Raw genomic sequence first — 72089 nt, 5'->3', positions numbered from 1 at the left:
CAAGTGGTAGATCTAAAAGTTCCGGCAGGAATCTCTTTAGAAAAAGAAGGAGGTCTGGACCCTCCAAATTCTCTTGTAAGCCATAAAGACAAAGGTTATTACGTCTATTGCGATTTTCAAGATCTTCATTGTGGAGCTTAAGACGTTGAATTTCCTGTTCCAGAGTAGGAATCTTAGTTGAGATATCATGTAAGTCACTAATACATTGCTCCATATCAAAGACTTTGGCTTCCATACTAATCCATCTGTCTTCAATTTGTTGGAGTTTCTCGTTAGTAGAAGACATAAAAGATTTCAGCCCCCTCACCTCATTAAGAATAGTGTCAAGAACAGGATTTTGAGATGATAAAATAGGACAGGGGGGGTCATTTTTAACTCTTTTGTGTTTAGTACCAGAGGATGTAGCTCTCACCGAGATTGGAATTTCACTGGCCATAGTGAAATATCGAGTAGAATGATTAATCACCTTATGGAGGTCTCAATCTGCTCATATGCTTTATAAACACACTGCAGCAGTATATAGAGACGTGAAAGAAAGGCAATATAAGTAAGGGTGGGCGTAGTGGGCATAGTGGGGCTACGTGAAGCAGCACGTAGTGTGCCCAAATCTACGCACACTACGTGCTTCGCGTAGCCCCACTACGCGCCACCCGCCTCCCGCCCGTCCTCCTTTTAAATCAAACCCCCGCATTTACAATAAATACTAAATTAAAGAAACTTACCTGAAACGCGGCGTCTCCGGGGCTCCCTCTTCCATTTCAAACTTCTTCTGACAAATGCGCATGCGCGGAAGCCCGCGCATGCGCATTTCTTGCGAGAAATGCGCATGCGTGGGTGTCCGCGCATGCGCATTAGTCAGAAGAAGTTTGAAATGGAAGAGGGAGCCCCGGAGACGCCGCGTTTCGGTAAGTTTCTTTAATTTAGTATTTATTGTAAATCCGGGGGTTTGATTTAAAAGGAGGGCGGGCGGGAGGCGGGTGGCAGCGGCAGGCAGCTACGCTTCACCCTGGGTGTGCGTAGCGCTAGCCTGCTTCGCCTACTTCGAAAACTGCGAAGCAGGCAGCGCTACGTACACTACGTGGGCAAAGCGTAGTGTCTCGCCCAGGGTTAAATATAAGTCAGGAAAGAGTAAATATAAGGAAGTCTATCCTCACATCTTCATCCTCTGAGAAAAAGAGAAAAGACATTCCTCAGCAAACATGCGCAGGCAGATTACGGCACCAGCAATTAGAAGAGACATCCTAAAACAGCATTACAGTTATGATGTAAAGTGCCATAAAAAGGAGGCAATACTGGGAAAACAAATGCCCATATTGAAAAATATCAATTTCAATAAAGTAAATAAAGCAAAACGTTGCCGCTTGTTAATTGAATAAAATGCCGGTTTGCCACAGAATGCAGCTTGTAGATGTAAACAGCAGGCTCAAAATGGCGGCCGCTCGCGTTCTTGAGGCAAAATCACCGCTTCCGCCACTGGGTCACACAGGTCACCATTCAGCGTCGGAACGGCTCCAAATGCCGCTCCGACCCTTCTGAGGAATCAAGATAGAGGTGTCTCCCCTTCAAAGCAGAAAAAGCAGGCTGAAATCATTCGAAGAGCTCCGCGTACGAGCGGAGCTCAGCCGGAAGCCGCCATCTTGCCACGGCATGTGACCACACCCACGGGGATAGGTTGTTTTGATCTATGACCAGCCCTCTCCATTTTTTTCCTATTTTCAGCCATGGAGTACAGGTATCGAGGATGTCTGCACTTGTGTCAGTGTTAAATCAGCAGAAGACAGGTGAATTGAAGCGTGTGTCTGAATGATACCTCCATTAACAGTGGGAATAATAGAAACCTGAATTATAGTTCCCTCCTGATCATCACCAGAGACACTTGTAACAGAACCATCAATATGGGGGATAATTATCTTCTTGGTGTTCTTATGAGTTGTTGGGGCATGCACATGTGCAGCCAATTCCTCTTCTACATTGACAATGTCTTCATTGAGTACCCCCACGGCAGATGAGAGGTAAATTAAGATAGAAGACTTACCCTGAGCTAGTTTTGAGGCGGTCCCACCCTTCTCCAGGGAGTGCTCAGAGAGGACTATTGCTTTCCGTTTGCCCATTATATAGCATTCTTAAAGTCATCTACAGGGAAAGGCAAATAAAGGAGGGAGGGCCTGCTCCAGTCTAAGTCAGGCTGGGCCCATCTGTGCTGCATCCCATCCTTTGGCAATCAAGGCAGAGTTTAGTGTGCCTTTCTGGCACGAAACACAATGTGGATGGCCTCCTTGCCAGAGGTGAAGCTGGGCCTTTAAGTTCTGCAGTCCCAGGCAGCTCTGTGGACAGTATGATAATGTTAAAGCTGAATGCAGGTGGGGGCCAGAGTTACACAGTACCTTCATCCTGGGTCCATGAGGGTTGGCCCAGCCCCTTCCGGCCTCTGACGGGCACAGACATGCCCACTCCTGGCTGAGTCTTGGCCCAGGCCATGCCCGAGGAGCATCCCATGTTCATCTCACAGGGCGCTGCAGTGATTGCACTTTATAGTGCGCCCCCATGAGTGCCTCGGTGCAGCCTGGAAAATGGAGTCTGCTCCGTGCAGGTCCTTATGCCAGGTAAGTGTTTGGGTCCTGCGGGCCTTGCTGCAGTGATTGTGCTTTATAGCGCAGCCCCCAACAGTACCTCGATGCAGCCTGGATAATGAAGTCCGCTGCCGTGTGGCTCCCTGCGTCTGGGGAGCACTTGAGTCCCATGGGCCGCACTGCAATAATTGTGCTTTATAGCGCTTCAGCCAACATTGCCACAATGAAGTCTGGATAATGGGGTCCCCATGTTAAGGGAGCGCATGAGTCCCATGGGGTGTGCTGCAGTGATTGAGCATCATAGCGCTGCCCCCAACAGTTCATCAATGCAGCCTGGATAAAGAAGTCAGCCACCATGCAGCTCACCTTACCAGGTGAGCACTTGAGTCCTGCAGGGTGCGCTGCAGTGATTGGGCTTTATAGCGCTGCCCCCAACTGTGCCTTGATGGAGCCTGGATAATGGAGTCCGCTTCCGAGCAGCTCCCCGTGCCAAGTGAGCACTTGAGTCCTGCGGGGCATGCTGCAGTGATTGCGCTACCTCCAGCAGTGCCTCCATGCAGCCTGGATAATGGGGTCCACTCCCACACGTTTCCCTGTGTCAGGTGAGTGCTTGAGTCACCCCCATAAACAATCAAAATGATCTAGAATGTCCGTCTAATAAACCATCAAGTGTCCCAATGCTAGGTTGTCTTGGAAGTGAACATTTATTTTCTTATCTGGACAGAGTAAGTGACCAACACCTGAGAATCAGGTGCTGAAATTTCACATAGGTTGCAATTCTCTATTTGTATTACCTGGGGCATGTTTACAAGGCGATTGTGCCACTGGAACATAACTTTTTACGATGTCCCAGTAGCGCAATGCCCTGCACCATATTTACAAAGCAGCGTTAAGCCACTTTGCATGGCTTAATAAGGCTTTGTAAACATGGTACCCTTTCACGCAGTTTTCTGCAAGACAGGGGTGTGCAATGGGTGTTGATGTGGGTGCTCCGCTGCAACACCCATTGCTTTTTGACGCTGCCCTAGATTTATAAGGCTCTGTAAATCTGAGGCAGCACCAAAAACTAATGCAATGCAAAAGCAGGCGTTATATTGGCGTAACGAGAAGAAATACTTTTATTTCTCCTCATTTTTACTTGTTTCTATGCGTGCTGCATTCTGCAGCACACATAGAAGAAGCAAAATGCCTTTAAAGATTACTTATGTGCAGGAAGGTGTCCCTTCCTGCACAAAACAATCATTAAATAACGGTGATTTGCTAATTCTATGTGTGCTGCAGAATGCAGCACACATAGTGGTGGCAAATCACCATTATTGATTGTTTATGTGCAGGAAGGGACACCTTCCTGCACATAACTAATCATTTACTGCAATGCAGGAACCCTTGCGATATGGCGCAAGGGTGACTGTATTGGCACTAGGCAGTTATTTTTAGCACTAGCGCAAGGGAAAACACAGGGGGCACCTTACTGTTGTAAATATAGCGCATGCCTGCATTTTTAAATGACACAGAGTAGAGCTGCACAATTTACAGCAGTGCCACGCTGCACCATTTTCTGGTGCATATGGCCCCCTGAATTTTTCCTGGTACATATGCCCCCCTGAATTTTATTTAAAGGTAAAACTGTTTGATGGTTTCTGCAAATGAAATAATATTGTAAAATACACACGTTTTCACTTGATAATGGATTGTTCAATTTCATTATGTTTTTGTCTGAAGTTTTTAAAGTCTTTATTTAATAAGTGTGACACACTAATACCACATACTGCCTTGAAACGTTTAACAGCTCTTGGTCATTTTTTTGTGTATTTACAACTGTAAATATTTAATTAACAATGCTTTAAAATTGTATATTTGTTTCATCGACAAATTTGTCTCAAATTACTTGATGATAGAATAGTTACTGCTTAAAAACTGTGGCGCTTGTAGGGGAGTGGCTGGAGAAGAGTTTGTGGCATTTGACTTAAATAGTGAATAGGCTCCAAGGGTTGTGCATTATCACATTTGATTCAGAAGCATCATTGGCTTGACAAGTTCCAGTTAGCCCACATTGCCCTACAGCTCAATTGCAGGACTGCAAAGGTGGAGGTGGAGTGATAAACAATCTCTCAATGGACTTTTTTTGAGTGCAAAATGGTCCTTCCATTGGGGTTGTCCAAGATAAGCAAGTGCAAGGGCCTGAAGCCTCCAGGGTGTGTTCCAGTGGGGAAAGACTGGTCGCCTAGACTTTTTAAGGTGTGAATGGACTGCAGTTGCCCTTGCCAGAGGTAAGCTAGTCGGGGAGAACTACATTGCCGTTGCCACACAGAATCATGTTCTGATCTGCTCAAACAACTACAATGTCTACCCCCAGGGACCTTATGAAGTTGCAAGAATTGCTTCAGGAGTGAGGCCCTAACTGAGCAGAGTGCTGGTGCAATTAGGGTGCACCCCACAGTGCCAAAGGGTGGAATGTAGGCAAAGTGACAAAGCACTTGAGCATCCTTTGAGGAGGGGCATTTCCTAATAGTGAGCCATCCACCCTGGAATTCAGAACCATCCATTTGCTAGTAGCACCAGAGTATCACAGAAGGGTGCTGGTGATGCCTGCAACTGAGACCCTTCTTGCAGAACATCTAGGGGCTTATTTATAAGTCCCTTGTGCTGCATCATATTTTGTGACGCTTTGGTGGCGCAGGAGCCTGTTCCATATTTACCAGGCAACACTAAGCCACTTTTATTTGGCTTAATCCTGCCTTGCAAATATCATTCCCTTTAATGCAGTTGGGGCATGCAATCGGTGTTCAGGGGACGATCCCAGCAACATCCATGGCTTTTTGACACTGCCCAAGATTTATGAGAAATTGAAGCTCTGAGGCAGAACCAAAAATGTCCGCTGCCCCAGGAGAGGTGTAAGGAGGCATGAGGGAGGCACAGCTAGGAGAAATATCTTTATTTCTTCCCGTTTTTCTTTTTCTATGTGTGTGTATGTGCTGCAGAAAATCACACATAGAAAGCACACATTGAACCATGGTGCAAAGGTGCGTGCGTGCGTTGGCGTATGGCAGCCCATTGTGTGCCGGCGCTGGGGAAAGGACAGGAATGAACCGTATCTCATAAATGCGGCACATTCTTTCCTTTTCTGTTGCCGTACGGCAGCACAGAACAAAGGCTCATAAATTAGTCCATAAGGGTTTAAGAAGACCAAAGAAAATCTCTCTTCTAATTTCTATTGGGCTAATAAGCATAAACATGTGCTACCGCACATGTCCAATTGTACAAGTTACAGCGGGTGTTCTGTAATGCTATCTAGGAAAAACGAATCAATCTTTTCTCTGTCTCAAAAGTGTTAAAAAGCCATAGGCAAGAGGAACAAAGGAAGATTTCACTGAAATCGCTATAAAAGTGAATAATAAAATAGCACATACCGAAGGATTACAGAAAACAGGGGTTAGAATAGCACATGTTGCTTTGTGATTCAGTGCAGTTAACCCGAGTAGTTTGAAAAATACATACATGTTGAGTGTATGCACTGGAACATGTGAAAAGGAGAATTTGCTTCCGTTCTAATAATACATTTATCCATTTTGTTACTGGCTGTCACCTACATCAAAATAGGAATAATAGGGTTTTGTTACAGCACCTCATGTGCCTGTGTAGTGGCACTCCAAGTCAGTTACCTGGATCCAATTATGATTTGGGCAGAGCAGTGTCTCCTGAGAAAACTGAGTGCAGGAGCACCAGACATAGTAAAATCACTCTGGGTTCTAGAGCAGTGAGGAGGTGGTAAATGTGAGTTGAATAGATCTTGGAATCCAGGAAAATCTGTAGTTTTGCATCCAGTTATTACCAGTCTGCATGATGTTCCCCATTTTGGGAACTAACACTAACATTGGCCATAAACTCATGAGTAGTTACCAGCTGGAATCATTAATTCCAGCTCGCTATCTACCATCAGAGTTAATGGTCAATTTATAACCTGACCCTTATGTTTTTTTACTGGGAGCCTGACAAAAAGTAGCTTTTTTACGGCAAACCAGTTGTAAAAGAATGTTTCTTCTAAGAGCACAGCATGGCCGAAGTTCCCAGGGAAACCATTAACATGGCTTCTAGGGGCGAAATTTCAGGGGGTGTTTGGGGTGTTACACCCCCCCCATAAATGTATTATTTTCTACATAGTTGGGTGCAGGAGCTTTCAGTAGGGTATAGTAGGATGCCTGTTCGATTTCACCTGGGATTTTTAAATACTCGGACGAAAAACACGCATTCTCACCTCTGTTTTGAAGGTCTTAAAACATGGTTATTTTACAAAATACTGTGTTTTAAGTACCCCTCACAATCAGCACTCCACTCCCTTTCGACTGGCCCTTAAGTCTCCTCATGCACTCAGGGCCGGCTTTAGCCCTGGTGGCACCTGGTGCGACAATCATTTTTGGCTCCCCTACACCCCATGACCGCCTCCTCGGATTCTCTCACTACCACCGGGCAAAACTGCCCCTCATCTCTCCAATCATAAGTTATTGCTGAACACAGCGCCCCCTCCTGTGGTCTGCACCCCCTCCAGAGGTCAGCGCTCAGTGCAGCCGCACAGGTCGCACTGCCCTAAAGACGGCCTTTCATGTGCTGCTTCCCACATCATGATTAAAAAAATATGCCAGCGTGACTGTCGGAAAATCTGAAGCTCATCCCCCCCAGCCCCCGCTGCCCCCACCCCCGTCTGACTGGCCAAGCAACACCCCTGCTTCTTGTCTGATTACTCAGCTTGTAATATATGATATTTAATGTACAATCCAGGTTTAACTGAGATACATTCATCAAGCCTCCTGCCAGCTTCATTCCATTACATTTCAGCAGTGTGCTGACAATGTTATTTATTGCACTGTGTGCTCTCAGGGACCTAATTAGCAGAATCCATTGTGCAGTCAACGCATGTTGACCATGGCCTGCAACAGGCCATGCTGATCTGTGAATTTAAAATAAAAATAGAACAGATGTTGCTTCTGTTCTTAACCTCAAGAGTTTCTCAAGAATAATGCATGTGTAATGCTTAAAGAACCCGATAGAATTCCTGTTTTGGATGAAAAAAGAGAATTCGCACCAGAATTGGGATTCCAAGTTGGTCAGGCATGCATCACTCGCCAGGAATTTTCCTCACAGAAATTTCACCAGGAAATATTTGGAAGTTGAAAAGTGGCAACACATGTGGTAAACAAGTGTGCTCACTCCAATACCACATGTTATGCCCCATTCCAATCTTCCCAACCTAAAAAGGTGGAATAATAATGCACCCTGATTTATCATTATTTTTTTTTGTGTGATATGACTGCATCACTTGCACTACACACTTTTAATGATCTCCCATATGTGCAATCCACATCCTGCTTCTTACATACTGTTAGGGGCATATTTACAAGTCCCTTGCGTCATTTTTGGGCCGCTGTTGCGTCACTTTTTGTGACGTAACAGCAGTCTAAAAATGCGGCCCATTTACAACGTAACGCATCTAGGGAGATGCGCCACGTTGTAAAGCTCTGCGTCACATTATCCCTGCGTCAGGTATAATGTATGCAGGGTGGGCTTTCCAACGCAAGCAAGCCTCGTAGAAGTGACGCAGTGAAACCTACAAGATTTCGCTGCGCCACTTCTAGGACACCACAGCGTCAAATTCTTACGCCTGCTTGAAGCAGGCGTATGGAGTGACGCAGCGCAATGTGGATAGGCCTCTCCCTGCATTTCTGGAGTTATGTCGTGCTTGTGACACGACTCCAGCAATGCGTGACTTTTGCATCAACAGATGAGTCAGAATTTCTGACTTATCTGTCGATCCTTGTAAATTCGGCTAATCCACAGTGGCGCAAGGGTTCTCAGGGTGGCGCAGGGAAAGTGACGCATCTTCACAGATGCGTCACTTTCTTGTAAATCTGCCCCACAGCCTTTAACAGACATGACATTAAGGGTCATGGTGTTTAGTTTGGTGTCATAGTAAGCGGTCCCTGTCGGCCAAGCCTGCCTTTGTTGACTACGCTGGCGCAGTGGATGCTTTGGAGCAAGAGGAGAATGCAGAACTGGTGCATGTTTGCTTGACACATCTCAGCATTCATTTTTGTTCTACTCGAACAAACTCACAAAGCAGGAATTTATTTCAGTAAAAATCTCACTATGACCCTGAGGTAAGAGGTGTTTACTCCATGTAGATCATAGCTAGATGTGTCCTCTCTTCCTGAGCCTACCATATCAAATCATGAAATCACAGACCGTCACCCACCCTAAAAATGGCAAGGTGCCCTTGCTGTGACAGATAAGTCCATTGATACATGAACTGACTCTAAATGAGGTGAGGTAACTAAGTACAGGTTTGGCAAAGCAGGACAAGAGCACCACTGATGTATGGCAGTGCACCCATCCTGCCAGACTCTAAATGAGACCTGAAATTTCTTTGGCACTGCACTTAGGTATAAGTTTATTTTAATGCAAGGGAAAATCTTACTACCTTTCTCATGTACAACACCACTTCGACCTTTGTTTTTCCAGTGAATTTCTATAGTTTTATTATTATAAAGCAGTATCGTATTATGATACGTTTGTGTTTATCCTCCCGTGAACAGCCAAATCCCACCCAACATAGCCTTCACCTATCTAGCAATAGACTGCTGCTGGTCCTGTGGAAGTCCTGCAGGACAATGAAAAGGTCTCAAAAAATTCTTTAATTTTAGCTCTAGGGGTTACCCTGAGAGTGAGTTGACCGATGGGAAACAAGCCCTCATGAACAATCAGAACGCTCCAGTTGTTTAATTTGCATCCTACAGGACACCAGTAATAATTTCGCTGGATCAACTGTCAATATATCAATAATTTTTTAAGCTTTATTTCTCCACAGCTACTGAACAGATTTACACGGAATGCCTAAAACCATGTTTTCAGTGTTAAGATGTGGTTTTCTGCCAAATTTGTTGTAATTCTGTTCAGCCACTTTGGCAGTATAATTTTGTAATTTTTGTTATGACAATGCATGGGGAAAAACGTGTTCTGAAACCCCTCTTTTTCTCAGCCCCCGCTTGACAGATCACCCTAAAACACTTGGGTGAAATCTTTGGGGAAACTTTTGGGAATATTTGGCAAAATGCACCAAATTAATTTACAAAACTAAAAATGCCCTTCCTATGGAAATTATGACCTATCATTATTAAATGGCGGCCGTTACTGTGTGAGAGATGTGTGTATATATATATTCACTGAAAAAACCATAGGTTTCAGGGGTGTTATAGTTAGCTGGACTTTTCACTTGTACAAAACCATTGAAATTCCCCCGTTATAGTTAGTTCAGCTAACTATAACTCGCGCGCCCGCAATGCACTGCTGATGACGTCACATATTACATCACTCATGACATGGTCAGTGACATCACTCATGACATCACTGATGACATCTCAAATGACATCACTGATGACATCACTGATGACATCATCCAGTGAATATGTGTTTTTCTGAAAATTAAATATGTTTTATATATGTATATCTCAAGGTCGATGGAAGAATAAATGGGTATATAAGTGTCTAAATGGATGATTTGTTTTTGAAAAATTGATTGTGTAACTGAATGATTAAGTGTAGCATAGTGAATACATGGCTTAGTGAGTAATGTTTAAATATGTAAATATCTGTATCAGTCTCTCACTTTGTGTATAAGTGGCTGCATGGGTTGGTGAGTAGCTACATGGGTGTCTATATAGGTTATTAGTTGGTTTTTTGAGTATCAGTCTGAGTGTCTGCATGGTTCGGTGGGGGGTATTACGTAGTGCATAGGTGCATGAATGAGTGACTCACTGTTTGTATGTGTTGAACACAGCATGTGTGCAGGACTGTATGGGTGGATGAGTGTGTGTATGGGTGTGTTAGTGAGTGAATGACTGTCTCAATAGTGTCTTTATGAGTAACTACATATGTTTTAAACTAGTATATGTGACTATTGGTGTATATATGTGAGTATATGTGAGAGTGAGAGATTGAAAGAGTTCCTGTATGAATAAGCATGTGTTTCTATAAGTGATTGTTTAAAAGACTAAGTATGTGTAAGTTTCCGTAGAAGTAAGTATGGTGGTGTGTGTATAACTGTATATGCAAGTAAATGTATGTTTGATTCTTTATTAGCATGAGTGACTATGTGTGTGAGTAACTCTATGGATGAGTGGCATTGTGTAACAGGATGTATAGGTGTATGAGTACATATGATGAGTGAGTACATGTATGAGTGACTGTATAGGACTGTTGGTGAATGAGTGGATGTGTATGTGGATCTTAGAATTACTGAAGAGGTTGTTGTAACTGGTATTGGTATGTCCATTGTTTTGAAAATTTTAGTCTCTATTTTTGAATGTGTGTATCAAAGGTTATATTAGGGTGAGAGGAGGTCTGCCACTCTATCACAAGGATGATGTCATCAGTGATGTCATCAGTGATGTCATTTGAGATGTCATCAGTGATGTCATGAGTGATGTCACTGACCATGTCATGAGTGATGTAATATGTGACGTCATCAGCAGTGCATTGCGGGCGCGCGAGTTATAGTTAGCTGAACTAACTATAACGGGGGAATTTCAATGGTTTTGTACAAGTGAAAAGTCCAGCTAACTATAACACCCCTGAAACCTATGGTTTTTTCAGTGAATTTCTGAGGTTTTTTAAATGCTAATTCCTAACTATAATGTGCCTGAAACCTATGGTTTTTTCTGTGAATTTCAAAGGTTTTTTAAATGCTAATTTCTAACTATGCCTACAGAGATAGGACATGTGAAGAAAGAAGAAAAAATGCACAGAAAGAAACAAAAGAAGTGCAGAAAGAAGCAACAGAAGTCCTCAAATACGAAGATAAGTGCAGGAAGAAGGATAACGTGCAGAAAGAACAAAAAGAAGAGCAGAAAGAAGCCTTGTTGCAAACTCATCCTGTACCCTCAACTTTTTCAGACGGATACTGGTGGTAACTGAGTCTGACTAACCAGTCCTAGAGCCAGTGCTATGTTAAAAGACACTTAGAATACAGTGAAAACACCTACATACACTAGGGAACATTATGCGTTGGGGTCCCCCTGTGATTAGCATGACCTCCTCTGTAAGCCCCTAGTGTATAATAGGGCATGGGGATTAAAACTACCTCTTAAAACAGGCCACAGGGCGTTTTTGCACACGTTAACTCAGGCCCCGTCCCCTCCCTTCACCACTGTGTAAACACGCCCTGTGTCCATTTTTAGTTGGGAGATTAAGTTCATTTGAATCCTGAGGGTCCCTAGGGTCCAACTAGCCCACTCGGTACCTCCAGTAAGTGCCACAGAGCTGCGTTGCAGAGAGGTGTAAAAAGTGGCACGGCCTGGACCACCTCTCTGCAATGCAGCTCAGTGGCGCTTACTGGAAGCACTTGGTGGGCTAGTTAGCCCCCAGGGGCCCTCAGTATTGAAGGGAAATTATATCCCCAATTTAAAACGTGCCATAGTGCGTGTTTGCACACGTCACCTCAGGCCCCGTCCCCTCCCTTCACCACTGTGTAAACGCGCCCCGTGGCTGTTCTAAGTTGAGAGATTAAGTCCCCCTGAATCCTAAGGGTCCCTAGGGTCAAACTAGACCACTAGGTACCTCCAGTAAGCGCCACAGAGCTGCGTTGCAGAGAGGAGTAAAAAGGGGCTTGGCCTCAGAACACCTGGCTGCAGCGCAGCTCCCTGGCGCATACTGGAGATGCCTGTTGGGGGCGCGTTTGCAGAGTGCTGCACGGAGGGGGCATGGCCTCCGGCACGATGCCAGTCTTTTATTTATTTTAGTTTTTTAAGAAGGGGGGCTGTTTGGTTCCCCTTCTTATTCTAATTTATTGGCCCTGATGACCCCATCCCCCAGGGCCAGTCTCCTAATTATATTTTTTTGACCCCAATCCCCAGGGCCGGCCACTGTTTTTTATTATTTTTAAAAAATATATATATATAGACACACCTAGGACATGCTGGACAAACCGTACGTACCTATCACCATGACGATTTGCGTGATATTCATTAAAAGGCGACTATGCATGCAATGAATCCACGTGGAATGTATTTACACCACTAGTGAAGCTCTGACATGTCTGATGCCCTACCGTGCCTAATCCTGGTAGACACCCTTGTCGTTTATTTATACAAACATGGGTAGCTATTGACGGGAACATTTAATACACATGCACACCAAGCCATTCAAAGGGGATTCGACAAAAATTCGACCAAAACTATGCAAGAAACCCCCCTCACGGTTATTAAAACACACATCCACTGCCGGATGTGTAAAATTTTTTATTTTACTCTCTGGAAAGGGGACGAACATCACTTGAGAGTCACAGCGTGCTCCTGACAGAGCCCAATGCTGTGTTACACCCACCATTGCCTGCCGAGTGCCACACACCTCTGTGTTGTATTCCACTAGCTAGTGCATATGCTATGACACTCTCTAGCCCATGTGCACTGTAACACCACCCCGTGAATATGTCATGCCACACTTGTCTTCGCACGGGTTATATTGCCCCATCTAACGTGCCTTTCTCGATGCCTATGTTATAACGCACAGTGCTATGCCATACATATTACAATCTGGGATCCATATCTTTGTCACAGTGCATATGCAACGTTACACTCCCCAGCACATATTTTATATTACAACTTTAGAGACTAGTTAGGTTACACAACACTGCCCTGTGCATATTACACTCCAAGGCGCATATCGCATAGCACGCGCTAGTGCCTGTGCTATCTCGCGCTCTCCAATGAATCTGTCATTGCGCACAATGTATTGCATATTGTATTTCACGCCCGGTTCATCTTATATCACACTTTTTGGTGCATAGTTTATACCATACACTATATCTAGTTTTCATTTTCAATCGTGCTCTCAGGACTATGTTCTATATAACACTGTGTTCACCTACCCTTTTCACGGGCATTACATTTTGCGATAGGGGGTGGAGGGTCAGGGGGTGTTTCTGCCAAGTGAGCCCGGAGTCACAGTCACAAACGTCCTCTTCTTCCTGAATAAAAGTGAGATTATGCTGCATACTTGTTCATATTTTAAGTAGTTCGCACAGACACAATGTTTTAAAAACAATAAAGTTCCTAATACCCGCCTTCTCTGAACAGTTAGCTTGCTGCCCCATCCCCTTCCTCCCTATCCTCTGTTGTGTGAATCCATGGACTAGCCTCCTCCCTCCTGCCATGCATGGTCTGATGTGCTGCCACTGCCCTCAATTTAGTATGATGTACCAGTCCACTCCTCCTGCCCTCCATTGCCCAATTCTATGCCCCATCATTGACCTCCTGCTTAAACTCTGTGCTTAGCTTGCTGCCCCTATTCTCCTTCCCCCTGCCCTCCGATGTCTTTGTGCATGCCCCTGCTCCATCCTTTTTGCCCACCATGTCCCATGGACCTGCCACTCTTATCTACTCTGAGTGTTCTGTTGAGCTGCCACTCCCCTCCCACCTGCCTAGCATTGTCAGATGACTGTAACCTGTCCCTGCCACCTCCACCCTGCCTGTCCACATGCCATGCCCCTATCCTCTTCCTCCTGTCCTACATGGTCCATTGTACTGCCACACCCTTCTGCCCTCCCTGGTCTGTTGTGCTGCAACTGCTCCTCCTGCCTGCCCCGTGTGGTCTGTTGTGAGGTCCCTTCCCCTGAACTTTCTTGTCTGTGCACAGGTCCTGACCCTCCCTTCTATCCTCCATCGTCCTTTGTGCATGCCCCTCCACCCTCCTTCTTGCCCATCATAGCCATTGTGCTGCCACTAACCCTCCCACTTGCCATGCATGGTCTTCTGTGCTGCCATGGCCCCTCCCACCTTCCCTGTGTGGTCAGTTAGCTGCCCCTGACCCCCTCCCACCTTCCCTCCATGGTCTGTGTGTATGCCATCACAGTCTCACTGTTGCTCTTCATGGTGTGTCTTGCTTCTAGTGCCCATCCTGCCTGACCTCCATGGCTATCTTGCTGCTCCTGCCCTGCCCCCTTGCCCCCAGCCCTACTCCCTCCCTCCTGGCTTGTCTGTTCCATTGTAATGCCCCTGATCCGTCCCTCCTGCCCTTTATGGTCTGTTATGCTGCAGCTTTCTCTCCTGTCTGTCCATTATGGTCAGCTAGCTACCATTGCCTCTTGCCCCTCTGTTCTCTGTTGTCCATGTGCATGGTCCTGTCCCCTCCCTCTTGCTTTCTATGGATTGTTGTGCTGCACTCCCGTCCTGCATGCCCTGTGTGGTGTATTGTGCTGCTGCAAACCCTGATGCCTGCCCTGCAGGGTCAGTTTGGTGCACCTCTCCATGTCCCTCCTGTCCTCTGTTATCCAAGTCCATGTCCCTATCCCATTTCCTTCCATGATCCAATGTACCATACTTGCGAACATTTTGAACTTGGTAAGAGGGAGATTTTGAAAAAAAACTGGGGTATTGATTTTCCCCTTTGAGTTACATTGAAAAAGAGGATATTGTAGACAGGAGACAGATCAAATAAAGCCCATTTGAGCTTAAAAACATTGGACGTTTCCTGGCTGAATCGGGTCTGTTGGCATGTATGGTTGTACTACCATTGCCTCTTCCTTCTGCCCACAATGGTCTATTACATTGCCACAGCCTTGAGGGAGGGTAGATTTTGTATCACAGGGGGCCCCTGACCCGTTCTGTCCACACCTGAAGCATGAGACCCTTGTCCTTGCCCTGCCAGCTGCATTTGTAGGCCGTATTAAATTGACCAGCGGGTCCTGTGTTGCTATATAATTATCCTGAGACATCCTTACCACTCAGCCAGCATAAAACCCCTGTGTAGGCCCTTCTGTTCAATATGTAGGCCTCTTTGTTAAATTGACCATAGCTCTGCAATTTTAGTGTATAGCAGTCTGAAGGCAGGTCTGCGAGGCCTTCTGATCCAAACTAGTAGCCCCCACCCTACCCGAGTGCTCCGTGCTCGGTATCAAAGTTCAACATCCCCCTGAAGCTGTCGACATACAGTAGGCTGCATCCTGGACTGGTACTTGCTTCCTGGGCAGGTTTCCCGCTTTTAAGGAAGTGGCAACCGCAGAGCGTCAAGTTAGGAGAACTGAGGAGATTTTATACATGAATATATTGAATTCCCGTACAATACCCATTATTTTCTGCTTGCTCTATGGAACTTACGATAAGCGATTGGCCTGAGAGACTGACCTTTTCACCCAGTCCATTGTCAGCATTAAGTGGGTAAATGACGAAATGTCTGGTAAAATCTGCAGACGAAGCTTTTGGGTAGCATACGTAGGTAGATGTAGCGTGCAAAGGAGCCCACAAAATGATATAAAAAGGGAGCACCCACAGATATCGACGGACTACATCGCCGTCTGTATGTAGGTTAACAGGCAGTGCAGGTTTTCCCCAAGAGCTGGGAGCTCTTGTCTTCCTTTGCTTAAAATGTCTTGCTCTGCTTTGCTTGAAGTATCTTATTCTATTTTACCTATATGAAATGTCATGTTATGTTTAACCATTGTTCTCTTTACTTTTGCATTTAAAAGATTTTGTATTGTAATTGCAGGAATGCTTGCTCTAAGAGTAAACGTGAGTGTTCCTAGGTAACATTTTCCTTGGTGTAACTTGTTTCTCATGATGCATTTATAGATGTGTTTTCTCTCTCTCTCTGTCAGTACATTAATTGAGATACAGAGAATATTATGACAGCTGTATGATTATCTGGATTCTGTATTTTGTACTTTATGTCTCTATTCTGCGGTTTCTTTGAAGTTGCATCTTCTCATTAAACTACCATTGTATTCTGCCTCCAATTCCATGTCTCATATGTCTGTTTTCTTCATTTTTGGAGCAAGCGTTCCTAGGCACCCCGGCTCAAATTAAGGTGCCCCTTTTGTCCCTGACTCACTCTCCTGCTCAGTTCTGTGGTGGCTCCCGGGGATCTGGGGACCGCCCCTAGCTTCCTTGACCCGTAATAGATCTTCCCTCCAACAGCCTCTCTTGCAAGTCCTGTATTGTTGGTTTGTTGCCCCTGCCCCCCTTTCCACTGCCCTCCATAGTCTGTTGTGCTTCCACGGCCCTTCCTGCCTGCTCAGTGTGGTTTAATTGTTGCCTTTGCACCCTCCTACCTGCCTTCAATTTTCAGAGTCCGTGCCCCTGGCCTCTGCCTCTCAATAGTATCCTAATGAACAACTAGATTGCTAACATTCTATATTTATTACAAAAGTGTGGAACGCCTGACATCATCTTGATGTAATCAAAACTGTAATACCTAGAGCATTTCCTTTAGAAATTACATATATGAGAGGGTCTTATTGGCATCAAAATTATGGTTAGTGCTCTAAAAGACTAAAATAAGGACATATTTTCTGAGTTTTCAAATAGCGACAAAGCACTTTTAAATTATTTGTTATCTTTATGTTTTTTTATCCAGTTGACCACTTGATTAAATGTTGCACTTAGGGGAGAGGATGTGGTGTTACTTCCAGAACTGCAGACTTTGCAACTGGGGAACCAGGTTGAAGTTTCTGCTTCAGCTCGACATTCTGTGATTCTGGTCAAATCACTTAGTCTCCCCATGTCTACAACCAAAATTAATTTGTTCTTGTGTGATGTAACCAATGCTCATGTAAAGCACTCCAATACCTGACAAGTCTGCACTATATAACACTGCAAAAACACAAAATAATAAGTGTTTTGCACACTTCTGTCATTGGGCTATATTTGGGCTACATCTGGGTGATTTTGGGCTACATTTGGGCTCTTTTGTCTCCGGTGGCCATCTTGGGAGATTTATTTGTTATGAAGTTTCCTAATTTCCTCATGTACTGCAGTCTCCTCAGTAGGAAATGCTTTCAGTTTTTTACTTTGATTCCATCATGAAGGTATTCAGATATGTCACACATTTGCCATAAATTCTGAATGTTAGCACTCTAGTTGCTCATTAGATCACTGTAGTAAAACTACTGCACCATGGAAGTCTGCTCCTGGTATTAAAAGTGCATGTTTCAGTCTGCATGTCAGAATTTTTTAATGAAATAGAAGAGGATTTGAGAAGTCACTCAAAATGTGCCCTCATTTTCTTTCTTCAGCATTAATCATAATTTCTATGGCAAAATGAACCTCCTCATTGTGTTCCTTTTTAAATTAAATGTTTTAAGTGTTACCAGTTTATTCCAATCAAGATGGCTTCAGGTGTGCCATACTTTTGTCATAATGAAGACAGTAAGCGCTCTAGTTGTTTTTAAGAACATTCTGGGACATTCTGTCATTGGGCTATACTTGGGCTACATCTGGGTGATATTTGGGCTACATTTGGGCTCTTTTGTCTCTGGTGGCCATCTTGGGAGACTTATTTGTTATGAAGTTTCCTAATTTCCTCATTTACTGCAGTCTCCTCAGTAGGAAATACTTTCAGTTTTTTACTTTGATTCCATCAAGAAGGCATTCAGATGTGTCACACATTTGCCATAAATTCAGAATGTTGGCACTCTTTTTGCTCATTAGATCACTGTAGTAAAGCTACTGCTCACCAGGGAAAACTGCTGCTGGTATTGAAAGTGCATGTTTCAGTCTGCATGTCAGAATTTTTTAATGAAATAGAAGAGGATTTGAGAAGTCACTCAAAATGTGCCCTAATTTTTCTTTCTGCAGCACTAATCATACTTTTTATGGAAAAATGAACCCCCTCATTTTGTTCCTTTTTAAATTAAATGTTTTAAGAGTTACCAGTTTAATCCAAGCAAGATGACTTCAGGTGTGCCATACGTTTATCATAAGTAGGACTGTTAGCGCTCTAGTAGTTCTTTGGAACACTCTGGGAAGCTGCAGTAGAACACAAAGGAATCAACTGACAGTCTCTGCCCTTGTTGGATGTACATGTTTTACTGAGAATGTCAGACTTCATTCTCACATGACTGAGAAAGATAATGTGAATTTACAGAAAATAAGCTCTCAGTTTAGCCTATAGATCACCTTCCAAACCTCTGTGGTAAAAGCATGAGAAAATATTTTTCTCTCAATCATGATATCCCAGCAGAAGGCTTTTTCACATGGTGAAATCACCTTAGAACATACCACAATTCCTAAAATGAGTATGGTACCATCAACAAATGATTTATAATGTAACTAAAGTCTTAAAACCTTCTATTAACTGCAATGCTTTTTAATGAGGTGCTATCATGTATATTGGTCCCAAGATGGCTGCCAACACTTCTTGGATGAAGTGCTGACAGCCAATCAGATCTCAGGATGAGATGTGTGGTTAGGCTCCGCCCACATATATATATGCTTTGAAATGCTATTTTCTCAGGAAATACTGAACAGATTTACACCAGACCTACAAAAGGCACTTCCTTGACCTTATGGCTACCTCTCTGCCAAATTTCAAGTAATTCTGTTCAGCCGTTCGGGCTGTAGCTGTGTCTAAAGGTCCTATGGAAAAATGCATGGGGAAAACGTGTTTTGGGACCCCCCTTTTTTCTCGGCCCCTGCTTGACGAATCCCCCCGAGACTTTCAGGGTAGGAGCGGAGCGTAGCGCCCCACCTATTTTGAAAACTTCGCGAGGATTCGTCGACCGGCGCCAAAGTTATTCCAAATAGAATGTTGCGGATTTCCTATGGAAACAGGGTCCTAACTATAACTACCTACTGGCGACCGCCAGTAGGTAATATATATATATATATATATCGCAAAGATTCCTCTCGCTTCTCCCTCGATTCCTCAAAGGTTCGTCGCAGGTAAGGATCACAGCACCACGGAAGATATCGGAGGTTTTGTTCACTTAAACAGTATGTTTTAACTGACATTATATATATATATATATATATATATATATATATATATATATATATATATATATATATATATATATATCAAATTACACCGTCCATCTGCAGCTTCGCGCCAAAGACGGAGACGGACCACAGTTAGGTGCCAAAATGCGTGATTTATTTAGCTTGTACGGTCTTGACGCGTTTCGGTTCGAAAATGAACCTTGATCACATGACAGGGATACAGCGTAACCTTACAATATTTAAAGTGACAGTGCAATGAGGTAAGCATAGACAAGGTAAAAAGACATATGTGCGCGTTATGGCTGCTTAAAAACATATGTCAACGACACAAGTTAAAATGCTAAAATCTTAGAATGAAGAAATATCATGATATTTGCAAATCATGTCAATAGCGAATTAGCAATTGATTCGTGCCATAAGTTACAATAGTGCGACTTTATAAAGAGACTTGGACCTTAATGATAGGCTCCCTCACTGTAGTGCTAAAACTAGAAGTGTAAAGAAATGTGCAGAAACATTGTACAATAAAAAATGCAATGCAAGTGCTAAAAACTGAGTGATAATTCAAGGTCAGATATAAAAACCAAGGATTCACCCCAAAAGGATATATATGTAACTTCATGAATTGTCGAGTCGTTGGTATATATGTATATATATATATGATGTCAGTTAAAACATAATGTTTAAATGAACAAAACCTCCAATATTTGCCAGTAAATGTTATCTTAACAACTATAATTCATGCCCAAAGTAACTATAACTCGTGCTCCACCATGCACAACTTTGTCTTCAATGATGTAATTTCAGATGTTGCTGTGATGTTATGATGTTATGGAGCATGTCATGAGTGATGTTAGATGTGAAATAATTAGTAGTGCATGATGAGGGTGTGAGATATAGATACTTAGGGCACCTTTGTATTTTTCAGTGAATTGCTGAGTTCTCTTTTAATATAAAAGATATTATTGCTGTTTTAAAGATAAATTAAGATGTCCTTTGCCATGGACACGGCTGACTCTGTGATGCAGAAGTTTGGAGTGTGTCATTTTAAGCAAGGCAGACCTACTGACTTTATCATAGTGTCAGAACACCAAAATATAAAAAGTGGGCCTATTGGCTTTATTAAGGGGTCAGCAAATCAACATATAAAGCATACCTATACGATTTGCCAAAAAGTCACCAATACCTATAATCAAATTTATATTTGATAAATGTACACATTGCAATGTTTAATAAAAATGATTGTCATAAAATATTTCCAATACATCCTGTAAAAAAACCAACATGTCTTTGAGTCCTTTGTTAAAAAAATATAGGCACTCACTGCAGCCTCCCACAGCATTTAAATACAATTTTGGTGGTGCACCTTCCACTTCTTGGGACACCAACAGCATCAAAATTCCTTTTAAGAAAAAGCTTTGGCAGGGCATTATGGGATGCTCCCCTGCTGGAGCAGTGAATGTGAAATGAACAGCTGCGTCACTCATTTTTCATTCAATGTTTTCTTTTTATTTCTGGTGGAGAGTGTGCGGGCTCCCTCCACAAGCCTTCTCAAGGGAAAAAGCATTTACAATGCTGTCTCGACAATGCGGTACCTTTACAACACAGTTGTTACAACGACCGCGTTGTTACCATGCGTTACCATTACATCGCAAGTCACTTCAACAACTTGCTGTAGGGGGTGTGCTGGTGTAGGATTTACATTCCAGCACCTTCCCTCCTGATGCACAAACTGGTGTAGGAATAGCAAATAATACTATCCCTAAGTCCATGTTGCCTCCTACAGTAAGTTGTTGTAATGACTTGCGATGTACTGGTTGGTGTTGTAACAACGCGGTCATTGTAACAACCACGTTGTAATGGCATGCAATGTATTTGCATGCATTGTAAGGAGACATAATCCTTCTCAAGGTCCCAGAGGTCCCATTCCTCATGGCTGATCAGTTTTTTCAATGGGGAGGGTGGTGTGTGGCCCCACCACAAACCACACAAGGGCCTCTGGGGACCAAATACCATGGGGCTGATGTTTATTTTTAGGGAGGGGGCATGAAACCCCCTCCTTAAGCCACTTAAGCGCCTTGGGGACCAGATTCCCTGATGCCGATTGTTTGGGAGATGGAGCCTGCGGCCTCCTCCCTGAACTTTCCAAAGACCTCAGGGACCACATCCCCTTGGGTGATTACTTTTTAAAGGGCATGGGTGCATGGGACCTGCATCCCTGAGCCTCAAAAGGGCACCAAGGACCCCATTCCCTGGGGCTGAATTATTTTTTGTTCGGGAGGAGGGGTCACATGGCACAAACCGTGTAGTGGCCAACGGGGCCCCATCCACTGTAGCCCATTGGCAGTAGGGTCCCGGGACTCCATTGCCAAGGACACTGCAGTTCCCTGCCTGCAAGAGCATTGGCATGGAGAACTTCAACTCCCTGCCCATGCTCTTGCACGCAGAGATAATTTTTTCTGGTCCAGTGAGAGCCAAGAAAACCTGCTAGAGCCAGGTGGAAGTAAATCTCTGTAACCGGCTCCCACCGCAACAAAATGGGTGCATGGAGCGGAGCCAGCAAAAGCTGCAGGGGCCCGAGGCTCCCTGTGCTTCCCTATGTAGGTATACTGGATGGGCATTGAGGCACCCACAGCAACTATATTTGCTTCAGCACCAGAGGATGGGGTCCCTGGGCCTCAAAATGACTAAGGGAGTCAGTCCATTACACCCCTATACATTAAACATTAAGAGGTCCCAGGTGATGTGGCGTTGGGATCTCCCAATGGCGTGGGGCGGGCACATGCCCCCTCCCCGTTAATTAAGATATAGGCGCAGGGAATGCGGTCCCTGGGGCCTCACAAAGGCCCACCCCGCTGGGCTTATAAATTAAAAGAGCAGGAGCCTGTGTTGTTAGTTTCATAGAAACATGGACCCACAGACCACAACGGCTTTGCAGTCTGTTAAAAAAAAGTATGTTTTTACTCCCGGTGGAGTCCATCTGAAACCTCCCGCCTGCTAGGCCTATGGCAGCAAGGTATCCCAAACCCACCCTGTATATTTTTTAACTCTTTTTCCAGGACAGGGGACTGAGTCCCCGAATCTTAGAATGGCAGCTTTCAATTCTTTGTTGATGTGGTAAACAGCTAATCAAAGCTTATCTCTAGATCTGTCAGCTCCACATATGTATATATATGTCCTCCATAGAGTGACATATATATATACATTTTGAACCTTGAATTCTCAAAAACTCTGGAACAGACTTACACCAAATCACAACAAGCATTTGCAATGCAATAGGTCTCGCATTTACGGGAGTTTGAGCTATTGGCATTGTAATTGACAATGCGTTTTATTTATGTTTTACAAACAAAAACATAAATAAGAGGCATTGTCATTTACAGTGCCAATAGCTCAAACTTGCATAATTGCGAGACCTATTGCATTGCAAATGCTTGTTGTTTTTCTAACTTTCAGCCATGCTGCACAGCAGCTAATCAGGTGTACAAAACTGATAAAGTAAATGTACATAGCCTATAGCTCTCCCACAGGTGAGACCTATTGGCACTGTCAATGCTTATTTTTCCTGCGTGGGTTTTTGCAGGTACTGGTGCTTTAAGTGGAAAGCTTGGGCCACTGCGTGTCCAGTGCTCTCTTTCACTCACTTACATTAATAAAAAATAAAATAAAAAGCAACGCTTGGTAGCAATCTTGCGTGAGGATCAATGTTCCTGGGACTCGTTTTAGTTCTTTCACTGTCTCATAAATTCACAACTGAAGCATTTGCAATATTATATATAAGGAAGCCAAAGTGGTTGTTTATTTAGCATGTGCATCTAAGAACGATTGACAAAGTTAATAGTCCTAGTTTATTGTAGGTGTAATGTTAGTAGTTGTATTATATATCTGGCTGCCTAGCAGAAATAGCAAAATACCAGTAGGATCGCACACTATGCGAAACACAGATTTTTAGTTTACGTGTTTTAATCACGCGTTTGAAGCCCCGCCCTTAATTACATTGGCCACGCCCCTTAGAGCTCCCAGTTTTTAAATCCCACTTAAAGTCCTGGGCGACAGGGAACTGTCCCTCAATATGTCTGCAGTAGTAGTTTTTTTTTTTATTTGAAAGCTCGGAATGTTATTTATTGAATTGCCTTAAACAAATGCAAATAGCGTTTTATTTAATCAAACTATGTTGCTATGAAAAAAACAACTTTGAGCTGCCAGGTAGTATGTTATCATATTCTTGTTGAAACTGAATGGGAGACTTTATATTTTTTTAAGTAGTTCCTTAATTCCATTGCCTGAGCGTGGAGACCGGAGGCTCCCGGCTGAGGGTTGGTGCGAGGTGCTGCAACTGAACGCCGCTTGGTGGGGGGAAGGCAGGGAGGAGAAGCGGGCCAAGAAGTTTATGTGGTCGGGGACAGGCGGCTGGAGGGTGCGGGGTAGGCTGCGTTCATTGTGGTTGGGGGTGCGTTGCTGTCGAGGCTCGGGGGTGAGCTGCGTGGGGTCCGGTGGGGAGTGAGTACTCACGGGTGTGGTGGATGGCGTGGGGAGGGGGAGCGCAACTGCTGGGGCGGTCCTCGTCGGGGGATTGCGGAGTGGAGAAGGAGGGATGAGGGCGTGCTGTTGGCCGGGGAGGAGTGAGCATTTGCAGGGAACAGTGGAGGTAGCTGGTTGGAAGGATGGGCGGTGCTTCGGTTCCGCGTTGTGGAGGCGGCGTGCACTGCCTGGTTGAGACCCAAGGAACTACAACGTTGTGATCTTTTTTCAGCAATTCATTGCACAGAATTACGCAACCAGTCATTGTTAACCAGCTCTTTCCTTCACAACCTCGCTAAGCTGCCTGAGCACAAAAGCAGAGTGGGGTCGGAGGGAGGGCTATGGAAGGTGGGGTGGGTGGGGTATCCCAAAACATTTGTCAGGGAAGTGAAACCAGATGATTTCAATCAAGAGGAAAACAAAACAAGCCCGGCAGAGCGTGGCGCGCGCTTGGGGGCGGGGGAGCGGACCCTTTGAAGTGCTCCCAAAAAGCGGATTGCATGGCGGCACGATGCGCGTGATTGTGCGCGTGCTAGCCATGCAATCCGCTTTTTGGGAGCACTTTTAAAAGCCCCTATAGTCTCGCTTTGCGCTCGCTTACGCGATAGCAAGGCGATAGCAAGGCGAGACCTAAAAAACATGTTTTCTGTACAAAGGCATTCTTCCAAATTTGGTATTATTCCGTTTAGACATTTTTGCAATATCACTGTTCAATTTTGCTCTTCTAAATTGCATGAGGAAAATAAGCTGGAGACCCCTCCCTTTTCTTGGATCCCACTTGATGAATCACCCTGAAAGTTTTCACGAAGAAGCAGAGGTGAATGACACTTCTTTTTGGAAAGTTCAATGCCAATTTGTCAAACAGCAGCAAAGTTATTAGCAAACTGGAAAATCCATTTCATATAAAATACATTAAAATACATGGGATTCTGCAACTCCTGTAAATTTGCAGTCCCTAATTTTTTTTATATCCGGTGACTAGTAATGCACACAGTCACCTTTGACAAAGAAAAGATGTCAGAACTCGTCTATTGTAAGTTATCACAGCAGCAGCCAAGGTGAAAGGCTGGTCAGGTCATCAAGCAAAATTTAAGCAGCTGATTAAAGTAACTAAAAGGGAAGTTTGTCTTCTTTCTTCTGATATATTTTCCGGAATAAAATGACAAACAGAGAGAACTTGTTTATTTTTTGCTCCCTTTAGCTAGTTAGAGAAAACCTACAATCTTGCATGTTTCTACAAATTCTGGTGCAGCTTTTTTCAGTTCTATTGAACTGTTTCTAATATCAGTTTGCAACAAAAAACTAATGTGTTTAATGCTTTTGATTTTGAATTAAGAGGTTTTATTTTTATTCTTCATGTTTACAAACATGCTCGCTCTTTCACACCAAAGAACAACACAACGAGGTTCTAAGTGGTTTTTAGAAAGCTGATGGTGTGGCTATGTATTTTATGGGAAAAAGTGCCCCCTGGAATACATGATCAGGATTTTGCAAGTCATCTCAAAGTTCCATGTCCTTTATAAAGGAACTTGACCTTCAGTCTCGTTCCTCTATATGGTTATGGAACTCATCAGTGACATGCAATATTTTTATAATGTACAGCAGGGTTTACGTAATTATATATAATATATAAAAAAATACATATACACACACACACATATATATATATATATATATATATATATATATATATATATATGAGAGGCTCCAAACATCGTAACAGGCACTGATGAAAGCTGAACCGCTGAAACGCGTCTGCCCAATGTTACATTCAGCGTTGTAACCTACCTTGGAATAAATCCTCTTTATACGTCCTGGCTGTGTCAGACCCTTCTTCTTTCTGCTTGGAGTGGGGATTTGGACTTCATGTTTGGCCGGTATTGCAGGCACCGGCCTTCTGACACGCCCTCTCGATCTGGCTGCACCGCGTTAGCCAGCAATTTGAATGGACTTTGTGTATGTTAATGCAAAACGCGGCGCCCCCTCGCGCAGGCTGAAGCACCACAGGGTGAAAGCAACACTGCGTGGGGAGAGAGGAGCAGCATTGACTGCAGGGAGCGTTAAGGGGTTTCCAGTGAGGTTTGTCAACTTCGCAGACAGCTGTGGTTGGGTGCAGTCCGGAGGCCACATCGTTGGGACGCCACTGGGCGAGCGGATCCTCTACTTACTTAAGGAAGATCCACAGAAGGACTGCAAGTACCAGCATGCACCTGTCTGAATCTACAACGCGATCTGCAGTATTCCTTTAAGAACTAAGGAGGAGCCCCAAGCAAAATGGTAGGAGTGGACACGAGAACATCTAAATGGCCACCAGGTGAGAGGCACTGATGAAAGCTGAACCGCTGAAACGCGTCTGCCCAATGTTACATTCAGCGTTGTAACCTACCTTGGAATAAATCCTCTTTATACGTCCTGGCTGTGTCAGACCCTTCTTCTTTCTGCTTGGAGTGGGGATTTGGACTTCATATATATTTATATATATATATATATATTCACTGAAAAAACCATAGGTTTCACACACGTTATAGTTAGGAATCAGCATTTAAAAAACCTTGCAAATTCACTTAAAAAACCATAGGTTTCACACAAGGTATAGTTAGCTGTACATTTCACTCGTAAAAAACCAATGAAATTCCACGTTATAGTTAGATCAGGTAACTATAACTCGCGCGCCCGCAATCCACTGCTCATGACGTCACATATTACATCACTCATGACATGGTCAGTGGCATCACTCATGAGATCACTGATGACATCATCCTTTTGATAGAGTGGCGGTCGCGCAAGTTATAGTTACCTGATCTAGCTATAACGTGGAATTTCATTGGTTTTTTATGAGTGAAATGTACAGCTAACTATAACTTGTGTGAAACCTATGGTTTTTTAAGTGAATTTGCAAGGTTTTTTAAATGCTAATTCCTAACTATAACGTGTGTGAAACCTATGGTTTTTTCAGTGAATTTGTACGGTTTTTTAAATGCTAAGTTATGTATTTATTTTTAATTTTTGCGCGCACGGTACCGTGCACGCCTCGCCATTTTTTTCAAAATATCAATTGTTTTTTTCTCCCTTGGGGGTCCTTAGATTTATAAATTAAATGTGATTGTTAATTCTTTTTTTTTTTTTTTTACCGTACGCGTACGGTAAGCTTACCGTACGCGCACTCCGCGATTTTTTTTTTAAATTATTAAATTTATTTTTCATACTTTTTGGGCCTTCGTGAACCCCCTGACGAACGCTAGGGGGTCTGCAACTCTCTTCGTTGCCCCCTTTTCATGTTATCAACCTTTGTTTTTCAGTGCGAGAGACAGAAAATGGCGGCCGATACTTTCTGATTTTGACCGATTCGAATGTTTACAGTCATGTAACCACCAATCAGAATTGAGCTCGCGCACGGCACCGTACGCGTACGGTAAGCTTACCGTAAGCGCACGGAGCGCGCTTACAGATATATATATTGATTTAAATGCTATTTTCTCAGGACCTACTGAACAGATTTACACCAGACCTGCAAAAGACACATCCCTGACCTGAGGACTACCTCTCTGCCAAATTTCAAGTAATTCTGTTCAGCCGTTCGGGCTGTAGCTCGGACTAAAGGTCCTATGGGAAAATGCATGGGGAAAACGCATTTTGGGACCTCCCTTTTTTCTCAGCCCCCGCTTGACGAATCCCCCCGAGACTTTCAGGGTAGGAGCGGAGCGTAGCGCCCCATTAGTTTTGAAAAATTCGCGAGGATTCGTCAACCGGCGCCAAAGTTATTCCAAATAGAATGTTGCGGATTTCCTATGGAAACACGATCCTAACTATAACTATCTACTGGCGACCGCCAGTAGATAATATATATATATATGTATATATATATATTCACTTAAAAAAACAATCCTCTGCTCATGACGTCACATATTACATCACTCATGAGATGGTCAGTGGCATCACTCATGACATCACTGATGACATCATCCTTGTGATAGAGTGGCGGTCGCGCGAGTTACAGTTATCTCAACTAACTATAACGGGGGAATTTCATTAGTTTTTTACGAGTGAAATGTCCACCTAACTATAACATGTGTGAAACCTATGGTTTTTTAAGTGAATTTGCAAGGTTTTTTGAATGCTAATTCCTAACTATAACGTGTGTGAAACCTATGGTTTTTTTAAGTGAATTTGTACGGTTTTTTAAATGCTAAGTTATGTATGTATTATTATATATTTTTTGTTTAAGGTTTTTCACTGTGCGCGCACCCCGCGTTTTTTAAAAAAAAGAATAAAATGTTTTTTTCACCCTTCGGGGTCCTTTAGGGACCCCCTGACAAAGGCTAGGGGGTCAGGAACTCTCTACCCTGCCCCCTTTTCACGTTCGCCACCTCTCTTTTTCACTGTCGCACCCAAAACAATCAAAATGGCGGATGACACTTCCTGATTTCGACCGATTCGAATGTTTACTGACATGTAACCACCAATCAGAATTACGCGCGCGCACGTTAGGGTGCGCGCACGGTGCGCGCACGGTGCGCGGCTATAGATATATATGTACTTTTAACTGCAATTTTCTCAGGAAATACTGAACATATTGACTCCATATATGCAAAAGGCATATGCCTGACCTGAGGACTACCTCTTTGCCAAATTTCAAGTAATTCTGTTCAGCCGTTCGGGCTGTACCTTCGACTAAAGGTCCTATGGGAAAATGCATGGGGAAAACGTGTTTTGGGACCCCCCTTTTTTCTCAGCCCCCGCTTGACGAATCACCCCGAGACTTTCAGGGTAGGAGCTGAGCGGAGCGCCCCATTAGTTTTGAAAATTTCGCGAGGATTCGTCAACCGGCGCCAAAGTTATTCAAAATAGAATTTTCAGATTTCCTATGGAAACACGGTCCTAACTATAACTATCTACTGGCGACCGCCAGTAGATAATATGTATATATATATATGTCTGCACAGATCGCTGTGAACAGTCCCTCACCCTCCCTACGACTCCGGTGACAGCAGCGGTCACAGCACCGCTTATTATATTTCCCACACGGAAGTCTTCTTTCAGGATTGCGAAATAACTTCCAGCGGCACACCATAGGACGAGTCCAATAAAGAATTTATTGTCTCACAAACCAAACAGTACAACACGTTTCAGCAAAGCCTTTGTCAAGTAGATGACCTGCGCCCAATTCCCCATAGAAATAGGGGTCATAGTTCATAGACAGTGAGAAAACACTTACGTTATGCAAGCACTTCAAAAAACAATTATAAGTCATGAAATCAAATGCCTTAAATTCATTACTTTGTAGTTTGAGCAAACAATTATTCCAAGTATAAACGATTCTAATTGCTCCTACAATTAAAACCAATTAATTATTGATGTTCAACAGGTTTTGCATATTGGCTATGGTATGCCTAAAAACAACGCATAAATGTTTTCTAACTGGAACGCGCAAATGACAGCATAATTCTAGAACATTATTTCCATGTATTGATTATACATGCGTTACCATATTTCCAAGGCATAGGCATAGGCATTTTCTAGCTGATATGCACAAGTGACGGCACTATATCCGTCTTCAGTTGCCCGCATATACCACTGCTCTCTTCTGGGCGGGAGCTGCTAGCTCGTGGTGGCGAAACCACAAACCATCAAAAACCAATCCCTTTGCCGTTGCAAAGTTAGTAGCGCACACAGGAGTCGATTTCACAATTAATTTATTTATTCACCAATGCTGACAAACACCTTTTGGCCAGGACAGCCTTTGTAGTAGAGCCATTTACACACTAACTCACTCACTCACTTGTACAGCCACTCATGCAACCATTCACTCACCCATACAGCTACTGATGAAACCAGTTACACACCCATACAGCCACTCACACAGCCACACACTCAGCCAAACAGCTACTGATACACCCACTTATTCACCTACACAGCCACTTACACACCCAATCACTCACCCATACAGCCTCTCAACACAGCCACACATTCATCCATACAAGCACTCACACACTCACTCACTCACACACCCACACAATCACTTACATACCCATTCACACATCCATACAAGCACTCACATCCTTTCACTCACCCAAACAGCCATTCACACAGACACTCACTCTCCAATACAGCTTCTCACACACTGACTCACTTAATCAAACACCCACTCAAACATCCACTTATTCACCCATATAGCCACTTACACAATCAGAAAACCACAAACCAATGAAATGTAGCCATTATAGTTATTGAGATAACTATATTTCTTGCTCCCACAAAGCACTGCTTATGACCTCACATATTGCATTACTCATGACATGGTCAGTGACATCACAAAAAAAACTCAGCAGAGTTCCGCAAGTGGTGGAGTGCAGCACAAACTGACATTCGTGCTGATCTTCCTGATGCTCGAGTTGAAATTCTACCCGAGCGGCAGATTGGGCTCGCCAATTTACTGTTGGCGAGCACGAGTGGGGAAAAAACTCCGCTGCACTACATGGAGTGGTGTTTTCTTCACTCCGTGAGCTCCACAGACCGCGGAGTGCAGAAACCTCTGCAAACTCTGCAAACAGAGCAGATTTCACCACCAAGGTCAAGTCACATCTTAGAGGAGACGCAGGGAGTTATTTGAATTCCTGCCCCTACACCAACTTAAAAAAACGACTCCAGTCGGAAACCAAAATTATCTTTTGGTGTCCGGTACCATGCAATATAAAGAGCAAGAATGAAAGTAAATTGGTTCTGAATTGAACAGGCTTCAGGATAACAGTGTAAAACAGAAAGCAGGGGGTTCAAATAAAATACCCCTGTATCAGATGTATATGAATAATAAAATGAGACATTGGTAATATACAGAATTGGGCCAGAGAAGTCTTAAGAGAGTATCTGTTTACCTAAGGAATACGGGATAACAAAAATGATATTTCAAGTGAAACAGAGAGAGGGTTCTGAGGATTCATTTTTGTCAATGGTTTCTAAAACTAATTAACAAACATCAGAATTAATGAACTTAGACTGTTAATACAGGAATACAGAGCAAAATGGATGAGAGTGTGCCAAATGGGAATTAAAAGCTAAAGCCCTGTTCAGTAGTGGAACTGAGTATTTTGCAAATATAACAGATGCATTTGGATATTAAGACCATTGCAATTAGAGATATCACATTAGAGTGGATTGTGGAATACTATATTGGCCCCCAAGAATATGTTATTCAAAGATACTAAACAGGTACCTTTAATCGAATTGCCAGATTTTCTAATACACATTATTAAATTAATACCATATCTTAATATGAAATAGAGATTGTTCTCCTTCTTGTTTTATGAATTGTATACATTTTGCAAATGTGCACGTTGAGCCAATAGCTTGGATACATTTTGCTGCTAATAGGAAAGTAGTGTACTAAACAAACATGACATCCTATTTGGAGTACTGTATGAACATAGCACTTTAATCAAGATCCATCTATTTTTCAAATTTGCACATTGAGCTAATAAGCTTGAACAAGAGCTACTCTTAATATGAAAGTAGTGGACGAAATAAACATTACTTTTCATTTTTGAGTATTATATGCACATAGCACTTTAGTGATATCCAGTGGTTAGGATTAAGGAAGATCTTTGAAAATAGAGGAACAACTGATAAGGTACCAACACCAAGGTAGAGGAGATGTAGAATGCTCCCAGTGATTGTCATCAAGCACTTTTTGTAGAATGTGCACAACATTTTGACAAATTGAAAGAACATGTAAATGTGAATATAATGGGAGAATTTAATGATAAAAAAAAAACATGACAATTAACTTGCATGATAAAGTACATTGCATTCTGGAGAGTATTGCTCCTTTAGCAATACAAGTTTTCTACATGTAATAAATTGAGGGTTAAGAGTATTGGTATGAAGTATTGTAGAACAATGTATTTAAGGAAGTATATAGAAGAAGATGTCTCTTTATAACTGCATTAATTTCATTCAGTACTTGACTGTAAATGTATTATAATTATTACTAGAAGGTGTTCCTCAGGTGTACATTGTTCTTTAAAATTCAAAATAATTTCCCTTCCATTGAATTCCAGAAATAAAACACTGTGAGTTGGGTAGCATAACTGATAGAAAGACAGAGGGGTAATTCACTGAGAAGTGAATTTTACAGGGCATCATTATTTGCACTAAAATGTATATTTATCTGTGTAGTTGTTTATATTGCAAGATTGCACATTGTATATATCAGAAATTTTTTTCTGGGATATTTGCCCTCTCTTCCATTTTCGTTTATCTTCCTTTCTTCTGTTTCCACTGTCTATCTCTCTCCTTATCTATCTCTTCCTTTTTCTTTCCATCCACAAGGATATATACCGGATGGAATTTAAAAATAGATGTGATATGTTGGAGGAAAAATAATTGTACTTCACAGTAATCTGTATGATATTTTCCTTTGAAAGGAAAGAGATGAACATATAGAATGGGTAACATGAATGTAGGAACGGCCCATTTGTGTATTTGTTTTTTAAATAGTGCATGTGTGAAATTGGTGGGGGTTCCTTTAAAAGCACAGTCTGAACACATGAGTCTCTATGACCCAGTTGAGGGCTGCAGCTGAAACGTGCCGGTCAGTTATTGTTCTGTGCTTTGTAAACTAAATGAATCAATAAAAGGTAGTACACACATACAAACACACACACACATATATATATATATATATATATATATATATATATATATATATATATATATATATATATATATATATATATATATATATTCAGTGAAAAAACCATAGGTTTCACACACGTTATAGTTAGGAATTAGCATTTAAAAAACCTTAGAAATTCAGTGAAAAAACCATAGGTTTCACACACGTTATAGTTAGCTGGACATTATACTCGTAAAAAACCAATGAAATTGCCCCGTTATAGTTAGTTCAGCTAACTATAACTCGCGCGCCCGCAATGCACTGCTGATGACGTCACATATTACATCACTCATTACATGGTCAGTGACATCACTCATGACATCACTGATGACATCTCAAATGACATCACTGATGACATCACTGATGACATCATCCACTACTGGCGGTCGCCAGTAGGTAGTTATAGTTAGGACCACGTTTCCATAGGAAAACCTCAACATTCTATTTTGAATAACTTTGGCGCCGGTCGACGAATCCTCGCGAATTTCTCAAAATAGGTGGGGCGCTACGCTCCGCTCCTACCCTGAAAGTCTCGGGGGGATTCGTCAAGCGGGGGCTGAGATAAAAGGGGGGTCCCAAAACGCGTTTTTCCCATGCATTTTTCCATAGGACCTTTAGAACGAGCTACAGCCCGAACGGCTGAACAGAATTACTCAAAATTTGGCAGAGAGGTAGTCCCTAGGTCAAGGAAGTGCCTTTTGTAGGTTTGGTGTAAATCTGTTCAGTAGATTCTGAGAAAATAGCCTTTAAATCAATATATATATCTGAGCCCGCTTACGGTACGCTTACCGTACGCTTACGGTAAGCGTACGGTGGCGTGCGCGAGCGCGATTCTGATTGGCTCTTAGATCTTAGTAAACATTCGAATCGGCCGAAACCAGGAAGCGGCGGCCGCCATTTTCTGAATTTCACTCTGAAAAAAAAGAGTGAAAACAAGGAAAGGGGGCAATGAGGAGAGTTACAGACCCCCTAACATTTGTAAGGGGGTCAAAGAAGGACAGAAAAGTACAAAAAAAACATTAATTGATTTTAAAAAAAAACACGGGGTACGCGTACGGTAAGCTTACGGTAAGCGTACGGTAAAAAAAATAAAAATAAATAAATGAAAAGCAGATTTAAGAGTTTAGAAATTAGGGAGCTCTAAAAAGAGCTGTTGTGTTTATGAAGTCATTTTTTTAGTGGTACCTACAAGTAAGTACCGATGCAGAGTCTAAGGTTCAAGAGGAAGACTCTGTTCCCTTCATCATTGAAGTGCACACCATCTCCTCTATAAATGTCTTGCATGTCATAACGCAAGTTGTTGTGGTAAATGGCACCCATACCATAGTCACGGAGGAAAGCAGAAACAGATTTGTTGACGTGCTTTCTTGCTTTGTCAATCTGCGGACAGAAATGATTGGACCAGTTCCATTTTTGCCTTTGGCATATGTTGGAAAACACAAAGGCAGTTTTTGGGAAAAGTGTAAACAGTTGTGCAAAGGTGTCCTTCATAAGCATTTCCAGACCTACCCCAGTCAAAGTGCCTAGGTCATTGCCACCACAGTGCACTATTATGAGGTCAGGGTGTTGGATTTGAATGAAGGATTTCACCAATGGCATCAATTGGTGCCACTTTAACCCTCTCTGACCAATCCATTTAATGTCTACATTTGGCAAAGCAAGGTCTCTCACCATACCTGTTTTCTCTGCAAACTTTTCACTCCAGAAGACATAGCTGTGCCCTACAATCCACACTGTGAACATCTTCAAAGGAGAACTGGATGCACTCAGGAGGTGTCTTTCAGTAGAATGGCAATATGAAAAGAAAGACAGTTTGGAAATGGAGGCATACATATTTTTTCAAAACAAAAAGAACTGATTGGCTGTTTCATACCATTCTAGAATAAAAACTAGGCTGTATGTGTCAATTGATAGAAGCATGTTTTGTATTGGTACAGAAAAATGTGTAACCAAAGAACAGTACTATGGATTTGCTGTTAGGTTTGAAAAGTCAAGCACTCTTGCTCTGTGGAGTTGAAACATTGTTTGGCAAACTTCTGACCTAACTGCACACAGCAGTGTTCCATGAGCTGTTGCTATGGTAGCAGGCAGAAGTCAAGTTGGGGGAAGGGTACTAGGCAGAAGTCAAGTTGGGGGAAGGGTACTTTTGGAAAAGGGTTGGTTTTTACCAATAGAAATGTGTGATTACATTTGAAAAAAAGGGGGAAGCACTGTGTCAGTCTGTAAAAGTGATTTTCACTTGCCCCGAAAAAAAAAGAGCAGTAAGTGTGCTTTCAAATTGGCAAAGAAATTTCGTTTTGGGACTAATGTGAAAACATGACTCTGTGTGCAGAGAGGAATTATAGGCAGAGATTTATTGCATATTGCTCTGGTGATTTCACAGTTGCATTAGATGGAAAGGGGGAGCGAATTTTTGGGGGAAGAAGCAGACTCTTAGCACACACCCATGTACTTGCCATGTATAATCATGCACAGTATTTACAAGCGAGTGGGGTTTTCAGGTTTCAGTCTGTAATGCAAATACATTCAGCATCACTAAGGCTGGTTGCCCTTGCTGTAGTGTAGCAGTCTGGACATGGGCTTTTTACAAAATCTGAAAAGTGGTTTCATAATGTGACAGTAGTCTCTCAAGGACCTTGTAATGTGATAAATGATTTTTCGTGTTTTTTTTTGAAAAATAAAAAAAAGTACGCGCACCGTACGCGTACGGTAAAAAAAAAATAAAAAAAAGTTTTAAAAAACATATGTAAAGGTTGGCTCTTAAAAGAACCGTTGTGTTCATGCAGGGATAGAGGAAAGGAAGCATGGGAAAATCATTCAAAGCGACAAATGTGCTGATCTATTTTGTTGTTCACAAGGGGAACACTGGTCTCCCTATGGCAAATTAGATCTTTACAAAATGTGCAATGAATATCAACCTTCCGAAATCGAGGGTTCATTTCCAGAGGGCCAGCAAAAGGAGATTCTCCCCCCACAGATGAAGGGCTCACCTGACCTGCAGAAGAAGGAGTAAGCCCTGCAGATGATGGTCCAGGCTGAGCTGCTGTGGATGTACTGGCTCGTCTTTCTGAAGAGTTACCTCCAAAAAGATGACCATGTGTCCTTCCGTGTACATCCAGGAGGTGTCTCTTCATGGTGTGATTCCCAAAGGAATACTTCCTGTCAGGATTACCTCTAGAAAGTACACGCTTACACAGACAGCAAGTAACTAAGGGTGCATTCACCTTTTGCTGGCCTTCTGGAAAAGTAAAATAATCCCAAACATAAGAAGGCTTTTGTTTCCTCGATCTCTGCCTCAAGACAGTGCTGCTAGTGCTAGCCTCACTCTCAGAAGAGCTCTGCTGTTCTGCCATCGTATCCCAAAGACAAACCAGCTCCTTCTCCCAAGGGATCACAAGCAGAAATGAGGGGAATGGGTGTGGTGTAGGAGAGTTCTAGAACTGAAAGTAGTTTTAACCAATCAAAAGTTGTGTTTCATGATCACATGACCTACCGTACGCTTACGGTACGCTTACGGCAAAAAGTGCGCATGCGCGTAAAAAAAGACACGCGCTTGCGCGCTTGCCCATAACAGTCACTCCCCGACACTTCCGCGTAACGTGCGCGTGTGGCGTAAGCGCGCACGCGTCCCACGCGCAGTACGCGCGGCTACGCAAAGTGCGTAACTATACGCAAGCAGCGTAGATAGATTACGGACGTTGCGTAAACCGTACGCTTACCGTGAGCTTACGGTACGCGTACTATAAAAAAATAAAAAAAAAAAAAAGAACTGGAAATAAATTTTACATGTTTATTTTAAAAAATATATTAAAAAAAATATTTAAGGATTTAAAAAATTAAAGCATAGTCTTTATAAAAGGTAAGAAAATTAAATTAAAAATATGTTTGAAAAAATTGAAGAATAAAAAAAAAATTAGCATTTAAAAAACCTTGCAAATTCACTGAAAAAACCATGGGTTTCACACACGTTATAGTTAGGAATTAGCATTTAAAAAACCTTTGAAATTCAGTGAAAAAACCATAGGTTTCACACACGTTATAGTTAGGAATTAGCATTTAAAAAACCTTAGAAATTCAGTGAAAAAACCATAGGTTTCACACACGTTATAGTTAGCTGGACATTATACTCGTAAAAAACCAATGAAATTGCCCCGTTATAGTTAGTTCAGCTAACTATAACTCGCGCGCCCGCAATGCACTGCTGATGACGTCACATATTACATCACTCATTACATGGTCAGTGACATCACTCATGACATCACTGATGACATCTCAAATGACATCACTGATGACATCACTGATGACATCATCCTTGTGATAGAGTGGCAGACCACCTCTCACCCTAATATAACCTTTGACACACACATTCAAAAATAGAAACTACAATGTTCAAAACAATGGACATACCAATACCAGTTAAAACAACCTATTCAGTAATTCTAAGATCCACATACACATCCACTCATTCACCAACAGTCCAATTCAGTCACTCATACATGTACTCACTCATCATATGTACTCATACACCTATACATCCTGTTACACAATGCCACTCATCCATAGAGTTACTCACACACATAGTCACTCATGCTAACAAAGAATCAAACATACATTTACTTGCATATACAGTTATACACACACCACCACACTTACTTCTACGGAAACTTACACATACTTAGTCTTTTAAACAATCACTTATAGAAACACATACTTATTCATACAAGAACTCTTTCAATCTCTCACTCTCACATATACTCACATATATACACCAATAGTCACATATACTAGTTAAAAACATATGTAGTTACTCATAAAGACACTATTGAGACAGTCATTCACTCAATAACACATCCATGCACACACTCATCCACCCATACAGTCCTGCACACATGCTGTGTTCAACACATACAAACAGTGAGTCACTCATTCATACACCTATGCACTACGTAATACCCCCCACCGAACCATGCAGACACTCAGACTGATACTCAAAAAACCAACTAATAACCTATATAGACACCCATGTAGCTACTCACCAACCCATGCAGCCACTTATACACAAAGTGAGAGACTGATACAGATATATACATATTTAAACATTACTTACTAAGCCATGTATTCACTAAGATACACTTAATCAGTCAGTTAAACAATCAATTTTTCTAAAACAAATCATCCATTTAGACACTTATATACCCATTTATTCTTCCATCGACCTTGAGATATACATATATAAAACATATTTAATTTTCAGAAAAACCCACATTCACTGGATGATGTCATCAGTGATGTCATCAGTGATGTCATTTGAGATGTCATCAGTGATGTCATGAGTGATGTCACTGACCATGTAATGAGTGATGTAATATGTGACGTCATCAGCAGTGCATTGCGGGCGCGCGAGTTATAGTTAGCTGAACTAACTATAACGGGGCAATTTCATTGGTTTTTTACGAGTATAATGTCCAGCTAACTATAACGTGTGTGAAACCTATGGTTTTTTCACTGAATTTCTAAGGTTTTTTAAATGCTAATTCCTAACTATAACGTGTGTGAAACCTATGGTTTTTTCACTGAATATATATATATATATTCACTGAAAAAACCAAAGGTTTCAGGGGCGTTATAGTTAGGAATTGGCATTTAAAAAACCTTAGAAATTCACTAAAAAAAACATAGGTTTCAGGGGCGTTATAGTTACCTGGACATTTCCCTCATACAAAACCCTAGAAATTCCCCTGTTATAGTTAGTTCAGCTAACTATAACTCGCGGCCCGCAATGCACTGCTGATGACGTCACATATTATATCACTCATGACATGGTCAGTGACATCACTGATGACATCACTGATGACATCTCAAATGACATCACTGATGACATCACTGATGATGTCATCCAGTGACTGTGTGTTTCTGTAAAGTTTAAATATGTTTTATATATTTATAGTGAAAGGCCTATGGAAGAATGAGTGGGTGTATAAGTGTGTGAATGGGTGATTTTCTAGGTGCGTAACTGACTCTATAAGTGAGTCATTAAATGTATCTTACTGCAGACTAGTGACTAAATTGTGTGAATGTCTGTATGTATCTGTGTGTTGGTGTATAAGTGGCTGCATGGTTTTGTGAATAGCTATATGAGTGTCTATATGGGTTATTGATTGGTTGTCTGAGTATCTGTATGGGTGCCTGAGTGTTTGTGTGGGTAGGGTGTGTGTGACTCTGTGCATAGATGTGTGAGTGGGTGATTCAGTGGGTGCATGGTTTTAAGAGTGCATCTGTGATGGACTGTATGGTTGGGTGACTGTATGTAAGGGTGTGTTAGTGATTGAATGTATATCTCAGTTGTACATGTGTCAGTAACTACATATGTGAAATGCAGTGTATATGTGTGTAATAGTATATAACTATCTCTATGTGAGAGTGTGTGATTTTGGGAGTGGCTGTATGGATGAGTGTATGCTTCTAAAGAGCGTCAGAATTTGTTAGTATTTTTATGAGTAAGTGAACTTGAGGGTGTTTAACTGTATAGGTGAGTAAATTGGACTGTGATTAATTATTTGCATGACTGACTAGATGTGTCAGTACCTCAACGGATGATTGGCGGTGTGTGAGTGTCTATATAGGTGTATAAATGCAAATGATAGTCCTGTACAGAGTGACTGTACAGGTGAGTGAGTGGAGATGTATGTAGACCAAAGAGTCAATGAGTGGGTGTGTTGTTATTGGTATTGGAGTATCTATGGTTTTCAAAATGGCCGTCTGAAATTTTGAGTCGGTGTATCAAAGGTTATATTAGGGTGTGAGAAGATGCACTAATTTATCACATGGATAACGTCATCAGTGATGTCATCAGTGATGTCATTTGAGATGTCATCAGTGATGTCATCAGTGATGTCACTGACCATGTCTTGAGTGATGTAATATGTGACGTCATCAGCAGTGCATTGCGGGGGCGCGAGTTATAGTTAGCTGAACTAACTATAACAGGGGATTTCTAGGGTTTTGTATAAGGAAAATGTCCAGCTAGCTATAACGCCCCTGAAACCTATGTTATTTTTAGTGAATTTCTAAGGTTTTTAAATGCCAATTCTTAACTATAACGCCCCTGAAACCTTTGGTTTTTTCAGTGAATTTCAAAGGTTTTTTAAATGCCAATTCCTAACTATAACGTGCATGAAACCTATGTTTTTTTCAGTGAATTTCAAAGGTTTTTTAAATGCTAATTCCTATCTATAACTTATCTCTAAAGATATCATGTTTAATGATTTTCGTTGGATTTCTATATTTTTCAAGTTCAGTGTGTCAATTACATTAATTATGTTTTTTTGAAATTCTTTTTTATCACCATTTTAAAAAAAAAAATGTTTTAATTAATTCTTTTAAAAACGTAAAAAATATTATTTGTTTTTATTGGGTTTTTCAAACATATTTTTTTATTTTTTTTAAAATATTTCTTTAACTATATGTTCAAAACTTTATTTTATATATTTGATTTCCATGTTTTTGGATCCGCGCACCCTATGCGCACCGTTCTCGATCCCTACGTGTTAGCATCCGCGCATGGTATGCGTTGGGTACGTGTTTAGTGCCCGATCGCAATGTGACTGGTACGCGACTCCCAGCCTATACGCGACACGTTCGATGTACGTAACGCGACGTTTACGCGCTTCCGTGATGCGTCATCTGCGTCTATGACGCGGTAGGTGCGCGGATCCCGCAAAATATTTAACATTTAAAAAAACATATATATATGTATTTCATGTGAATATTAATTGAAGACAAACTCTAAACTAGTCTTAAAACTAATATATTTTTACATCTAATCCTATAATTTTTTTTAATTCAATTTCGCGGATGCGTGCTTGGTGCGTGCTGCCTAAGCGCAGGGTGCGCGGATCCCATGTGACCTGCAAAAAAAGAGATTTGATTGGTTCATTACACTTCCTGTTCTAACTATTGAAAGACCCCACCCAATTCAATCATTCTTCTTTGACCTTCTTTGAAGGAGCATCTCTTTGCAGAGAAGACAATTTTTTAGACTAAGTTTACACTTAGCACAACTAAAAATAGCTTCAGGGCAGCAGGCATCACCTGCATCTCCTCATACATCTGAGGATGAATTTTTGGAGGAGGCACCACGCAAAGAACGTTTTTCTTCAGTGGTGTGGACATTTTATACTTTTCCCGAGGGGCAGAATAAGACCAATGCCACCTTGGTCACATGCAAGATTTGCAAAAGAGTGCTGTCACGAGGGGATCCTAACAAGAATTACTCGTGCGGCATGACTAGTATGATGAAGCACCTAAGGACCCTTCATCCAAACAATCTTGCACGAGAAGAGTGTAAACGGATGAGAAACACTCCTGCTCCTGCGCCTTTCACCTCATCGCAGCCGAGCACTTCAAGAGTGCATCAATCAGCCCAAAACTTGGACATCCGTCCTCAATTTCAATTTTTAAAAGTGCTCTGCACTAAGTGCAATGCGACTTTGTGCTACGGTGAGCAGTCGATCGATCTGATCTGCCGCCAGCAAGAAAGTCACATTTGCTAGTTTATTTTATTGTTCCCTGAAGTTCATTGTTTGGTACCTCCTGTTATGTTTTTTTGTTTTTTTCTCTCCAAAAAATCACAAAAAATCACAAAATTGTTGGAAAAACCCAAAAAAAAATACAACACAAAAACCAAAGAAAAAAAAAGTTCTTGCAAGAACTAACTTTCCTGGTTTGAAAAAAGAGCTAAATTTCTTTGTTAGTGTGTGAAAGTTTAGATGAATGTATGTGTAGTATGTAATTGACTGAATGAATGCATTCGTAGCGTATGGTGAATGTATAAGTGCAGAACTATGAGGAAGTGCTGCAGCATCACACAGTAACCTCTTTAACTGCAGTGTGCTTTAGTACTTCCAAAGCACAGGGATGCAACATATGTACATAAATATGTTGCAAATCTATGCTGCTCTCTGCACGGCTGCTTAAACTGCAGCCATGTGGTGACACAGGCACACTTGCACCATAGTGCAAGGATATCTGTGTCATGTGCTGTTTGTTTTTGTGCAGGAAGACACACCTTCCTGCACAAAAACAATCAATAAAGGCATTTTTCTCCTTCAATGTATGCTGAGCATTGTAGCATGCATTGAAGATATAAAAATGTGGAGAAATGAAAACAATTCTCCTTGTTGTGCTTTCCTACACCAATTTTAGAATGGTGCAGCATTCACACACATATCGAGATTTATGATTTCTGATAAATCTAGACATGTGTCTTGTTCTATGAGTATTCAGTGCAATCATGCACAACAACACTTAAAGAACACCCTTTCAACACAAAGTGGTGTGCATAATGAGGTTGTATTTACATGGAGTATAAAAAGTGCACAGAGTGCCTTTTCCTCTCTTTGTAAATATGAAAGAGTGTCTTGCACAATAACTATGTTACAAAAAGTGACATATTTCCGGTTTTAAAATTCCTTGCGAATGATAGAAGGTAAGCACAGAGTTTTATCTGCAAAGATGTTCAAAGAAGAATGATTGGAATGATTGTGGTCTTTCAATAGGTACAATGGGAAATATTATGAACCCCTCAAATCTCTTTTTTTGTACGTCACATGATATCTGATTATGGTCAGATTTCAAAACTACATAGCTATAAACAGAGTGTTTTTGGTAACGTGGTTCAATTTTGTAGCTTCTTGCAGACCTCCTCATTCTGCATACAGTAATAGGAATACAAAATGGTATACATTTTTTTCAGATTTTCATTGCAATCTAAATTCATATAAATTGCTTATTTTAAAATTTGGATCTGTGAAAGTAAAGGAAAAAAAAATGATAACATGTAATAATAAACTTTTTACAACACAGCATCATTTCCACAAAGTTATTTGTTTGCCTTTTTTGCTGTTCTCAGAATATATTGAATTTCACTAAAAATAGTGATTTCAATCGTACTCATCACTTAACAGCGGGCAAAAAAAAAACAATCAGAAAGATTGTTAAAAAAAAAAAAAATGCTATTTTCAGCAAAATACCACAAGATACAAATCACAGATATATAAAATGCTTACGGCTAACAAAATTTTATAAGTTTAACTTACAAAAACTGTAAACGTTGCCGCTTTAAAATATTCACCGAATCTGAGGATACATTTTTGGAGAAGGCACCACGCCCACAATGTTTTTCTTCAGTGGTGTGGAAATGTTTTACCTTTCCCGAGGGGCAAACAAAGACCAATGCCACTGTTAGATCTGGGGGGCCGTTTCCAACAGCCACCTTGGTCAAGTGCAAGATTTGCAAAAGAGTTCTGTCGTGAGGGGATCCTAACAAGAAATACTCGTACGGCACGGCAAGTATGATGAAACACCTAAGGACCCTTCATCCGAACAATCTTGCACGAGAAGAGTGCAAACGGATGAGAAACACTCCTGCTCCTGCGCCTTTCTGAGTTTCTTTTCTTTTTCTTTTTTTTCTGGCATGATTTCTCTATTTTTACGTTGAAAAACAGTATCTGTAAAAAAGAATCACAAATAAATGTATATTAATAACTTTCAAATTAGTACTATTCCATTACTGTACAAACACATTTTATATAAAAACTGACTAAGAACCTATAGCCCTGAACCACAAGTGTGATGATGGTTAAAACACTACATGCATAGTGCATACCACTTTGAAGCAGTTCATGCCCTAAAGCCTACCTCACTAAAAGACTACATGCTAACTGGCTGAATGATTACAGTACTATAAGGAGACACACTGTGTGAGTGACAGGGTGTTTGCTAGAAGTGTATGAATACTGATTGGGGAATTGAAGGTGTGAAAGACAACTGTGTAGGTGATTAGAGGACTGCATCCATAGTGAATAGGCATTTGAAGCAGTCTAATTGCTAAGGCCTGGCTCACTGCATGGGTACTTGGGTACTGTCGGAATGATTAGTGTACAGCAAGGAGAGTGCCTGGGTGAATTTATAAGTGGTTGGCTTTTGACACAGTGAATGGATTAGTACTTGGTACTGAATGGGTCACTAGAGGAGTGCAAAGGGAGTGACAGGATGTTTGCTGGACTGTATGGATACTGACTAGGGAATTGAAGGTGTGAAAAACAAGTGTATAGTATGTTAGAAGACTGCATGCATACTGCATAGACATTTGAAGCAGTCTATGTGGTAATGTATGCTTCACAACAGGAGTACTTGGAAACCGACTAAATCATCAGACTACTGCTAGGACAGTGCCTGGGTAAAACTTTTAAATTTTCAGTTCTGGCACAGTAAGGAGAATAGTACATGGTACTGCACTTTAGTGTCAAACCCTGACTCATTTTATCATAAGCATAAGCAAAGAATAGCTTCTAAAGCTACTAAAACTTGACAACATGACCGGTTTTAAAACAGTTATCTGTCAGCAAATACACAATGTTACCAAATGCTTCTATCACAATCCTTACCCAAATGCACACAGACTCACAGTGTGATTTTAGACAAGCAACACTATCCTAGGAGTTTACCAAAACTCATTCACTAGTCTAGAAGAGGTAAGGGTACTGCACACAATCTACATATTTAAGTACAGCACATTAGTGTCAAAGCATGACTCATTTAATCAACGCATAAGAAAAGACTGGCTTCTAATACTAGTAAAACTTGACAACATGACAGGTTTTAAAAGAGTTATCTGTCAGAAAATACACAATGTTACCAAATGCTTCTCTCACAGTGGTTCCCAAATGCACACAGACTCACAGTGTGATTCTAGACAACAACCACTATACCTAGGAGTTTACCAAAAATCATTCACTACTGTGGAAGTGGAAAGGGAACTACACACAATCTACATATTTCAGGACTGCACTTTTGTGTCAAAGCCTAACTCATTTAATCAACGCATAAGTAAAGACTGGCTTCTAATGCTACTAAAACTTGACAACATGACAGGTTTTAAAAAAGTTATCTGTCAGAAAATACACGATGTTACCAAATACTTCTCTCACAATGGTTCCCAAATGCACACAGACTCACAGTGTGATTCTAGACAAGCAACACTATTCCTAGCAGCTTACAAAAACTCATTCACTACTGTGCAAGGGGTAAGGAGACGACATACAATCTACATATTAAAGTACAGCACATTAGTGTCAAAGCATGACTTATTTTCTCAATGCATAAGCAAATACTGGCTTCTAATGCTACTAAAACTTGACAACATGACAGGTTTTAAAACAGTTATCTGTCAGCAAATACACAATGTTACCAAATGCTTCTCTCGCAGTGGTTCCCAAATGCACACATACCCACTGTGTGATTCTAGACAAACAACACTATCCCTTGCACTATACCAAAACACATTTCTTCATCTAGAAGGAGTACTACATTTTAGTATAGAAACATAACTCATTTCACAAATTCATAAACAATGTCTGGTTTCTAATTCTACCAAAATATATAAACAGCACAGTTATCTGTCTGCAAACACATGAAAATCACAAATGCTTATCACAGAATGGTTTCTACATACACACACTGTCAATAAGATTGTGGAGAAAAAAAGTACTCCCTCCACTTTAGCATGAGAAATACATTAGTCTGATTAAACTCAAAATAGTCTACGTATATCACCTTTCAAGTTGTTTTGTAGATTAAGAAGTATATCAGTCACACACCAGATATCAGTCACACACCAGATTTTCTTATACAGAATCTCTGCACTGTGCACCTCTCAGCAAAAACAAAGAATGGCAAAGTTTCCCTTTCATTTTCCACACATCAAATCACAATCCTTCACACATAAATTGAAAAGCAAACACTCAATTCTATTGGTTAAACATTTCAACCCTGTCCAAATGAAATACATTTCAACCCTTCCCCCAATCTGCCTTCTGCCTGTAACCATAGAAACAGGTCATGGAACACTGTACTGAGCACACAGGTCACAAGTTCAGCACACAATGTTGCTAAACAAGACAGCAAGTGTGCTTGACTTTTCAACATATCAGCTTATCATATATAATGTTCCTTACAATCAGTTTTTGTTAACCAATAAGAATCATGCGATTAAAAAACAGAAATATACACCCTACCTTTCAGTGTAGAAAATTGTCATACAACCAATGATTTCTTGTCCTTTTTCAATTTTTTTTCCCGTGGATCCGCACACCCAACGCGATAGGATGCGCGCACCCTGCGCGCATTTCGCCGGTTTTTTTTTCATAAAAAGGGGGGCCCCAGGGGGTCCTTCTGGGACCCCCTAAGCACCTCTAGAGGGTCAGAGTATTTCCACTCTGCCCCCTTTATATGTTTTACACACTTATCCCTCTTGATTCTTCAGCCTCGCTTCTACCGAGGCAGAAAATGGCCACCAACAGTTCCTGGTTTCGAATGTAGACAGACACTCGACAGCCAATTAGCATTCAGCGCGCGATCGGGAGGGTGCGCGCTCGATTCGGGGAGGGTGCGCTTACGATGCGGGTAGGGTCCGCGGATCATCCCCGGCCATAGATATCACTAACTTTTTTACCCTAATTTTCTCAGGAACTAATGAACAGATTCACACCATTTATGCAAAAGGTACGAGTCTGAACTGAGGACTATCTCTTTGCCAAATTATGTGTCATTCCGTTCAGCGGTTCGGGCTGTAGCTGCGACAACAGATCCTATGGGAAATTTCATGGGGAAAATGCGTTTTGGGACCCCCCTTTTGTCTCGGCCCCCGCTTTACGAATCACCACAAAACTTTCAGGGTAGGAGCGGAGCGGAGCTGGCCAAAAGTTTGGAAAATTTCACGAGGATTCATCAGCGGGCGCCAGACTTATTAGGAATAGAATGTTGCGGATTTCCTATGGAAAATAGGTCCTAACTATAACTATCTACTGGCGACCGCCAGTAGATAATGTTATATATATATATTATTCACTGAAAAAACCATAGGTTTCAGGGACGTTATAGTTAATTGAACATTTCTCTCATACAAAACCAGAAAATTCCCCCGTTATAGTTAGTTCAGCTAACTATAACTCACGCCCCCGTAATGCACTGCTGATGACGTCACATATTACATCATTCATGACATGGTTTAAAAAGAGAAATAACTGCATGCTAATATCTGCATGATTGCTGCAGTATATGTGTTGAGCATGATTGATTCAAAGAGTGCATGGGTAGCGCATGGTAATTGTATGAGTGCATGAGTACTGCCTACATGATTGTACAAGTACATCTTTAATCCGTGAGTTATTGCATGAGTGGATGGATAATATGTGGGTGATTGCATTAGTATATAAGTGGTGGTTGAGTGATTGAAAGAGTGGGAATGAGCAGTGTCTATGTGGTGGCAATGACCTAGGCATGTTGACTGGGGTAGGACTGGAAATGCTAATGAAGGACACCTTTGCAGAATTGACGTTGATTTTCCCCCAAACTGTCTTTGTATACTCTAACATATGCCAAAGACAGAAATGGAAGTGGTCCAATCATTTATGTCCACAAATTGAGAAAGCTAGAACAAATGTCAATAAAGCTGTTTCTGCTTATCTCTGAGACTATAGGATGGGCTCCATATACAACAACAATCTGCATTTCGATATGGATGGCATCTACAGGAGTGATGGTGTGCACTTCACAGATAAGGGAAACAGAGTTCTTCTCAACAACCTAAGGCTCTGCATCAGCACTTACATGTAGCTACAAAAATAAAGGGCTCTTTTTAGAGCCACCCAATAACCCAACCAATAACCTAGCTTTACACATTTTTTAAAAATTATGTATGCTTGGAATCACGCACCCATCGCATTCACACTAAGGGGCAGTGCTGAGAGCCGCGCACCCATCGCATTCACACTAGGGACCACGCTGAGAGCCATGCACTCATCACGTTTACACTACAGAACTGTGCACCCATCGCGTTCACACTAGGGGGCCGCGCTGAGAACCACGCACCCTTCGTGTTCACACTAGGGGCTGCGCAGAGAGCCGTGCACCCTTCGTGCTCACACTAGGTGCCGCACACCCTTCGTGTTCACACTAGGGGGTGGCGCTGAAAGCCAAGCTAGGGTCGCCATTCTTAATTTTTTGGGAAAGAAAAAAAACTTTCACTTTCATTAATTTACATTCGCCTCGGGGGCCACATCCCCGATGCATGCCCACATCTCCATATTTCTTTTTTTTTAAAGGGGAGGGGGGCCGCGTCCCCTCTCCCAGGCCACTTCTGGCCCTCGGGGACCCCATCCCCCGGGGCCTCGCCTCTCTGTTGGGGACCGTGGGGGGAGCCCCAATGCCCCCATGGTCCCAGGACCTGCTAATATACAGCTCCCCTTGCCCAAAAGCAATCCTGCTTTGCTTCATTGAAGCAAGAGCAGGTTTTCCTCCTCTCGCTTCAACAAAGCAAACCAGCTTTTGCTATAACAGGGCAGGAGACGTGCTTCCACCCTGTTATAGCAAACAACAATGTCCATGGTGTTGGCTCCCCGGGACATTGCAGGGGCCGGCCTTGGGGGGTGGCGGTCCCCAGGGCCATCAAGGGCTCCAGCAGGGAGGCTGCGCAGCCCCCCTCCCTCTATTTTCAAAGCCCCGGAGAGGTGGTGTTCCCCGGGGCTTTGGGGAGCCTGCGAAGCCCCCCCTGCATACTTTATTAAAGCCCCGGGTGGTGGCAATCCCCAGGGCTTGGTGGGGCCTCGGAGGCCCACAATAATTACAAAACAAGCCCCGGGGAGGTGGTGGTCCCCAGGGCTGCGGGAGGGCCGTGTACCCTCTTGCACCTAATTTACATAGCCCCGGGGAGGTGGCAGTCCCCGGGGCTGCGGAGGCCCCGCAGGTCCCCGCAATATAATTATAGGATTGCCCCCAGAACCTGGCCCACCCGGGGCCCTTTTAAATGAAGTGGGGGAGCCCCCGCTTCATTAAAAAAAAAAATAAGGAAAATTGTCTGGATTCGCGCACCCAGCACGCATTCGGACGTTGTGGGACCACCTGAGCAGGCCTAGGGGGTCAGGGGGTTTCTACCCTGCCCCCTTTTCTTCTCTTTTAATCTTTTTTCGTCTGTTTTCTTGTGACTCGCTTCTACCGAGTCACAAGATGGCTGCCAACACTTCCTGGTTTGGAGTGTTGGCAGCCAATCACAGTGAAGCTCGTGGTCGTGGCAGCCAATCACAGTTAGGGGTGGGCGGAATTTGAGAAAGTCACATTCGCAAATTATCGCGTAAATGTTAAAAATCTCCGCAAACACGTGGAAATATCGCGAAGATGTGGAAGTTTTTTTCCCGCCCGTTCATGGTATTTTCTGCATGGTCGCGGCTCGCCAACTTACCCATGCGGTTGCTCGCGGGCGTGGCCATCTTGTTTTCACTTGTCTCGCGGTGCATGATCGCGAGAAGAAAGACGTGATCGCGTGACGCATGACGTTACTGCGGGCGCGAACTGTTGCGAGACAGCACAAATGGCTACCAACAATCCAACATCTCGTGGAGAACGCGACCGGATCGAGAAAACTTGTCGGCGAACGCGGGGATTCAGGTAAGGCGATCGCGCGCACGCGAGAATGTATTATTTTACAGCGCGAGCAAGAAACAAATTATCGCTAAGCTGCGGAATGCGGAAATTTTGACATTTTCGTGCTTTCCGCGGAACGCGAAAATGCCAAATTATCGCAATTTCCACGAACGCAATGGAATTTTGGCCCAGGCCTAATCACAGTGAAGCGCGTGGTCGGGAGCATGCGCAAACCCACCGCTGCTCCAGATATCGAAACTTTTATTTTTTGAATTTCACAGCAACTACTGAATGGATTTACACCATTTAAAAAAAAGACGCTTTCTATTTTTTTTTTTTTTTTTAAAACCTTTATTACAGTTTCAGAGACATACAAGTATGGGCCTACAACCAACAGGCCGGCCGCTAATGCACAGTGTAAACCTAGACACAGCTTAACAATCACATCGATGAAGCAATAAGAGAGCTACTGGAGTGCAAATCAAATCAGCCGGCTGCAGCCGCAGTCCATAAACAAGCAAAGAAAGGTTTCATATTTTTGAAAAAACGAAAAACATCACACACACAAGGCAGAGGAAGGTAATGGCAATAACATGTGCTCCTCGAAAAAAAAAGACGCTTTCTTAATCAAGCACTACCTTTTTGCCAAACTTAGTGTAATTCCGTTCAGCAGTTCGGGCTGTAACCAGTAATAACATTTCCTATGGAAATTAACATGGAGAAACCACTATTTGGGACCCCCTTTTTTGTCAGCCCCCGCTTGACGAAGCACCCCCAAACTTTCAGGATAGGAGCTGACCTGGATAGACCTTTTTTTGGGAGAATTTCTTAAACATTCGTCAAATGACGCCAAAGTTATTAGCAAATCAAAAAATGTTTAGGCAATATAATATATATACATACATATATATTACGGCTTTACGCATCACAACTTAACATCATTTATTGGATTTCCTGATGTCGTCAGACATGGTGCGGGAGAGGGAGGCGGCTGCCACGGAGATGTTCTTTGACACCCCCCCGGCCATACGCAATGCTAGACTTCATGATGCAGAATGTACAACAGACACTAACTCGGTTAAAAACAAATACAAAATTCTCAAGAAAAAAATGCGCATGGAACAGAGTAAATGGTGGGAATCGCGCTCACTTCAACGATATATAGATGTGGGGAGAATTCCATGTGGATTACGTATCTTAACTGCCCCCACATATGAAGACCCGAACCCAGACCTAATGCGCGAATGGGCGGAATTGACCTTAACCCCCATCAAATATGCAGATATAGACCAAGCCCGACTGCTAACAGAAATTGACGAAATAAATGAGGATCCAGACAAATTAGGGGCAACAGAAGAAATTACAAAACTTCGCAATGAGATGCTCAGTAGACTCAAGAAAGAAGAGGAGAAAATTAAAGAACGTAAAGCGTATACATTTTTAAGGGACAAGAATGATTATGAACTTGGGCAAATGTTTACTTTTGCAAAGAAATACGATGTGCTTAGAGTCTCTAAATTTAAAGCAGTCTCAGGTCCTGTGAGTTCAGCATCCAAAAGAATGGGAGCAACCAATGAGACATCACACTCCGATCTTAGCTCTGCTGCAGGCAGCGAATCCGAATCTGAGATGCGAGATCCCCAAGCTGGGCTACAAAAAACCAAACCGTCACCGGGGGAGGAACTCAATTTTTTATGCGATGAAAGGAGACAAACCCTCAGACCCAGGCCTCAAAGAAACAATGCAGGGCATTTGCCAATTTCAAACGAGGGCATAGGCATAAAGCCAACAGAAAACACCGGAAACAACAACAAGGAGAGAGGTCGAGGATTTTGGAAGAGAAGGTAACAAGTACGGGTCCAGTTAATAACACGGTTATTAATTTATCCAAAGCAAAACTTACACCAGAAGAAACAAAATTACTCAGCTTGGGCCTTTCATTTTGTCCGGCCAACAATTTTGATTATGCTACAACAAGGATGGACATATATAAAGGAGTCAGAAAGTTAAAGTTGAAAAAATATCATATGCTATTGGGCAATCAAGAGACAAGTTTATACAGCAATACTATCGTGGACCAGGCAAGTCAGTCAAACACTACAGTATCTGATCTTTCATTATTCCAGGAACTAGAGGATCTTTGGGATCCAATGCAACAATGGGCACTGTCAAAACAACTTCGTTAACCTCTTTCAAACCCCGGTCCACTTTTAATCCCATAGTTATGCATGACTCCATCGATATATTCCATGAGACTGTGACCACAAAGATTAAGAAATTGAATAAATCCGTTTTTGATGGCCAAAAGACATTCAAAGAACGGGATCAGGGGGGGAGGAGCCTAGCGCGCAACCAAGATGGCGGCGTAGGCTTACGGCTCTCGAGGGCCTCCGCAACCTCCCACGTCTATCCTGACTTAATCCTGGTTTTTTTTAAGGGCTTTTGCTGATGAACTTGCGCTGAGGTGCCACCTGTTTTCCAAATTCAAATCGGACGCCGGGAACCGGAATGGTTGCGCTCCGAAGTTTGCGGCCTGCTCTTGCCTTGGTCCCGACCTCGAGTTGGTGAGGTGCCCGGGTACGAAGTGAACAACAGCGGCATGCCGGGCTTGACCTGCCACGTACCCCGCACTTTCACTTTCGTTTTCAAGCTTGTTTGCTGATATCGGCTGAGGGACTTTGGTGTTTCAGAGGAGCGCGGATGGCGGAGTGTCTGGCCTGACTCTCGGACTATACACGGGCTTACTGTCTACGACGGCTGTGTTCAATTGAATTAGCTGCCTGGTCCTTATTCCTGGTGCTGGCGGGTGCCAACCTTGGTGGCCTCCGGACGATGGCGGCGAGACTAGACGGAGACAAGTTGAAATCCAAGTCAACCCGGAGGGGAGCCTATACTCAGGTCAATAACATGGATCGTTATGCGCAGACAAAGGGATCCCCTAGTGGCTCGCATAAATCGCCTGAGAGGTCCAAAGAGGTCTCGGGCCCATCGTCAGAATTGACTTTGCTGGACGTCATGGGCGCCATTGAGGAGATGAAGGCTGCTGTGGGTCAGCAGTTTGATACCCTGGCTCATAAATTGGACGCGGTCCTGATCGATGTGAATTTGGTCAGGGCAGACCTGTCCAAAACTAACGAGCGGGTCGACTCCTTGGCTCAGGCTGCGTCGAGCCTAACTGTGGACGTGGCCGCCCTGCAGACGGAGGTCCGTAGGTTGCGGCTAGCCAGTGACCTGACGGACCGTCGACTTGAGGACTCCGAAAGCAGAGCTAGACGGAACAATGTTCGTATCATTGGAGTGCCGGAAAGATCGGAGGACTCTGCTGCTGATCTTTTTGTGGAGGATCTGGTGATCAATCGTCTCGCGCCCAAGGGACTGAGCAAGTTCTTCGCGGTGGAGCGGGCCCACAGGATTCCGGGTGATGCGCCCAAAGTGGGTGCTCCCCCGCGGCCTATAATCGCCCGACTCTTTAACTTTCGGGATAGGGATGCTATCCTTCAGGCGTCGAGGGTGGCCGGGCCGCTGAAGTTTGAGAACTCTAATGTCAGCTTTTACCCGGACTTCACGCAAGCGGTCCAAAAACAACGGCTGGGATTTTTGGGCGGCAAACGGCGCTTGAGGGACATGGAGCTGAAATATGCGATGTTATTCCCGGCTGGGCTGCGGGTTGAGTTCGGGGGTCGCTCACACTTCTTCGACCGGCCGGAGGCGGTTGGAGACTGGTTGGATGCCCTGCCTCGGGGACAGGATCAGGACGGTCGGATGGCGGAGAGGGTTTGGTGGAGCGGGACTAGAACTTGGTTCCTGGTGATGGACTGGACTGGTGACGGTTTGTGCCTTGCCTCAACTGGACTCTAGTTTGGCACGATATGCCCTTCAGATGCCTGGAGGTTGTGGGGAGCTTATTGGGGCCCTTTCCTCCTTCTGGGGTTCTTTTTGTGGTATATGTTAGGGTGACAGGCACACTGCGAGTTGGGGGGGCTGTTTGGGCTCAAGCAGGGGTGCAGGGAGGGGGGAGTTGTGGTTGGGGGATTGTGGGGGAGGGGGGGTGTTGGGGACTGTTTGTTTGTTTCGCAAGGCAATGTGAAGTTCTCTGCTGACTTGTCCGGGTTGTGCTTTCCGGGATGTGGGTATCATGCACGGGAGTGGGGTGGGGGGTAGGGGATTGAGAATCCTTTCGTGGAATGTGAATGGATTGGGGGACAGGATCAAGCGCGGGGTGGTGTTGCAGTTTTTGAAACGGATTTCGCCCGACATTGTTTTCCTGCAGGAGACACATTTGATTGGGAACTCCTTCCATGCCCTAAATAGGAGGGGCTATCGTCTTGCCGCTCACTCTGGTTTCACTTCTGGCTCAAGGGGAGTGGGCATTTTGGTTAGGGCCTCTCTCCCATTGGAGGTGGACGAGGTGCTTCACGATGATAGGGGGCGCTATGTGGCACTGGGGGGAGATGGGAGGGTAGGACTGTTTTGCTCGTTGCTGTTTATGTGCCTCCGGGATTACAGACGGCTACATTTGCTGATTTGGGGCGTCTGGTCCTGGGACTCCCTGGGGGGGTTCTGGTGTTGGGGGGTGACTTTAACACTGTTGTATCCGGGTTGGAGGACCGTCGCCCCCCCAGGGATCTCCCTAGGGCTCAGGCCTGGTTGGGTGGCTTTCTGGATACTTTGGGACTTGTAGATTGCTGGAGATTGATGCACCCGGGACAGGCGCAATACACCTTTCACTCGGGGGCCCATGGGAGTCTCTCGAGACTTGATTACATGCTTATGCCGGCGATCCAAGCTGGGATGATTGGGGAGGTGCGTCATTTGGCCCGAGGTATTTCTGACCATTCCCCTATATGGTTGCAACTGAAGGTTGTCCCTGGGGCAGAGGGGAGAGTAGCGCCCATTAACCCCTGGTATTTACGCAACCCTAAGATCCGCGCGGAACTGGTCAAGTCCACCGATCACTACTTCAATGACAATGTTGGGTCGGTGTCGTCGGCTGTCTCCCTATGGGAGGGTTATAAAGTGGTGGTCAGGGGGCAGGCCTTGTCACTTATCTCCCATGCTAAGAGGTGCGGGAGAGCAGAGGTGGTTCGCCTGGAAACTGAAATAGCTGAAATGGAGGAGGACTTGGAGCGGGGTGTTACTGATGAGAAATTGCACGTTCTCAGCCTCAAACAATCAGATTACAGAGCGCTAGTCACGGATGCCGCTAAAGGGATGAGTAGAGAGCAGCAAGGACGACTGTATGATGTGGGGGATAAGGCAGGAAAATTGATTGCTTGGTTGGATAAGAAGGAGAGAGCGAGCAGGGTGGTGCCCGTTGTGGAGAGAATGGATGGAGTGCGTGTGACTGACCCTGTGGAGATTGTTGACTGCTTCGCGGATTATTTCCGCGGGGTATACTCTCCGGTTTCTGTGCGTTCGGAGGAGGATTCTCATCTGTTGCTCAGAGACATTACATTGCCAACCCTATCGGAGGCTGATGCAATATTGATGGAGGCGAAGTTGTCGTCAGATGAGATCGCTTTGGCCATTCGCTCGATCACTTCTGGTAAGGCTGCGGGTCCTAATAGTCTTCCCAGTGAACTATATAAGTTGCGTCCCGATAAGATAGCGCCGTATCTTCGGGACATGTTTTTCGCGGCACGTGCGGCGGGCTTCCTCCCCCCTGACCAACGTCTCGCCACCATAGTTGTGATACACAAAGAGGGGAAGCCGCGAGATCGCTGCGCCTCCTATAGGCCCATTTCGCTGTTGAACGCAGAACCCAAAATTCTGGCTAAGGTATTGGCTAATCGGCTGGTTCAGGTCGTGGGCGACTTGATTCATCAGGATCAGTCCGGTTTTATACCCCATCGGAATACCGCGCTGAATTTGAGGCGGTTGCACGGCGTGCTTGCTAGAGCAGAGTTTATACGTGAGCCGGCCATCTTGGCATCTTTAGATGCTACTATGGCGTTCAACACTTTGGAGTGGCCGTATATTTGGGCCGTGTTGGCGAAATTCGGGTTCGGCCCTGAGTTTATCGGTTGGGTAAAATTACTATATTCTGACCCATTGGCACAGGTTGTGGTGAATGGTAGGGTGTCGGCTCCCCTCGCATTGGGGAGAGGTACGCGGCAGGGCTGTCCGTTATCACCCCTTCTCTTTGCACTTTCTTTAGAGCCTCTCGCCGCCTGGTTGCGTTGGGAGCCGTCGCTGCGGGGCATTAGATGGATGCCGGAGTTTGAGGACCATGTCTCCCTTTACGTGGATGACATCCTTCTGTATCTTACCTTTCCCCGACAGTCGCTAATTGTATTGGTAGATGTATTGAATTCCTTTGGTCGTAACTCTGGCCTGGTTATCAACTGGGCCAAGTCATGTGTTTACGTCCTCTCGGGCGAGGCCCCCCTCCTGCCGCGGGATTGCCCTATCCAGATTGCTACACTGGGGTTCAAATATTTGGGAATCTTTATCTCTCTGGATCCCGCGGTCCGCTATGAGCGAAACCTTCTCCCTCCCCTCCAGCGATTGAAGGCCGACGTCGCGAGGTGGCGACGACTTCCGCTCTCGCCGCTCGGACGGGCGGCATTGTTCAAAATGATGTCGCTGCCTCGCTTCTTGTACGCTTTGCAAAATACTCTAGATGTCGTGCCAGCCCGTTATTTCCATGAGGTGGAGGGTCTTCAGCGCCAACTGTTTTGGGACGGGCGGCCGCGGATCGCTCTCGCCAAGTTGACGCTCCCTTGGTACGATGGGGGGGTCGCCCTCCCCGATATTGGGCGTCTCAATTGGCGGCGGTGAACCACGGGATATACGGTCCTGCCTTGAATCCGGCTTTCGAGATGGATAAATTACTGCTCCCGGGTGGGGATTATAATAGGGCGCTGTATTCGGTGACCCCGGATGCACGGTTGACAGGACCCACGCAGGTTGCGGTACGTGTGTGGCATGCGGCGAGTGCTGCGATGGGGTGGAGGGATCGCTTGACTCGGGCGACACCGTTGTATGCCTCCGGGCGGCTGGGTTGTTTGTGGAAAACGAAAGGCTTCGAGAAATGGGATATGATTGGTATATGTAAGGTGGGTGATCTTTGGGCGAAGGGGTCTTTCAAAACGTTTGAAATGCTTAAAACTGAATACAAATTAAATGATAGAGAGTACTTCCGGTATGCACAGGTCTACCATGCGCTGTGTTCGGTCTTTCCGGACGTTGCTGCTATCCCCGAATATTCCCCGCTGGAGGATAGAGTGTTGGATGGCTATGTGCCCGACAGCACTATTTCCCTGATCTACAAAAAACGTATTAATGATCGCGCGGACTTGCTGATCCGTCTGCGGGAGGCATGGACGGGCGACGGCTTGGAACTGGACGATGAGGACTGGCCTCCCCGAAAGAGGTGGCGATCCCGGCCCGCTTACGATTCGTACAGCTAAAGATCCTCCATAGAGTGTATGTCACGGGGCCCGGTTTGCTACGTATGGGTTACTCGAGGGATGGAATGTGTAAGCGTGGATGTGGCTTGTCGGGTACCTTTCTTCATATCTTATGGGAATGTTCGGAGGTTGTGCGATTTTGGAACGGTATCCACGCCGTAATGGAGGAGGTCACGCACGTTGCTCTGTTGCCAGAGGCTAGGAGGTGTTTGTTGAATGTCTGGGAACCGAATGACTATAATGTGGCACAGACGCAGTGGGTGACTTTGGGGTACATGGTGGCTAAGCGTAACATTGCACAGCTGTGGGGCTCCCCGAGGCCGCCCACGATCGCGGTATGGAAGGAGAATATGGACTGGTGTATGTTTAGGGAAAAGACGGTGTATGTGGCGAGAGGCAAGCCTGGAAAATGGACTAAGGTATGGGGTCCATGGAATTTATATCGTGGACATATCTGCACCCCGCCTCTGCCGTTAGAGGTTGATATTGCTTTGTCCCCCTAGCCACACATTCTGCGGGATTGTGTGAGGTGTGTTCTATGCTTTGTCTTCCCATCGCCCCCCACTACCGCTTCCTGTCAAGAACTGCTTCGGACACTGTACGTTGTCCCCCGTCCTGGGAAGCGCACGCTGCTATTTCGGACTCTCATTGCCTTGAGTGTGTTTTGTATTTAATAGAAAATGAAACAGTTTTTTCCGATTGCTCTTGGCCTATGGCCACGGCCTGTTGCATGTGCACACGAACTGCCGGGAGCTTCGCCTCTGGTTCATTTGAATGTGTGGCGTTGCATTGCGGGCCCTCGGGCTCTGTAGCGGCCGGCCTTGGTGGTTGTAGGCCCTTGTATGTATTTCATTGTGTAATAAAGGTTTCTTTAAAAAAAAAAAAAAAAAAAAAGAACGGGATCAAAAGTACAACAGTCTGATGATGAAATTGCGCAAAAATAAGGAAATAGTGATCCGTAACAGTGACAAAGGAGGTAATATAGTCCTGTGGTCTCCGGAGGACTACAAGATTGAGGCATTCAGCCAACTTAATGATAAATCATGTTACAGTCTCACCAATATGGCTAATTTGAAAATGACATATCAGGATTTCCATAACAAACTGGCAATTTGGAGGAAAAAAGAACTTATTTGTGAGGATGAATATACATTTTTAAAGAAAGACAAACCTGCCACCCCTTCAGTATATTTCATCCCCAAAATTCATAAAAACATTACAAAGCCTCTAGGACGTCCAATTATACAAGCAAGGGAAGGACTTTTAGAGAATGCATCCAAATATGTTGATTATTTTTTACAGGACTTTGTTAAACAATTGCCATCTTATGTGCGTGACACAAGCGATTTTATCAGAAAGTTCAAAGATTTCAAATGGTGTGATGACTATTTGTTAGTGGCACTAGATGTCTCTTCACTCTACACTAGTATTCAACACCAGGATGGAATCAATGCTATTCAATTCTATTTGGTCCAACGCCAAGCACAATACAAGCTACACAGTGAGATGCTGGTGACTATGATCGACTTTTGCCTAAGAAATAACATCTTTATGTTCAACAACCTTTTATACCAGCAGATAAGGGGAGTTGCCATGGGGGCCAGCTTCTCTCCCAGCTAGGCATGTCTTCACATGGGCTGGTGGGAGGAGCTGGTCCTCAACACTGAACACAAACATACAGTGGAGAGTAATGTTAAAATTTGGCTCCGCAATATCGATGATTTGCTCATAATCTGGCAAGGGATTAAACAACAGGTGCAGATTTTTGTAGACAAGATTAATTACAATTCCCTCAATTTACATTTCACGGCCATGATTAGTGAGGTATCAGTCAATTTCCTTGATACACAAGTGTATGTACACAACAACAGGTTGGAAACACAACTTTATCGGAAAGAAACAGCCGGCAATTCTACCTTACACGCTGATAGCTCACACCCCAAACACTTGATAAACAGCATGCCATATGGTGAAATGTTGCGGCTAAAATGGGTGTGTAGCACGGAGGTCGATCTGAGAAAACCACAAGAACTCAGTAAAACCATATTTTTAGAAAATGGATACTCCTCTAAAATCATTGATCAAGCTATCTCCAAATCGATGTCTCTTAATAGGGAAGAACTCTTTAGAGATAAACAACTTGATAATATCCCCAATACACGAGGGTTGGCTGGGAACATTGAGACCACTAATGAGTTTCGCCTTATAATGGGATACAGTAGACAACACAGAGCTATTCATAAGATCATCCAATTTAGCTAGCCGTTGGTACTTAATGATTCGGTAATAGGACCCCTGCTACCGCAGAGTGTGTCCATCACCCATAGCAAAGCACCTTCCATGAGAGACATTATGGTCACTACCAACCCTGAGATCATTGAAAATTCCACCTGGTTGCAGATGCACAAGGGATTTTACAAATGAAAAACGTGCAAAGCATGTATCCACGGTATCAATACAGATACTTACTCCACCCTGTTCTGCAGCAGGAAGTATAATATATCAAAACTTCTTACTTGTAAAACGGAATACGCCATTTATGTACTCATGTGCCCATGTGGCCTGAAATACATAGGTAGTACCAAACTACAAGTACATAAACGTATTCTTCAACATCTTCATGCAATCATGAATCAGGATAACACATATCCAGTAGCTTGACATTTAAAAAAATTCCATCAATCCAATAATAGAATAGAATAAATTTATTGTGTAGTTAATTAAAACCATGACAATATAGCATTTGTTAACAGTGCGTAATACCAATAAAACAGTTTAAAAAGTATTATAAAACCAGTTACTTTTTTCCATAACATTTTGAGCCGTTTCCTTGTGCAAATAGTCAGTATGACAGTAAAATTAGGCTAATACCTGAGATTAATTCCGAAGTGCCGTTGTGCTATTATCTTGATGTTAAAACATACACGTTTGCAATTTACTTATAGATGGTGTAAATTATGCGCAAAAATTGAAGTACAAGAGAGCCATATATAATGTTTGTATAAAACAACAGAGGGGTGAACAGGCAAGTTCTTAGTTCATTCAAAAGGGGCTCTCTTGTAACTGGGTTTGTAACGAATCTTCCACGCCGCACAACACAATCTAAGCTGATTCCAGCGTAAGTGCTAGCTGTGGCATAATCCCGTTATGAATGGATGTTGAGTCCTTGAAGACCGACTGAGACGGATCCATGTCCCCTTCAGAGTGTTGAAGAACGTTGATGATTTTATGGTCAACTACCAAGTTTTTCACCGTTTATGTTCAGCAAGTGTTAAAAATGTTACTAGGCGGCAGTTTAGCTGAGTGTTTTCTGGATTGAAACAGGCTAGTACCGCTTGTCTCCTAGTTCGAATACCCTTTATATTGAATAGGTTTTTTAGAAGTTTCTGCCGGTCTTGGGCCATGTCTTTGCATAGGCAGATTAAGTGTAGTATGTCACCTTGCTTAGCTTTGCACAAGCTGCAGTAGTCTTGTGCTGTCCGCCGTTGCCATGGCAGAAGATGCTGGGCACAAGGTAGAATTCCTGAACTCTAAACCTCATAAAACTCATTTTTACTGCTTTAGAGTACCCCTGATTGAAATATGTTTGTGGGGACAGTGACTTATATGTATTCAGAGTCATCCAGGCATGGGCTCTATTAGAGATGGTTGCCTTATCTTCGATCAGTGACGCTTGTTTAATGACTTTCCAGGCCAATTTTTTAAATGTGTAGTATCCAATTTGGGCGTCCCAAAATTCCTGTAATTTAGTGTATTCCAGAGCTGACTGAAGGTAAGCTCTGGCTTGAGACGTGTCTCTGTGCTGCAGATCTTGCCACAGCAGACTATTAAGCATATGGGATGGAGAGCTTTTGATCTTAAACCAGCATATGATATATGCACCCTGTCTGGCGAGATCTTGTCGTAGGAGCCCGAACTCCAACCTAACCTGGGCTGGAGAGGTGTAGTTTGGAAGACGAAACATTTGTTTGTATGCTTTGACCTGAAGGTTGTCTAGTTCCTTAGCATCTCTGCCCTGCATTGCTTCACTGCCATATGCAATTGTGGGAAGAAGTTTCGCCTGAGCAACCTTTAGTAAGGGGGTCAGGAGCGGCCCCGTAAGTTTGTGTGCAAGATTTTCCAGTGTTATGGCCATTAACGTGCCCTTTCTTCTTTCCTCCTTCATCTAAGATTTAAACAAGCCTCTTTTGTCTATTATTACTCCTAGGTATCTATATTCGTCTGCCACGTCAATTATTCTGTCACCGAGAAACCAGTTTCTCTGGCGTATCATTTTGTTGTTATGGATTGCCATCGTCCGTGTTTTTTGCAGATTTATCCTTAGATTATTCTCTTCGGCGTAGTTCTGCATTACCGTCAGGAGGTTCTGTAGTCCGACGTGTGTGTAGCTAAGCAGGACTACGTTGTCTGCATACATTAGGTTGGACAGTGCAATCCCGCCTAACCGCGGGGAATGAGAGTTACAAGCATTGAGTACTTTTGGCAGATCGGCCAGATTTAGATTAAACAGGGTTGGTGCTAGCACACAACCCTGTTTCAAGCCTTTTGTGGTGTAAATATTTTTGGAGATGTGGGTACCATCACCTAGTTTCACCTGCACCCAGGTGTTTGTGTGTAAAAGCTTCAGCATATTTACAGTAGGCGCTGGTGCACCCCATTGATCCAATTTCCTCCATAATCTGCCTCTGTCCACGTTGTCGAAGGCAGCACTGAAGTCAATATAGCACAGATGTAATGGTTGTTTAGAGATTTTAGCTGCGTCGATTATTAAGGACATTGTAAGGATGTTGGTGGTGGTACTTGTTGATTTACGAAACCCAGTCTGATTCCACGGTATAACAAGGCTAGCCTCTGCCCAGGTTGTTAGATCTTCAAGTATTGTGCCTGAAAAGTATTTTGCCTCATTGTCTATCAGAGCTATTAGGCAATAGTTATTAGGATCAGCATTGTCCCCTTTTTTGTGGATTGGTGCTATAATTGACCCTTTCCAAAGTTCTGGTATTATTTCCAACCGCCTGATGTCCGAGAATAAAGAATGGAAGATTTCCACCCAGGCGTCGGACTTAGCCTTATAGAGTGCCGGGGGGATGCCATTTGGGCCTGGTGCTGCTTCTCTCCTCCCTTTTGCGATTTGTTTTCTTATTGTTGTCAGGGGGAAATAGCTGGTGATACCTAGTCGGCTATTTTCATTAAGTGCAAGTTCTTGGTTGCTCGACTCAATTGAGGGCTGACAGACATGTTCTTGCGGGGTAAAAAAGCTTGTTTGATAATTGCCAGGTCTTTCAGTGGTGTAGTTGAAATGGCTTGACAGGTAGTTCACCCATGTTAATTCTGTTGTGTTTGACCCAATTCCGGTATGATATGGGCGGATAATTCCGTTGACTGTTTTCCAAAAACGACTGCTGTTGTTGCATTTTATGTCGCTTAGTAATTTTGCCCAGTGTTCGTTCTCCGAGTCTCTTTTGATGTGCCATTTCAATCTCTTTAGTTTTGCCCTTTGCTCTTTTAAATTTGTTCGGAGAGGAGTATTCCACGGTGAGTGTCTTAGGTTGCGCAGAGCTGCATTTATTGATTTTTTAAGAGACTTTATCTCTGCTCGAGATCTTTTCGAGATGTTGTTCTTATTGTGTGTGATCTGTAGCTTCCGCTTGTTATTGTTGTTTACTGCTTGTCGACTTGTGAATATGTCGGGGAATTTTTCCCAGATTTCTATTTTATTTCCTGGGCCATCAGCTAGTTTATTGAAGAGTTGAATTGCAGCATCAGCTTTAGTATCTGTATTTTTTATTGTGCAGTTAATCCTCCGTAGATTAGAGGTATGAATAATCTCCTGGATTGCTTCCGGCTTGATCGTCTTTGATGCTATACATGATATGTGAAATTCTTGTGTGCGATGGTCACTGTCTCCTTTATCCCCCATTCTGAAACCACCGATATGTTCAAAAAGTGCAAGATTTACGAAGGAGTAGTCCAGGATTGAACTGGTTGTTGAAGAGTAATATGAGGCGACGGGTGGAATGTCGTCTGGGAATCCACCATTTAATGCACGCAGGTTTAAGTGTTCCAGATCATCTAATAGATGGTTATTGCTTCGATTCTTCATCTTCTGCTGTGGGGCGTGTTGTTTAGGTATATTGTATAGACCTGTTTGCAGCACTACCTCATGTCCCTGGGCCGAGCCTAGAAGATATTGATTAAAATCCCCTGTCAAAATTATCAGTGGATTCTCCTGCGCCATAGAGATTTCTGTCACGTGTTTCGTTAACTCTGTGGCGTCTTTTGTTTTACGTTTAGGATGGATGTATGAGTTTATCCAGATCAGCTTTGTTTCTTTATCCTCGATGAAAATTGAAGTTTTCACTGTTATAAATACATTTGAATTTAGATCCATCGTTGTTACCGATGATATGCGGGTTGTTGAAATGTAGATGGCCAGCCCCCCAGAACTATGACCAAATCTTCCGGACCTTATTGCTGGTAAAGAAAGGCACATGTATCCCTCAATTTGTATCGGGGACGTGAGCCAGGTTTCCTGGAGTAGTATTATGTCGTGGGCCTTGATGTAGTTTAAAAAGTCTGGGTCGGTTATTTTGGCACCTTGGCCGTTTATGTTCCAAGAACAGACTTTAAGAAAAGGCAATTTCGACCGGCCTGTTGTTCCAACTCGTTGATCTGGTCAATCCTGCTCTGTGCGTCTTTTTATGGTGCGTGATATTGCTTCCATTTTACGAACCTGGTATATTGGAGCCCGTGGTTGTGATGTTAGTTCCTGTTGGTGCCTGTAGTCGTCAATGCTCCTTTGGCGAGATCTCCCACGGGCGCCCTTGAGGATGCTGGTTGGTGGTATATCATCCGCTTGTTGACCTGTGCCTTCAGTGATTATTAGTGGTGCCGGGTATGCTGGAATTTGAAATGGGAATATCTCGATGCCCCATTTTTTGAAGACATGTAATTCAGCCAGGATTTGTTTTACAGTACCGCTAGAGGACCATGTTGTTTTTGTTGCTTCCATAGATTGAGGATTGTTGGTGTTTACAAATTCTATGGATATTAGATCCATTGATCTTATCGCGGCTAAAGTTGAAATTGCTTTAAATAATTTTAAGATATTGCTGCGGTTAAGTATGTCCTGAGGTCCCCGAGAGACATATATTGGATGAAAAACCAGAACTGTTGGCACTTGTGTTAGTTTTTGTGTTTCCAGGTGCGTTGGATTTGTTCTATCTGTTTGGTCGGTTTGAAACAAACCGCTAATTATAGCTTTGTACTGTATTTTCCCCTTATTACTTGCAGCCTCAGTTCTGTGATTTCCTAAGGGTGACTCGGAAGTTCTTTGTATGGGGTTTGTATGTGTTAGTCCTCCCCACCTGGACTGTGCCTTGTTATCCGGTGACCTAAAACTGATGCATTCGTTGGCTTGCTCCTGGTGCTTGGACTCAGTTGGTGGTAGCGCCTGCGTTAGCCTATCAGGCCTAGCTTCCCTTCCCTGGGCATCCCTTATTTCCACTTCGTATTGTATTAGTTTCTGGTTATGTTGCGTTAAATTGTCATGTATAGGTGCACACAGAGGACTACCCTTTTCTTTTGATCGCATGTGTTTGTTTTGGGCTGTCCAAGGTGAACTCCTTTGGTCGGAGCTCTGTTTTTGTTGTTTGTTTTGAATTGTCACCAGATTTGTTGTTGTTTTTGGATCAATTGGGTCTCTTTGACTTCTCCCTTCTTCTTGTTGTGAAATTGACGTAGTTGTTTGAAATGGCTTATCTTTATTTACGTATGCGCAGGTGCGCAATTTCAGATTTTGAGAGCTTACAGGTTCCAGGGATTGTTCTGAGGTATTTACATATGTTGATGGACTACTTGTGGTGTCTGGGATGTTTTCAAGGTTGGCGTGACTGTCGTGCGGATAGGCGAAGATAGGGAAGTAGGAAGACGTACTATTGTCTGGCTTTTGATTCCGGCCTTTCCTTTTTTGTTGGCGGCGCTGATTAGCATTTAGTTTTAATTCATCGCCATTTTTGAAGAATCTAGGAGTGGCCATTGCCATTGCCTTAGTGACATTGCCCTGCTGTTGAGTTTCTGCCAGACTATTGATTTCAGGTCCCTCCGCGGTGTTTGAGACCACCTGCATGTGTTTTATGTTTGTCTTTGTTGCCTTTGTCGTTACACTTTTAATCTCTGTTAGCATGCTATTAAGCATTAAGGGTAAAGTGGATAGTTTTTCAACAACCTGATCGCAATTGCATTTGAGATTAGAAGTTGATTGGGCTCTTATGATCAGGCTGTTTAAGTTTCCCAGTTTTTCATCTATACCAGCAGTGAAGACGGCCAGAGTGTTCAGTAGTGTTAACTGAATCTCCATTTTTTCTGATTGAAATTGCAAAGCGTTTACGGCCAATTGAATTGTGTTCAGTAAAGAATCCCAAGCGCTGATGTTTTGTGCCTTTGCCAATTCAGATTCGTTGGCGATAAAGTTCGTCTGATTTATACTGCTTGGGTTTTTGGAGGAGATTTGGGGGCTGGACTGCCCTTGCTCTAGTGCGTCTTCTGAATTTAGTTGGTAACCCTCCGGGTTGTTATCCTGCTCATGCTCTTGAAAGTCAGATTGTGGTATGCTTGTATTTGTCAGTGAGGCAATCGTGGTCGTGGTCATCTTCCTATCCCTAATCGAGGTTGTGTCTGTTGGCCCTAGATCCTCCGATTCGTTTCTTTGATGTAAGTTTAAAAGGGGGTTTGCTGTTGATTTTCCACTTGGATTTCCACTTCCCTGATCATTGCCCATGCTAAGATTGGTGTTAACGTCGCTGAGATTACCAAAGTAAAAGCTGTTATTTATACTAGTGTGGCCAGTGATGGTTACAGCACTCTTTGTTTCTTTTTTCTGTGCAATTGAGGTCTCTATTGTCTCTGTGTCACATTCGTTAGCAGAGTGTTTCCCAGGTCCCACGCCATCCTTCTGCGTAGGTTTTGGGGCTTCCATGGTTTCTTTAAATTGTTTTAGCACTTGGACCACGGGCTGAGCCCTTGGGGAACCTAGAGACCGCCCTTGATGGCCCGTGCTTGTTCTTGGCCTCTTGCTCATTGGCCCTGGGGTCTCTGTTGGTTTGGAAGCAGTGATGTCCAATTGAGCCGGTGTAGGCACTTCTTGTGATGTGAGACTAGTTGACAATTGTTTAGTCGATTGATTGTCCTGGTGTAAATCCTCTTTGCAGACTTGAGCTGAAACATTGAGTTGCATAGGCAGCATGGGAGATTGTAATCCTGTGAGTGCGGCGTTGCTTGAGTACAGCGCTGACCCAACGTCTTTTAAGAAGTGAAACTTTGTGTAGATCTTGGGCTGGTTGAAACGAATAGCATTGGTGGCGGTGGTGGAATCGCACTGCTTCATACCATTACTGAGCTCTTGCTCTTGCTCTGTTACTGTTGCTATTGCTTGATCTTGCGCGCGGTCTTGCTCTTGATTCCAGCTGATGAGCGCAGGTGCTGAGCTGGGCTGGGCGTGGGTTTGCCTTTTTTCTCTCCCCCGCCTGGGCTTGGACGGCAATGGCGGCATCTCTTTCCTTAACCTTCCTGATCTCATTCGGACTGCTGCCACCCCGGAGGTAGATAAACCTACTTCGGCCCGCAAAAGGTGAAGTTTGGAGCTGGCAAGGGGGCGAGAGTAGGGCGAGAATAGAGCCTCTGATTGCCGCTGCTTAATCTGCTTAATCTGCTTAACCTGCTTGAACTGTTCTGACGGTACTGGATGTGCTGCTCTGCAGACCGTGCTCGAAGGCAGCTCTCTTCTGTACGCTTATGTACACTTAACATGGGATTCAGAGCTTGCCGGCCGTCATACCACACCACAGCAAACCACCCACCCCAAATAGAGGAAAAGGAGGAGGGGCAGCCAAACACTACACACACTCCTCCTGGCGCGTGATGGGGGCAGTGGTAGGGCGACACATGGTCCAGCAACACAGCAGGTGTCTGGGAGATGTCTGGTAATGACTGATGTAGATCGGTAACAGTTTTCAGACCTTGATTATACCTAATCGTACCTCTGTGCTGCTGCCGAATACACAGTATGCTGGTGATCCTCTCAGCACCGGCAGCGGAAGCTGTTGTAGCAGCCACTTCTCTAAATCCCCCACACGTGGGTCCTCTGAACTGCTCTGGCCAGGACGGGAGGAGGGTTTACACAATCCCCCGGCATTCTCCCGAAGGCAGCCCCTGCCGTCTGTCTCGGATTGGGCACCCGGCCACCGTCCCCGGCACTGTTGGTATGTCGCTCAGAGCTCCACTGCCTCAGCTAACCTGCTCGATCGCCAAATTGCTGCCGATGCCCCCAGGCGAGCTGGCAGACGATACCTGGCGCGAGGGGAGGTACTGACATCCGTGCCTCCTGCTCGTTTTGGTGCGTCGGAGCCTCCACGGACTTCGCTGGTGAGCGACTCCCCACTCCCCACCTGTGTGCTGTGGGCTACCGGGAGAGAGCCGGGGCAGTGGGACTGAGGACAAACGCCTCCTGGGCAGAGCGCCTCTGTGCTGCTCCTCGCTCCGCTGCTCCTGCTCCTGCGGTCGGGCGGTCGGTCGGAAGGAAATCACGGCCTGGATTCCAAGCTTTCCAGCTTTATTAATCCAATAATAGAGATCTGAGCTACTTCGTGATTGACGCTGTACCTCTCAGTAGAAGGGGTGGTGATAGAGATTATAAACTCAGAAAATTAGAAACCAGGTACATTTTACAACTAGACATCGAAGTACCCAGGGGGTCTCAATGTTACAGAAGACCTTTATACATGCTTATAAAGACGTGATGCTGAGTGCAATCTGGGCTTATATACTTTGGCCTAGTTGGTTACTGTAGAAACTAGAAGTCTATAGGATAATTGATTGTTTAATGCATTTTATCAGTGAATATTGGTTTTATGTATTTAATTGTCGTATATCGTCATTCATTTCTGATGTTTTTATGAAAAGATACATATTTATATATATATATATATATTTATTTATTTATGTATTTATATGCAATTTTCCAAAATGAGATTCCTGACTGCAAGCATTTTGTCCAACATATTTGCACTGGCAGTTTTTTGCACAAGCGCAGTTTGCACATTTAATTTGCACTATACCCTCTGATCAGGAGGTGCATCTGAGTTCTTTTCCATGTCCAGTCATAAGCAGTCACTGCTACGTTTCTGAATTTAGACTGTTCCTTATCAGTATACTGTGTAAGCAAGAAGTATTTTACTTTCATAGACAATTACAAATCTGTTCCTGTCACACCCATAGTATGTATTGATGGTCTATGACTCGAGTATTTTAGCATCAAGTTTTTATGGTTTCATGATTTGTATCTGACAAAACAACGTGTAATACATTTGGTATTCCTATCATGAGATCATAATATACTTACTAGCTGCTCTATTTGTTTACTACAATGATTTTATATTGCACTTTGGCACTTTATTGAGCACTATTTATGCACTTTTTTAGCCACGTGAGAATACACTACATTTTCAGCATAGTGCTCAATACTTTTATTTACTGTTTCCTAATTGTATGTTTTAAACCAAATTGGAGATGGTCTTAAGGGCATTCCCTTTTTTTCGGACTATGCTTTTCGGTTTTTAGAATTGTTAATTATTTAAGAAGCAATTCATATGTCATGCACCAACATTCAAAATGCAATTATCACATCTGAGAATGGTTTTATTCAGTATTATACAAACACTGACAGCCAAATTGTATAAGTAATTCTTTTATTTCTATTGTACTGTTGACCACTTGAGGTCTGATTCAGTTGCACGGTCACTTTAAAAGCACACAGAAACGACATTTCCATGTCAAGTGAACAAGGCTCACGAGAGCCGAAACGCGTTTTGATGACTATGGAAGAATAAAATATTTGCAGCACTAACTTTGGGTCCGTGTCCGTCACTCTGGTTTCCTGCATCTAGGATTACTGCCGGAATAAAGTCATATATCAAACAAAGGGTACAGGGACGTTATAGTTAGGTTCAGATTTTACATCTGCAAACCTGTAGAAATTCAGCAGTTATAGTTATCTCAAGTAACAATACATTGTGCAGTGATATTATCAAGAATGTCATGTTTGATGTTATATGTGGGGCAATTAAAAGTCCCTGGTGTGGGTGCGAGCAATAGTTGCCCTAGGGCATGATTCAAGTTTCGATTAGTTGTCTCCCGTGTACGGTCCAACGTGCTACCGTTGGACCGTACACGGGAGACAACTTCTCGAAGTTATCAAAACTGGATGGATTTACTTAATTGAAAACCTCAGAGGCAACCAGAATTACATAATTACTTACGATCTTTGTTATCTATGGCAAGGACGCCAGAATATTGGAAGTGGCACATACTTATCTGACCTAAGGGATATTATTTACGTATTCCACCACTGGCGTTTTGAACTGTGAACACTCGAATTGTGCCTACCATATTTTCTTGCCTTGAAGAAGCCCTTTTAGGGTGAATCGCGTTGGCTGTACCTAACTGTGAAAAGGATATAAGAAACAAAGAATTTGCAACGAACAACCAAGAAAACCTGTGAAGAAATCATTATTGTCTATTGACTCATTACTGTACTGATTTGTATTGCCCCTCATCGATCTGTTCAAATTGCATTTTATCTGTGGCCATGTGGCAGCTGGTCATTTAAGGTGGGCAATACATGTGCCAGAATACATCAGTAACTAGACTGGGTAGTGCAGTGTTAAATAACCTTTCTGCCATTCTCTGTTTGGAAAAGTAGAGGAAGGGGATGGGCCTCTCAGCAATACCACTGTGTGGTACTTACTGGTAGTACGAGGAGGGATTCTTGGCCTCCAACAACCCTCAGCAGCCAAGGGGACTTCATCCTCCAACCAGTAGTACACTAGGGAGCACATTTGTAGAGTGGTCGAGAAAGGGGGCAGGTCTCCAACAAGCTCTCAGCAATCCCACTGTCTGGGACTTACTGGTGGTAACAGGAAGGGTTCTTGGCCCCCACAACCCTCAGCATCCAAGGTAATTTCTCCCAACCAGTAGTGCTCCAGGAGGTGCGTTTGCAGAGTGGGGGATAAAGGGGTAAGGCCTCTGATAAGATTTCAGCAATCCTGTGTCTGTGTGGGTGAGTGAGTGGCTATGTGAGTGGTTGTGCAGGTCTCTGAGTAGGTGTGTGAATGACTGTGCGAGTCTGTGAGCTGGGAGTGTGAGTGGCTGTATGGGTGTGCACATGGGTGTGTGAGTGTGTGAGTTGTTGTATAACTGGGTATGTGAGTGTGTGGTGGATGTGTCAGTGCATGTGTGATTGGCTATTTGGGTCTGAAAGTAGCTGTGTGAGTGGCTACATGGGTCTGCGAGTGGGTGTGTGAGTTGTTCTCTGGGTCTCTGAGGTGTTTGTGGGTGTCTGTATGGGTGTGTGAGTAGGTGTGTGAGTAGTTTTGTGGGTATATAAGTGGGTGCTGGACCTGGCCCTTTTTGCAGGGTTATCCTCAAAATCTTGCTTCCTCCCTCCTATTGTTTCTAACCTGTTGTTGTTGGCTTTAGCACTCTAAGCTCTCTGCCAATGCTGATCAGTGCTAAAGTGCATATACTCTCTATGTAAAATATGATTATGATCGGTTATCCATGATTGTCATATTTGATATACTGGTAAGTCCCTAGTAAAGTATACTGAGTGTGCCAGGGCCGGTAAATCAAATGCTACTAGTGGGCCTGCAGCACTGATTGTGCCACTTACACAAGTAGCTTTTCAAATTTGTCGCTGACCTGCCACTTCAGTGTCTGTGCATGCAGTTTTAAATTGCCATGTCGACCTGGCAAGTGCACCCCCTTGCCAGGCCCTAACCTTCCCTTTTTTTTGATGCAGGTCACACCGAAGGCAGGTCCAAGGTAGCTCTATGGGCAGTGTGTAGTGTATGTTCAAGGTAGCACATGTACTGGTGTGTTGTACATGTGCTGATAGGGAAATGCTGTACATTTCATTATTCACTATTGCAAGGATGAGCTCCCCTATAGGGTATCATTGGAGCTGCCTTGTAACATTTTAAAAGTGTAACTTTCAATTGAGCACAGCTTGAGATTTTGAGTTTGGGCTCTCTGAACTCAGAATTTAATAACAAACGATTTAGTACATGTGGTTTTTAAATTGTGTGTTTGAATATGTTACTTTTAGAAAGTGGGCATTTTTTTGTTTAACCATCCGGTGTGCCTCTGCCAGCTTGTCGATTCACCGTCAGGTTTTGGACTGTCAGAGGCTGTTTGTGCATTCACTCCAGACACTTACACAAAGGGGGTTGAGGTGTGCCCTGCATATGCTGATGAGCCATCCTGTGCTAGTGTGATGGGAGGAGTTGTCACTGACACCTGAATAGGCTGTGGCAGCTCTGCACAATGCCATCTCCAGCTCCTGTAGAGGACAGACCTGTTTTTTTTCAACAAGAGAGACTTTCTGAACAGCGACTTCAGAGGAAAAAAAGTATATGTAGAAGACATAAGACCCCAAGAGCTTTAGAATACTTCTGGACTGAAGAGGAACCTCTGTCAAGGAAGGAGAGCCGAAGAGGTGAAGAGCTGTAAGAAAAAGTACTGCCCCTTTGCTGTGCTTACTCTGCTAGGGTTGGCCTGCAGTTGCTGCTACTGCCAAGGAGAGGACAAAGCATGAACTTCACTGTGAAACCTGTTTGAGAAGAATCCCCAAGAAGGACTTGTGTGTGCTTATATCCTGTTCTGAAGTCTCAGGGATACAAAGACTTCACCTACAGCCTTCTTGATCTCCATTTCTGGGAGTTCTGACCTGCCTGGGGGTGCCAATTCCAGTTCTGGGCCCCTGGGGTTTTTCCTGCTATATAAAGCTGTGAAGAAATATACAAAACCAATGCTTCACTCTTCTTATGGCTAAATTTTCTAATACAGCACCACCGTGCAGGAGAAATTTCTCAACGCACAGCCCCGTGCATCCAAAGAAACCGACGCAGCGCCTACGTGGCCCGAGAAACCACCACACATCGACTCCAACGCAGGCCCCGCTGTGCGGCAAAAAGAATCGATGCATCACCACTCAGCGGCTACGGAAATCAACACAGCACCCATAGCACCTGAATTTTCTCACAAATTGCACCTGTGCAGCAAGTTTTTCATAGGCAAAACCCGCAGACCAGAATCGCCTGGGAATCAACACATCGCTTCCCCCTATAATCCTGATTCGAGTCATCACTTCTCCTGCGTGCATAGGAACTGTTGCTTCGTCTCCTCAAGGACTAAGGAACTGACGCATTGCTGTGTTTTCTGATGCTATCCTCTTCTGTGGCTTTTTTCACTTGTGGATTTTGAAACATTTTAGGTACTATGTGTAAACATCACGCATCCACAGTTCTCTATGGACAGAATTGCTTGAAACCTTTAAAAAGTCATATTTTAGGATTTTTGTTGTTTTGGTCTTGTTTGGTTTAGATAAAGATACTTTCTTTTCTAAATGGTGTGGTGTCCATTTGGAGATTTGTCACTGTGTTACTGTGTGTTCTATGTCCAAATACTTTATTCATTGCCTCTGTTCGTGTCAAGCTACCAAGGGTTAAGCAGGGGTTATCTCAGCTGTGTAAACCTCTTACCCTGACTAGATAGAAGAGTTCCTACTTGTACAGGGTTCATACTGCTGCCAACTAGAGACCCCCATTTCTAACAAGCATTG

Source organism: Triturus cristatus, chromosome 9, assembly GCF_964204655.1.
Source record: "Triturus cristatus chromosome 9, aTriCri1.1, whole genome shotgun sequence".
NCBI lineage: Eukaryota > Metazoa > Chordata > Amphibia > Caudata > Salamandridae > Triturus > Triturus cristatus.
The sequence above is the reverse complement of the archived record's forward strand: the minus strand, read 5'-3'. Positions refer to the sequence as shown.